The 71,042-nt window shown below is 43.9% G+C and overlaps 4 protein-coding genes and 2 long non-coding RNA genes across 21 annotated transcripts; 3 read left to right on the top strand and 3 right to left on the bottom strand.

Annotated features, from left to right (window-relative positions):
* Positions 1–25,436: 25,436 nt before the first annotated feature.
* LOC125550843 (uncharacterized) lies at positions 25,437–28,463 on the bottom strand. Of its 5 annotated transcripts, none has more exons than XM_048713952.2 (4): positions 27,865–28,442; positions 27,539–27,687; positions 26,794–26,942; positions 25,437–26,057 (listed from the first exon to the last, which is right to left on the bottom strand). In XM_048713952.2, the coding sequence occupies exons 1-4, from the start codon at positions 27,956–27,958 to the stop codon at positions 25,982–25,984; spliced, it is 468 nt and encodes a 155-aa protein (XP_048569909.1). In that variant the 5' UTR covers positions 27,959–28,442; the 3' UTR covers positions 25,437–25,981. The 5 variants fall into 5 exon arrangements, 4 of the variants coding, with proteins under 4 accessions (XP_048569909.1, XP_048569904.1, XP_048569906.1 ...); XM_048713947.2 differs by having other exon boundaries at positions 27,546–27,744; positions 27,865–28,440; XM_048713949.2 differs by having other exon boundaries at positions 27,546–27,687; positions 27,865–28,426.
* Positions 28,464–29,361: 898 nt separating this feature from the next.
* LOC147974914 (uncharacterized) lies at positions 29,362–30,606 on the top strand. The gene is made up of 3 exons (XM_087520196.1): positions 29,362–29,793; positions 29,845–29,962; positions 30,101–30,606. Exons 1-3 carry the CDS (start codon positions 29,362–29,364, stop codon positions 30,604–30,606), a joined length of 1,056 nt encoding a protein of 351 aa, XP_087376322.1.
* A 764-nt stretch (positions 30,607–31,370) lies between these two features.
* On the bottom strand, positions 31,371–42,755 carry LOC147974915 (uncharacterized). The gene is made up of 2 exons (XM_087517849.1): positions 42,112–42,755; positions 31,371–31,713 (listed from the first exon to the last, which is right to left on the bottom strand). Exons 1-2 carry the CDS (start codon positions 42,322–42,324, stop codon positions 31,591–31,593), a joined length of 336 nt encoding a protein of 111 aa, XP_087373975.1. The 5' UTR covers positions 42,325–42,755; the 3' UTR covers positions 31,371–31,590.
* Positions 36,512–41,657, top strand: LOC125550844 (uncharacterized). Of its 7 annotated transcripts, none has more exons than XR_015600419.1 (10): positions 36,513–36,931; positions 37,050–37,219; positions 37,357–37,399; positions 37,528–37,625; positions 37,739–37,867; positions 37,942–38,074; positions 38,173–38,324; positions 39,492–39,708; positions 40,897–41,046; positions 41,314–41,657. It is a non-coding gene; the product is annotated as an uncharacterized LOC125550844 (long non-coding RNA). The 7 variants fall into 7 exon arrangements; XR_007301942.2 differs by having other exon boundaries at positions 39,501–39,708; XR_007301943.2 differs by having other exon boundaries at positions 36,512–36,931; positions 38,173–39,708; positions 41,306–41,657.
* A 15,886-nt stretch (positions 42,756–58,641) lies between the features above and the next one.
* On the bottom strand, positions 58,642–62,299 carry LOC125550845 (uncharacterized). The gene is made up of 4 exons (XM_048713955.2): positions 61,869–62,299; positions 59,660–61,445; positions 59,450–59,568; positions 58,642–59,340 (listed from the first exon to the last, which is right to left on the bottom strand). Exons 2-4 carry the CDS (start codon positions 61,431–61,433, stop codon positions 58,918–58,920), a joined length of 2,316 nt encoding a protein of 771 aa, XP_048569912.2. The 5' UTR covers positions 61,434–61,445; positions 61,869–62,299; the 3' UTR covers positions 58,642–58,917.
* Positions 62,300–63,793: 1,494 nt separating this feature from the next.
* LOC125550846 (uncharacterized) lies at positions 63,794–68,467 on the top strand. Of its 6 annotated transcripts, XR_007301946.2 has the most exons (7): positions 63,794–64,167; positions 64,242–64,412; positions 64,547–65,035; positions 65,145–65,260; positions 66,300–66,411; positions 67,946–68,074; positions 68,172–68,467. It is a non-coding gene; the product is annotated as an uncharacterized LOC125550846 (long non-coding RNA). The 6 variants fall into 6 exon arrangements; XR_007301945.2 differs by having other exon boundaries at positions 64,547–65,260; positions 66,317–66,411; XR_007301948.2 differs by having other exon boundaries at positions 64,247–64,412; positions 64,547–65,260.
* Positions 68,468–71,042: the final 2,575 nt, after the last annotated feature.

Here is a 71,042-nt window from a genome sequence, read left to right on the forward strand (position 1 = left end):
CCACAACGTAATGGTGTGTCCGAACGTCGTAATCGTACTTTACTAGATATGGTGCGATCTATGATGTCTCTTACTGATTTACCGCTATCATTTTGGGGTTATGCTTTAGAGACGGCCGCATTCACGTTAAATAGGGCACCATCAAAATCCATTGAGACGATGCCTTATGAACTGTGGTTTGGCAAGAAACCAAAGTTGTCGTTTCTAAAAGTTTGGGGCTGCGATGCTTATGTGAAAAAGCTTCAACCTGATAAGCTCGAACCCAAACCGGAGAAATGTGTCTTCATAGGATATCCAAAGGAAACTATTGGATACACCTTCTATCACAGATCCGAAGGCAAGACTTTTGTTGCTAAATTCGGAAACTTTCTAGAGAAGGAGTTTCTCTCGAAAGAAGTGAGTGGGAGGAAAGTAGAACTTGATGAGGTAACTGTACCTGCTCCCTTATTGGAAAGTAGTACATCACAGAAACTGGTTTCTATGACACCTACACCAATTAGTGAGGAAGCTAATGATGATGATCATGAAACTTCAGAACAAGATACTACTGAACCTCGTAGATCAACCAGAGTAAGATCCGCACCAGAGTGGTACAGTAATCCTGTTCTGGAAGTCATGCTACTAGATCATGATGAACCTACGAACTATGGAGAAGCGATGGTGAGCCCAGATTCCGCAAAATGGCTTGAAGCCATGAAATCTGAGATGGGATCCATGTATGAGAACAAAGTGTGGACTTTGGTTGACTTGCCCAAAGATCGGCAAGCAATTGAGAATAAATGGATCTTCAAGAAGAAGACTGACGCTGACGGTAATGTTACTGTCTACAAAGCTCGACTTGTCGCAAAAGGTTTTCAACAAGTTCAAGGGATTGACTACGATGAGACCTTCTCACCCGTAGCGATGCTTAAGTCTGTCCGAATCATGTTAGCAATTGCCGCATTTTATGATTATGAAATTTGGCAGATGGATGTAAAAACTGCATTCTTGAATGGATTTCTGGAAGAAGAGTTGTATATGATGCAGCCAGAAGGTTTTGTCGATCCAAAGGGAGCTAACAAAGTGTGCAAGCTCCAGTGATCCATTTATGGACTGGTGCAAGCCTATCGGAGTTGGAATAAATGCTTTGATAGTGTGATCAATGCATTTGGTTTTGTACAGACTTTTGGAGAAGCCTGTATTTACAAGAAAGTGAGTGGGAGCTCTGTAGCATTTCTGATATTATATGTAGATGACATATTACTAATCGGAAATGATATAGAATTTCTGGATAGCATAAAGGGATACTTGAATAAGAGTTTTTCAATGAAAGACCTCGGTGAAGCTGCTTACATATTGGGCATTAAGATCTATAGAGATAGATCAAGACTCTTAATTGGACTTTTACAAAGCACATACCTTGACAAAATTTTGAAGAAGTTCAAAATGGATCAAGCAAAGAAAGGATTCTTGCCTGTGTTACAAGGTGTGAAATCGAGTAAGACTCAATGCCTGACCACTGCTGAAGATAGAGAGAAAATGAAAGATGTTCCCTATGCTTCAGCCATAGGCTCTATCATGTATGCAATGTTGTGTACCAGACCTGATGTATGTCTTGCTATAAGTCTAGCAGGGAGGTACCAAAGTAATCCAGGAGTGGATCACTGGACAGCGGTCAAGAACATCCTGAAATACCTGAAAAGGACTAAGGATATGTTTCTCGTATATGGAGGTGACAAAGAGCTCATCGTAAATGGTTACGTTGATGCAAGCTTTGACACTGATCCGGACGATTCTAAATCGCAAACCGGATACGTGTTTACATTAAACGGTGGAGCTGTCAGTTGGTGCAGTTCTAAACAAAGCGTTGTGGCAGTATCTACATGTGAAGCGGAGTACATAGCTGCTTCGGAAGCAGCAAACGAAGGAGTCTGGATGAAGGAGTTCATATCCGATCTAGGTGTCATACCTAGTGCATCGGGTCCAATGAAAATCTTTTGTGACAATACTGGTGCAATTGCTTTGGCAAAGGAATCCAGATTTCACAAGAGAACCAAGCACATCAAGAGACGCTTCAATTCCATCCGGGATCTAGTCCAGGTGGGAGACATAGAGATTTGCAAGATACATACGGATCTGAATGTAGCAGACCCGTTGACTAAGCCTCTTCCACGAGCAAAACATGATCAGCACCAAAGCTCCATGGGTGTTAGAATCATTACTGTGTAATCTAGATTATTGACTCTAGTGCAAGTGGGAGACTGAAGGAAATATGCCCTAGAGGCAATAATAAAGTTATTATTTATTTCCTTATATCATGATAAATGTTTATTATTCATGCTAGAATTGTATTATCCGGAAACATAATACTTGTGTGAATACATAGACTAACTAAACGTCACTAGTATGCCTCTACTTGACTAGCTCGTTAATCAAAGATGGTTATGTTTCCTAACCATAGACATGTGTTGTCATTTGATTAACGGGATCACATCATTAGGAGAATGATGTGATTGACATGACCCATTCCATTAGCTTAGCACCTGATCGTTTAGTATGTTGCTATTGCTTTCTTCATGACTTATACATGTTCCTATGACTATGAGATCATGCAACTCCCGTTTGCTGGAGGAACACTTTGTGTGCTACCAAACGTCACAATGTAACTGGGTGATTATAAAGGAGCTCTACAGGTGTCTCCAAAGGTACATGTTGGGTTGGCGTATTTCGAGATTAGGATTTGTCACTCCGATTATCGGAGAGGTATCTCTGGGCCCTCTTGGTAATGCACATCACATAAGCCCTGCAAGCATTGCAACTAATGAGTTAGTTGTGAGATGATGTATTACGAAACGAGTAAAGAGACTTGCCGGTAACGAGATTGAACTAGGTATTGAGATACCGACAATCAAATCTCGGGCAAGTAACATACCGATGACAAAGGGAACAAAGTATGTTGTTATGCGGTCTGACCGATAAAAGATCTTCGTAGAATATGTGGGAGCCAATATGAGCATCCAGGTTCCGCTATTGGTTATTGACCGGAGACATGTCTCGGTCATGTCTACATTGTTCTCGAACCCGTAGGGTCCGTATGCTTAACGTTACGATGACAGTTTCATTATGAGTTTATATATTTTGATGTACCGAAGTTTGTTCGGAGTCCCAGATGTGATCACGGAAATGACGAGGAGTCTCGAAATGGTCGAGACATAAAGATTGATATATTGGAAGCTATGTTTGGACATCGGAAGTGTTCCGGGTGAAATCGGCATTTTACTAGAGTACCGGGAGGTTACCGGAACCCCCCGGTAACCTAATGGGCCTTAATGGGCCTAGTGGAGGAAGAGGAGAGGAGGCCTAGGGGCTGCCGCGCGCCCCTACCCCCCCCCCCCCAAGTCCGAATTGGACAAGGAAGGAGGGCGGCGCCCCCCCCCTTTCCTTTCTTCCCTCTCCTCCTTCCCCCCAAGTCCTAATCCAACTAGGGAAATGGGGAGTCCTACTCCCAGTAGGAGTAGGACTCCTCCGGCGCGCCTCCTCCTAGGGCCGGCCGCACCCCCCCCCCCTTGCTCCTTTATATACGGGGGCAAGGGGGCACCTCTAGACACACAAGTTTATCCTCGTGATCGTTTTCTTAGCCGTGTGCGGTGCCCCCTGTTGGAAATATGCCCTAGAGGCAATAATAAAATGGTTATTATTATATTTCTTTGTTCATGATAATTGTCTATTGTTCATGCTATAATTGTGTTATCCGGAAATCGTAATACATGTGTGAATACATAGACCACAACACGTCCCTAGTGAGCCTCTAGTTGACTAGCTCGTTGATCAAAGGATAGTCATGGTTTCCTGACTATGGACATTAGATGTCATTGTTAATGGGATCACATCATTAGGAGAATGATGTGATGGACGAGACCCAATCCTAAGCTTAGCTCAAAGATCGTGTAGTTCGTTTGCTGTAGCTTTTCTGAATGTCAAGTATCATTTCCTTAGACCATGAGATTGTGCAACTCCCGGATACCGTAGGAGTGCCTTGGGTGTGCCAAACGTCACAACATAACTGGGTGACTATAAAGGTACATTACAGGTATCTCCGAAAGTGTCTGTTGGGTTGGCACGAATCGAGGCTGGGATTTGTCACTCCGTATGACGGAGAGGTATCTCTGGGCCCACTCGGTAATGCATCATCATAATGAGCTCAAAGTGATCAAGTGATTGATCATGGGATCATGCATTACGGTACGAGTAAAGTGACCTGCCGGTAACGAGACTGAACAAGGTATTGGGATACCGACGATCGAGTCTCGGGCAAGTAACGTACCGATTGACAAAGGGAATTGTATACGGATTGATTGAATCCTCGACATCGTGGTTCATCTGATGAGATCATCGTGGAGCTTGTGGGAGCCAACATGGGTATCCAGATCCCGCTGTTGGTTATTGACCAGAGAGGCTTCTCGGTCATGTCTGCATGTCTCCCGAACCCGTAGGGTCTACACACTTAAGGTTCGATGGCGCTAGGGTTTTAGAGATATTAGCACACGGTAACCCGAAAGTTGTTCCGAATCCCGGATGAGATCCCGGACGTCACGAGGAGTTCTGGAATGGTCCGGAGGTAAAGATTTATATATAGGAAGTCCAGTTTCGGCCTTCGGGAAGGTTTCGGGGTCACCGATATTGTACCGGGACCACCGGAAGGGTCCCGGGGAGTCCACCGGGTGGGGCCACCTATCCCGGAGGGCCCCATGGGCTGAAGTGGGAGGGAACCAGCCCCTAGTGGGCTGGTTCCCCCCCCCCTTGGGCCTCCCCCTGCGCCTAGGGTTAGAAACCCTAGGGGTGAGGGCGCCACCCTTGCCTTGGGGGGCAAGGCACCCCCTTGGCCGCCGCCCCCCTAGGAGATTGGATCTCCTAGGGCCGGCGCCCCCCCCCCCCTAGGCACCCTATATATAGTGGGGGGAGGGAGGGCTGCTCACCCAAGCCCCTGGCCTCTCCCTCTCCCTCCCGTGACACTCCTCCATCTCCCAGCGCTTGGCGAAGCCCTGCTGAGATCACCGTTGCTTCCACCACCACGCCATCATGCTGCTAGATCTTCATCAACCTCTCCTTCCCCCTTGCTGGATCAAGAAGGAGGAGACGTCTCCCAACCGTACGTGTGTTGAACGCAGAGGTGCCGTCCGTTCGACACTAGGTCATCGGTGATTTGAATCACGTCGAGTACGACTCCATCAACCCCGTTCTCTTGAACGCTTCCGCTCGTGATCTACAAGGGTATGTAGATGCACTCCTCTCTCCCTCGTTGCTAGATGACTCCATAGATTGATCTTGGTGATGCGTAGAAAATTTTAAAATTCTGCTACGTTCCCCAACAATGGCATCATGAGCTAGGTCTATGCGTAGTTACTATGCATGAGTAGAACACAAAGTATTTGTGGGCGTCGATATTGTCAATTTGCTTGCCGTTACTAGTCTTATCTTGATTCGGCGGCATTGTGGGATGAATCGGCCCGGACCAACCTTACACGTACGCTTACGTGAGACCGGTTCCACCGACTGACATGCACTAGTTGCATAAGGTGGCTGGCGGGTGTCTGTCTCTCCCACTTTAGTCGGATCGGATTTGATGAACAGGGTCCTTATGAAGGGTAAATAGAAATTGGCAATTCACGTTGTGGTTTTGGCGTAGGTAAGAAACGTTCTTGCTATAAACCTATAGCAGCCACGTAAAAACTTGAAACAACAATTAGAGGACGTCTAACTTGTTTTTGCAGCAAGTGTTTTGTGATGTGATATGGCCAAAGGTTGTGATGAATGATGAATGATATATGTGATGTATGAGATTGATCATGTTCTTGTAATAGGAATCACGACTTGCATGTCGATGAGTATGACAACCGGCAGGAGCCATAGGAGTTGTCTTTATTTATTTATGACCTGCGTGTCAACATAAACATCATGTAATTACTTTACTTTATTGCTAAAGCGTTAGCCATAGTAGTAGAAGTAATAGATGACGAGACAACTTCAAGAAGACACGATGATGAAGATCATGGTGTCATGCCGGTGACAACGATGATCATGGAGCCCCGAAGATGGAGATCAAAGGAGCAAATGATATTGGCCATATCATGTCACTATTTGATTGCATGTGATGTTTATCATGTTTTACATCTTATTTGCTTAGAACGACGATAGCTTAAATAAGATGATCCCTCGTAATAATTTCAAGAAAGTGTTCCCCCTAACTGTGCACCGTTGCGAAGGTTCGTTGTTTCGAAGCACCACATGATGATCGGGTGTGATAGATTCTAACGTTCGAATACAACGGGTGTAAGACAGATTTACACACGCAATACACTTAGGTTGACTTGACGAGCCTAGCATGTACAGACATGGCCTCGGAACACAGAAGACCGAAAGGTCGAGCATGAGTCGTATAGAAGATACGATCAACATGAAGATGTTCACCGATGTTGACTAGTCCGTCTCACGTGATGATCGGACACGGCCTAGTTAACTCGGATCATGTTATACTTAGATGACTGGAGGGATGTCTATCTGGGTGGGAGTTCATTTAATAATTTGATTAGATGAACTTAATTATCATGAACTTAGTCTAAAATCTTTACAATATGTCTTGTAGATCAAATGGCCCACGTTGTCCTCAACTTCAACGCGTTCCTAGAGAAAACCAAGCTGAAAGACGATGGCAGCAACTATACGGACTGGGTTCGAAACCTGAGGATCATCCTCATAGCTTCCAAGAAAGATTATGTCCTAGAAGCACCGCTAGGTGGCGCACCCGTCCCACAGAACCAAGACGTTATGAACGCTTGGCAGACACATGCTGATGATTACTCCCTCGTTCAGTGCGGCATGCTTTACAGCTTAGAACCGGGGCTCCAAAAGTGTTTTGAGAGACAAGGAGCATATGAGATGTTCGAAGAGCTGAAAATGGTTTTTCAAGCTCATGCCCGGGTCGAGAGATATGAAGTCTCCGACAAGTTCTTCAGCTGTAAGATGGAGGAAAATAGTTCTGTCAGCGAGCACATACTCAAAATGTCTGGGTTGCATAACCGCTTGACTCAGCTGGGAGTTAATCTCCCGGATGACGCGGTCATTGACAGAATCCTTCAGTCGCTTCCACCGAGCTACAAGAGCTTTGTGATGAACTTCAATATGTAGGGGATGGAAAAGACCATTCCTGAAGTATTTGCAATGCTGAAATCAGCAGAGGTAGAAGTCAAAAAGGAACATCAAGTGTTGATGGTGAATAAAACCACTAAGTTCAAGAAAGGCAAGGGTAAGAAGAACTTCAAGAAGGACGGCAAGGGAGTTGCCGCGTCTGGTAAGCAAGCTGCCAGGAAGAAGCCAAAGAATGGACCCAAGCCCGAGACTAAGTGTTTTTATTGCAAGGGAAGTGGTCACTGGAAGCGGAACTGCCCCAAATACTTAGCGGACAAGAAGGCCGGCATCACGAAAGGTATATGTGATATACATGTAATTGATGTGTACCTTACCAGTACTCATAGTAGCTCCTGGGTATTTGATACCGGTGCGGTTTCTCACATTTGTAACTCAAAGCAGGAGCTGCGGAATAAGCGGAGACTGGCGAAGGACGAGGTGACGATGCGCGTCGGGAATGGTTCCAAGGTCGATGTGATCGCCGTCGGCACGCTACCTCTATATTTACCTACGGGATTAGTTTTAAACCTCAATAATTGTTATTTAGTGCCAGCTTTGAGCATGAACATTGTATCAGGATCTCGTTTAATTTGAGATGGCTACTCATTTAAATCCGAGAATAATGGTTGTTCTATTTATATGAGAGATATGTTTTATGGTCATGCTCCGATGGTGAATGGTTTATTCTTAATGAATCTCGAGCGTAATGCTACACATATTCATAGTGTGAATACCAAAAGATGTAAGGTTGATAATGATAGTCCCTCATACTTGTGGCACTACCGTCTTGGTCACATAGGTGTCAAACGCATGAAGAAGCTCCATGCAGTTGGACTTTTAGAGTCTCTTGATTACGAATCATTTGACACGTGCGAACCATGTCTCATGGGTAAAATGACCAAGACTCCGTTCTCAGGAACAATGGAGCGAGCAACCAACTTATTGGAAATCATACATACTGATGTGTGCGGTCCAATGAGTGTTGAGGCTCGCAGTGGCTATCGTTATGTTCTCACCCTCACTGATGACTTGAGTAGATATGGGTATTTCTACTTAATGAAACACAAGTCTGAGACCTTTGAAAAGTTCAAGGAATTTCAGAGTGAGGTTGAGAATCAACATGACGGGAAAATCAAGTTCTTGCGATCAGATCGTGGGGGAGAATACTTGAGTCACGAATTTGGCACACACTTAAGAAAATGTGGAATAGTTTCACAACTAACGCCACCTGGAACACCTCAGCGTAATGGTGTGTCCGAACGTCGTAATCGCACTCTATTAGATATGGTGCAATCTATGATGTCTCTTACCGATTTACCGCTATCATTTTGGGGCTATGCTTTAGAGACTGCCGCATTCACTTTAAATAGGGCTCCGTCGAAATCCGTTGAGGCGACACCGTATGAATTATGGTTTGGGAAGAAACCTAAGCTGTCGTTTCTAAAAGTTTGGGGATGCGATGCTTATGTCAAGAAACTTCAACCTGAAAAGCTCGAACCCAAGTCGGAAAAATGCGTCTTCATAGGATACCCTAAAGAAACTGTTGGGTATACCTTCTACCTCAGATCCGAAGGCAAGATCTTTGTTGCCAAGAATGGGTCCTTTCTAGAGAAAGAGTTTCTCTCGAAAGAAATAAGTGGGAGGAAGGTAGAACTTGATGAAGTATTACCTCTTGAACCGGTAAGTGGCGCAGCTCAAGAAAATGTTCCTGAGGTGTCTGCACCGACTAAAGAGGAAGTTGATGATGATGATCATGAAACTTCAGATCAAGTTGCTACTGAACTTCGTAGGTCCATAAGGACATGTTCCGCACCAGAGTGGTACGGCAACCCTGTCTTGGAAATCATGTTGTTAGACAACGGTGAACCTTTGAACTATGAAGAAGCGATGGCGGGACCGGATTCCGACAAATGGCTGGAAGCCATGAAATCCGATATAGGATCCATGTATGAAAATGAAGTATGGACTTTGACTGACTTGCCCGTTGATCGGCGAGCCATAGAAAATAAATGGATCTTTAAGAAGAAGACAGACACGGATGGTAATGTGACCATCTATAAAGCTTGGCTTGTCGCTAAGGGTTATCGACAAGTTCAAGGGGTTGACTACGATGAGACTTTCTCACCCGTAGCGAAGTTGAAGTCCGTCCGAATCATGTTAGCAATTGCCGCATTCTATGATTATGAGATATGGCAAATGGACGTCAAAACGGCATTCCTTAATGGTTTCCTTAAGGAAGAATTGTATATGATGCAGCCGGAAGGTTTTGTCGATCCTAAGAATGCTGACAAGGTGTGCAAGCTCCAACGCTCGATTTATGGGCTGGTGCAAGCATCTCGGAGTTGGAACATTCGCTTTGATGAGATGATCAAAGCGTTTGGGTTTATGCAGACTTATGGAGAAGCCTGCATTTACAAGAAAGTGAGTGGGAGCTCTGTAGCATTTCTCATATTGTATGTGGATGACATACTGTTGATGGGAAATGATATAGAATTCTTGGAAAGCATAAAGGCCTACTTGAACAAGTGTTTTTCAATGAAGTACCTTGGAGAAGCTGCTTATATATTAGGCATCAAGATCTATAGAGATAGATCAAGACGCCTCATTGGTCTTTCACAGAGTACGTACCTTGACAAGATATTGAAGAAGTTCAAAATGGATCAGTCAAAGAAGGGGTTCTTGCCTATATTGCAAGGTACGAGATTGAGCACGGCTCAATGCTCGACCACGGAAGAAGATAGAGAAAAGATAAGTGTCATCCCCTATGCCTCGGCCATAGGGTCTATCATGTATGCTATGCTGTGTACCAGAACTGATGTAAACCTTGCCGTAAGTTTGGTAGGAAGGTACCAAAGTAATCCCGGCATGGAACACTGGACAGTGGTCAATAATATCCTGAAGTACCTGAAAATTACTAAGGAAATGTTTCTCGTTTATGGAGGTGACGAAGAGCTCGTCGTAAAGGGTTACGTCGATGCTAGCTTCGACACAGATCTGGATGACTCTAAGTCACAAACCGGATACGTGTATATTTTGAATGGTGGGGCAGTAAGCTAGTGCAGTTGCAAGCAAAGCGTTGTGGTGGGATCTACATGTGAAGCGGAGTACATGGCAGCCTCGGAGGCAGCACAAGAAGCAGTCTGGGTGAAGGAGTTCATTACCGACCTAGGAGTCATACCCAATGCGTCGGGCCCGATGACTCTCTTCTGTGACAACACTGGAGCTATTGCCCTTGCCAAGGAGCCCAGGTTTCACAGGAAGACCAGGCATATCAAGCATCGCTTCAACTCCATTCGTGAAAGTGTTCAAAATGGAGACATAGAGATTTGTAAAGTACATACGGACCTGAATGTAGCAGATCCATTGACTAAACCTCTCCCTAGAGCAAAACATGATCAACACCAGAACTGCATGGGTGTTCGATTCATCACAATGTAACTAGAATATTGACTCTAGTGCAAGTGGGAGACTGTTGGAAATATGCCCTAGAGGCAATAATAAAATGGTTATTATTATATTTCTTTGTTCATGATAATTGTCTATTGTTCATGCTATAATTGTGTTATCCAGAAATCATAATACATGTGAATACATAGACCACAACACGTCCCTAGTGAGCCTCTAGTTGACTAGCTCGTTGATCAAAGGATAGTCATGGTTTCCTGACTATGGACATTAGATGTCATTGATAACGGGATCACATCATTAGGAGAATGATGTGATGGACAAGACCCAATCCTAAGCTTAGCTCAAAGATCGTGTAGTTCGTTTGTTGTAGCTTTTCTGAATGTCAAGTATCATTTCCTTAGACCATGAGATTGTGCAACTCCCGGATACCGTAGGAGTGCCTTGGGTGTGCCAAACGTCACAACGTAACTGGGTGACTATAAAGGTACATTACAGGTATCTCCAAAAGTGTTTGTTGGGTTGGCACGAATCGAGACTGGGATTTGTCACTCCGTATGACGGAGAGGTATCTCTGGGCCCACTCGGTAATGCATCATCATAATGAGCTCAAAGTGATCAAGTGATTGATCACGGGATCATGCATTACAGTATGAGTAAAGTGACTTGCCGGTAACGAGACTGAACAAGGTATTGGGATACCGACGATCGAGTCTCGGGCAAGTAACGTACCGATTGACAAAGGGAATTGTATACGGATTGATTGAATCCTCGACATCATGGTTCATCCGATGAGATCATCATGGAGCTTGTGGGAGCCAACATGGGTATCCAGATCCCGCTGTTGGTTATTGACTGGAGAGGCTTCTCGGTCATGTCTGCATGTCTCCCGAACCCGTAGGGTCTACACACTTAAGGTTCGATGACGCTAGGGTTGTAGAGATATTAGCACACGGTAACCTGAAAGTTGTTCGGAGTCCCGGATGAGATCCCGGACGTCACGAGGAGTTCCGGAATGGTCCGGAGGTAAAGATTTATATATAGGAAGTCCAGTTTCGTCCTTCGGGAAGGTTTCGGGGTCACCGGTATTGTACCGGGACCACCGGAAGGGTCCCGGGGGGTCCACCGGGTGGGGCCACCTATCCCGGAGGGCCCCATGGGCTGAAGTGGGAGGGGAACCAGCCCCTAGTGGGCTGGTGCGCCCTCCCTTGGGCCTCCCCTGCGCCTAGGGTTAGAAACCCTAGGGGTGAGGGCGCCACCCTTGCCTTGGGGGGCAAGGCACCCCCTTGGCCGCCGCCCCCCCTAGGAGATTGGATCTCCTAGGGCCGGTGCCCCCCCCTAGGCACCCTATATATAGTGGGGGGAGGGAGGGCTGCTCACCCAAGCCCCTGGCCTCTCCCTCTCCCTCCCGTGACACTCCTCCATCTCCCAGCGCTTGGCGAAGCCCTGCCGAGATCACCGTTGCTTCCACCACCACGCCGTCGTGCTGCTGGATCTTCATCAACCTCTCCTTCCCCCTTGCTGGATCAAGAAGGAGCAGACGTCTCCCAACCGTACGTGTGTTGAACGCGGAGGTGCCGTCCGTTCGGCACTAGGTCATCGGTGATTTGAATCACGTCGAGTACGACTCCATCAACCCCGTTCTCTTGAACGCTTCCGCTCGTGATCTACAAGGGTATGTAGATGCACTCCTCTCTCCCTCGTTGCTAGATGACTCCATAGATTGATCTTGGTGATGCGTAGAAAATTTTAAAATTCTGCTACGTTCCCCAACACCCCCTTACACCATACTCCTCGATAATATTGTAGCAGTGCTTAGGCAAAGCCCTGCGACGGTTGAACATCAAGATCGTCAACACGCCGTCGTGCTGACGGAACTCTTCCCCGACACTTTGCTGGATCGAAGTCCGGGGATCGTCATCGAGCTAAATGTGTGCTAAAACTCGGAGGTGCCGTAGTTTCGGTGCTTGATTGGTCGGGCCGTGAAGACGTACCACTACATCAACCGTGTTGTCATAACGCTTCCGCTATCGGTCTACGAGGGTACATAGACTACACTCTCCCCTCTCGTTGCTATGCATCACCATGATCTTGCGTGTGCATAGGAAATTTTTTGAAATTACTACGTTCCCCAACACCCCCTGTCTCGTGGGCCCCCTGAGGCTCCACCGACCTCAACTCCAACTCTATATATTCACGTTCGGGGAGAAAAAAAATCAGAGAGAAGGATTCATCACGTTTTACGATACAGAGCCGCCGCCAAGCCCTAATCTCTCTTGGGAGGGCTGATCTGGAGTCTGTTTGGGGCTCCGGAGAGGGGAATCCGTCGTCATCGTCATCACCAACCTTCCTCCATCACCAATTTCATGATGCTCACCACCGTGCGTGAGTAATTCCATCGTAGCCTTGCTGGACAGTGATGGGTTGGATGAGATTTATCATGTAATCGGGTTAGTTTTGTTAGGGTTTAATCCCTAGTATCCACTATGTTCTAAGATTGATGTTGCTATGACTTTGCTATGCTTAATGCTTATCACTAGGGCCTGAGTGCCATGATTTCAGATCTGAACCTATTATGTTTTCATGAATATATGTGAGTTCTTGATCTTATCTTGCAAGTCAATAGTCACCTACTATGTGTTATGATCCGGTAACCCCGAAGCGACAATAATCGGGACCACTCCCGGTGATGACCGTAGTTTGAGGAGTTCATGTATTCACTAAGTGTTAATGCTTTGGTCTGGTACTCTATTAAAAGGAGGCCTTAATATCCCTTAGTTTCCAATAGGACCCCGCTGCCATGGGAGGGTAGGACAAAAGATGTCATGCAAGTTCTTTTCCATAAGCACATATGACTATATTCGGAATACATGCCTACATTACATTGATGAACTGGAGCTAGTTCTGTGTCACCCTATGTTGTAACTGTTGCATGAGGAATCGCATCCGACATAATTATCCATCACTGATCCATTGCCTACGAGCTTTTCATATATTGATCTTTGCTTAGTTACTTTACCGTTGCCATTGTTACAATCACTACAAAACCAATACTGTTACTTTTGCCACCATTATCGTTACTTCCATATTACTTTGCTACTAAATACTTTGATGCAGATATTAAGTCTTTCAGGTGTGGTTGAATTGACAACTAAACTGTTAATACTTGAGAATATTCTTTGGCTCCCCTTGTGTCAAATCAATAAATTTGGGTTGAATACTCTACCCTCGAAAACTGTTGCAATCCCCTATACTTGTGGGTTATCAGTACCCGTGCCTCAATTCATAGGCACGGAAGAACTGCTCCCAGCCATGTCACAGGTACATGTGGTGGTTCCTGATCACCACCTCCATGTCCCAAAGCCTGTGAAGCCCGCTGTCGGCCTGTCGCAGCTTCACATTCTTTGGCCGATGGCCGTCCAGCATCTCCATAAAAGTGTCAGGAAGCCTCTGCAACATGGGTCAAGGAATGATGTAGCAAACAACAGAGTTATGATAAAGAGATGGGTGAAGGGTAGATCTCTCCTTTTATATATCTGCCTCTTGGAGGAATTCTCAAGTATGATCGTGAAGAACTCAAAACCTTCCAACTCGTACTCTGGTGTGGCAGAGCGTAGCCTGCGGTGGCGGCCTCCCCCATCCCTGATAATCAACAACATCAACAACACTTAATTAATTCTGTAGGTTAGTTGGCAATGGCAATTAGCACCCTTCAAAACTAGGGATTTTTTAGACATGAAAGAAAACTGAAAATGTTGAAAAACAAAGCATAGTAATCTAAAAAAACACAACCAAAATTAATTAGTGTTCTAAAATCAACAAAAGCACAACCAAAATAACAATGGCATATGGCAACGAATCCATTAAAGCAGTTGTGTAAAAAAATTAATAAAAGCACAACCGAAATAACAACCCAAAACTCCTAATACGTTTAGGGTTTAGCACAAGTTGTTCTCAAATTTTTCACTCATTAGCAACCACTTCAGATAACACGAAGCAGCACCATTTATGTCCAATCAAAGAAAGGCCTCAACAATGTTTCCAAATCAGTGGGTTTTGGGACCACAAGAACACAACTTAACATAAAACAACAACTTATAAGAAATAACCCTACCATCTAAAACCCTAAAAATGATAGGATCCTAAAAGCGCCTTTGGCTTCCACTCCGGGAGTCCGATTGGTCAAAACTAAAAAATGTCGAGTTAGGTTAGCATCAACTTTGGCGCCATGGATACAAATGGAAATGCCAAAGCCTATCAATGTTCCTACTTGAAGACCAGACAGGGTGTGAGTTCCTCGTGACTGGGACCTCCCGACAGTGAGTGAGTGTGTGCTCAGCGCTCATGCAGGGGCATGGCTAGGAGTATATGACGCAGCAGGCCATTAGCATCAAATGCCTACACCACGATTCTTGTAGTTTTAGTATCCCAGGGTGTCAATGCATCAGGCTAATGGGCAGGGCCTAGTTCAGGTTTGCCAAACTGCAACAATCGGAGTGCTTGACTTCTTCCGAAGGAATTCCCAGTTATAAAGAATAGTGCCCCGAGTGAACTGGTTACAATTTCTCAAGGACAACAGAGCTAGTTGTCGCACTTGTACACACCACATGACTATAGAAATCTGAAGCAATTACTGGAAATAAAATCGAGGATAGTACATTCAGTGCGGACTGTTAAAATTGCTGCCCAAATGGAGCTAGAAAAACCATCTATGGTGAACATTTAGTTGGACTCCAAACATTTGAAGGTGCTCCGAATCATTTTCAAAAACTTCCCACAAAATCTGCATCAGTTCTTGAAAATACAACATCATTGCACAACAATTTACTTGCACAATTTCTTCACTCACGGGTTTCAGTATCATTGCACAACATCATTGAACCTAAACCTAAACCTAAACACACAGAGAGAAAGAGAGCGCACCTCGGTGTTGGGGATGGCCGGGGTCGGGGGAGGGGCCGGGCCGGGGGGTCGACGATAACGGCGTCAGAGGGGCCTGAGCTCGGGGCATCGATGGTCGACGACGGGACTCGGGCGGCGAGGCAGAGGCGACTGCGTCGGAGAGACGAGGCAGAGGGGGCGAAGGAGGGGCGAGGCATGGGGGAGAAGGAGGGGCGAGGAGGCGACACGCGAGGTGGGGAGGAGGAGGTGGCGGGGCGGAGCGGAGCTTGGGGCGGCGGGGGTGGGGGTCGGTGGGTCGGGGCTGCGGTGGGGGCGGGAGGTTGGGGGTGGGGGCGGCACAGGGACGGGAGGTCGGGGGTCGGGGCGGCGGCGGGTTTGGGGGGTCGGGGTGGGGCGGCGACGCGGGTGAGGTGTGGGCTGGGAGAGAGAGAGAGGGAGGGTGAGGTGAGGTGGGGCCCGGGGGAACGGCCGTTAAAACGACCAGTTTCTTCGCCGTCCGCTAGCTGACGGAAAATCTGCTAGCAGACGACAAAGAGAAGGCTGACGGCGAACGCCTTCTTTGCCATCCGCTCATTCTTTGCCGTCAGCTAGCCGACGGCAAAGAGCTGGCTGATGGCAAAGATTCGGATTCTAGTAGTGTGATGGACAAGACCCATCCGTTAGCTTAGCATAATGATCGTTAAGTTTTATTACTATTACTTTCTTCATGACTTATACATATTCCTTTGTGTTGAGGCATATCTCTCTCGAGGTAGTTTTGGTGATTGATGACAACATGTTTGCGGACTAATCTTGTGCTTTGTGTAGTTCACAGATTCATCCTTGGTACGAGACGTTTTCTTCCCTTCGGAGTGTTATTCAAGACAGTGTAGCTCTTTCGTTTCTCTTTTGGTGGACTAATTGTGTAGAGGGCACCGTACTATCAAGAGGGGGTCCGCTGGGGTTTTGCATGGGTGGAATCAACACGTACACGTCAGCTTCTCACCCTCCGAGCTCTTCCACTTCATTGGAGAGATCTCTTCTCTCTTCTATGTCCTGTCTGGGTTCCAGCGGTAGTACCATTGAGGAGTCACAAGCGGCAGTACCGCTCCGCAGCGGTAGTACCACCCGTGACTCCACAGCAGTACTACCGCTGGCCTGCCTGGCACCACCGCCTCGTCCTCGGCCTCGATGGAGAGATCTTCTCTCTCTCTTTTGTGTCCCAGCGGTAGTACTGCCGAAGGGTCACAAGCGGCAGTACCGCTCCGCAGTGGTAGTACCGCCTGTGACCCCGTAGTTGTACTACCGCTAGGCTGTCTAGCTCCTACCGCCTCGACTCGAGGGGCCTTTTTCTCGTGTCGGGTTTTGCGGCACTAGTTGCGGTAGTAGAGGCGGTAGTACCATTTCGGAGCGGTAGTACCGCCCTTACCACCGCGGTAGTACCGTGCTGGGTCCAGATCCCTGCTGGTCTTCTCTGCGCGGCAGTACCGCTCGCTGGAGCGGCAGTACCGCTGGCTCAGCGGTAGTACCGCCCCCCTTTAGCGGTACTACCGCCCTGTGCGGGGCTGGTTGGTGGGGCAACGGTTGGATTGTTGCCCCCACTATAAAAGGGGATCCCCTTCTTCTCCTTTGACCCACCTCTTCCCCCCTCAAGCTCCATTAATGCTCAAGCTCCATTAAATGCTCCAAGCTCCATTTTCGCCCGATCTATCTCTCTAGCCAATCAAACTTGTTGATTTGCTCGGGAGTGGTTGAGAAGGCCCCGATCTACACTTCCACCAAGGGATTTTTGATTCCCCCACTCATCCCTAGCGGATCTTGTTACTCTTGGGTGTTTGAGCACCCTAGACGATTGAGGTCACCACGGATCCATAGTCCATTGTGGTGAAGCTTCGTGGTTGTGTTGGGAGCCTCCGATTAAGTTGTGGAGATTACCCCAACCTTGTTTGTAAAGGTTCGGTTGCCGCCTTCAAGGGCACCAATAGTGGAATCACTGCATCACGCATTGTGTGAGGGCGTGAGGAGAATACGGTGGCCCTAGTGGCTTCTTGGGGAGCATTGTGCCTCCACACCGCTCTAACGGAGACGTACTTCCCCTCAAAAGGAAGGAACTTCGGTAACACATCCTCGTCTTCACCGGATCCACTCTTGGTTATCTCTTACCTTTACTTGTGCAAGCTCTTTAGTGTTACTTCTCTTGCTTGCTTGTATGCTTGTTGTTATTGCATCATATAGATTTCTCACCTAGTTGCACATCTAGACAACCTACTTTGATGCAAAGTTTAATTTGGTAAAGAAAAGTTAAAAATTGGTAGTTGCCTATTCACCCCCCCCCCTCTAGTCAACCATATCAATCCTTTCACTTTGACTATGAGATTATGCAACTCCTGAATACCGGAGGAATACCTTGTGTGCTATCAAACGTCACAACGTAACTGGGTGATTATAAAGATGCTCTACAGGTATCTCCGAAGGTGTTTGTTGGGTTGGCATAGATCGAGATTAGGATTTGTCACTCCGAGTATCGGAGAGGTATCTCTGGGACCTCTCGGTAATGCTCATCATAATAAGCCTTGCAAGCAATGTGACTAATGAGTTAGTTGCGGGATGATGCATTACGGAACGAGTAAAGAGACTTGCCAGTAACGAGATTGAACTAGGTATGGAGATACCGACGACCGAATCTCGGGCAAGTAACATACCGATGAAAAAGGGAATAACGTATGTTGTCATAACAGTTTGACCGATAAAGATCTTCGTAGAATATGTGGGAGACAATATGAGCATCCAGGTTCCGCTGTTGGTTATTGACCGGAGAGGTGTATCAGTCATGTCTACATAGTTCTCGAACCCGTAGGGTCCGCACGCTTAACGTTTGACAACGATTTGTATTATATGAGTTATGTGATTTGGTGACCGAATGTTGTTCGGAGTCTCGGATGAGATCACGGACATGACGAGGAGTCTCGAAATGGTCGAGAGGTAAATATTCATATATAGGACGATAGTATTTGGACACTGGATGTGTTCCGGTGGTACCGGGTACGTATCGGGTCACCGGAAGGGGTTCCGGGCAACCCCGACAAACTATATGGGCCTAATGGGCCAAGAGAGGGACAGACTAGCCCCTAAGGGGCCGGTGTGCCCCCCATATGGGCTGGCCAAATTGGAGTAGAAAAGGGGAAGGAGGAAAGGAAAAAGGGAATAGGATCCCCCCTCTTCCCTTCCTACTCTAAATAGGAATAGGAAAGGGGGAGGCCGAATTGGGAGGACCCCAAGTAGGATTCCTCCTACTTGGGGTGCCCCCTTGGCAGCCTCTTCTCCCCTCCAACCTATATATATGAGGGGGCACCGCTAGAACACACAACAAACATTGTTAGCTATGTGCGGCTCTCCCCTCCACAGTTTACGCCTCCGGTCATATTCTAGTGCTTAGGCGAAGCCGTGCGCGGATCACTTCACCATCACCGTCACCATGCCATCGTGCTGACGGAACTCTCCCTCAACACTTTGTTGGATTAAGAGTTCGAGGGGCGTCATCGAGCTGAAGGTGTACAGAACTCGGAGGTGCCGTAGTTCGGTGCTTGATCGATCGAAACGAGAAGAAGTTTGACTACATCAACCGCATTGTCAAATGCTTCCGCTTTCGGTCTACAAGGGTATGTGGACACACTCTCCCCTTCGCGTTGCTATGCATCTCCTAGAGAGATCTTGCGTGAGGGTAGGAATTTTTTTGAAATTTCATGCTACATTACCCATCACATTTCGGCCTCCCGCCATCTCCGTGTCTGGTCCCCCCTACATCACCGTGCACGTCATTCACCTTTTTGCGCACAATTCAACGGTTGATTCGATTGTTCCTGCGAGCCAGGCTGTGGGCTGCTTGGTCAGTGCGTGTGCCAGTCAGGGCCCCTAGTATGGTACCAAATGTGATTTTTTGCACCCAGCGGCCCTGTTTGGGGTTATGCAGGTAACCAAATGCACCCTAGTACTACAAAATAGGCTAGCAGACAAAAGGTCCTTCAATGACAGGCGAGGAAATGGAGTGCATCATTCACTGATCTTTCGGCACTAGCGACGGCAAGTATGTTCATCATTGGTAGTCTCTTAGCAATGACGCGCTACTTCAAGCACAGGAGGGCCGAGATTTAGATATGAGTAGGAAGGGGGCACGAAGAGACAAAAAAATAATGTAACGCGCACAATCATCTAGTTCCAGGGTGCTCATTTGTTTGATTAGAATGAGTGTTATTCTTTCCACTAGCTCCTCGTTGATTGCTTTAGAAACTTAGCCATACCACCAAGATCGGATAGTGGAATTATAGTATTAGTGTGTGATGCCTGATACTTATTGGTGAGGATAAAGAAAATATCACTCATATGAACTAGTTCCATCCAAGTTAAGAAAAATATTATAATGTGCATACCAACATTGTACTGTACACATTAGTGAAAGGAGAAACTAGCCAATAACCACACAATCTCCATTCGACGTTGCACGCACGGTTGCAAAGTGAGGCGTGGTAGCGCCAGCATAGATAAGTTGCATCCTTGTCGGTGAATGAATTTTTTCCCTTCTCGAACCGCTGGCGGCGCCGAGAGGATCTACTAGTACCTCAGCTCCTTTCTAGTAAGTTTCTTCTTTTTTCGTTAATGCTTTCTAGTAGAGTTATTGGGCTTCAAGCCTGTATGACAATGGCATGGGCCAATTGTTCTTAATTGCAAGTAATTTGATGTAAACGTTTCAGAGGGGGGTGATGGCTACGCTTGTCTCCCCCTGGGTACCGCCCCTGACCTCAAGCACCCACCATAGTTTACTGGCTTACTGGTGGCGTGGCCTTTTTAAAGTTTGTCACTCGTAACATTCCAGCTTTGAGAAAAAACACTGCCACGACAATGGTTTTGCTATCATGGCAGCATTTTGCAGTTGATCATCATATTGTATCACATATATAAATTGATGTATCAACATTCAAACATGCATCCATATTTCAAAATTGCATTACATTAATCACATTACATTAAGGACGAGTGTCAGGACCGATAGAACAGGGACCAGCATGCCACCTACTCCGGAATTGGAGATCCAACCTCTAGAAGAACCCATTTAACTACCTTACCCAGCATGGGTCTGGTGGTTGGACTCAGACCCGGTCACATCCACAACTTCTCATCCAGACTCAGACCTGGCCGAACAATCTAGGAACTCTTCCTAGTTCAGATATCGACTATCACTCATCGACAATCTTGAACTAGAGGGGCTAAAAGGAACAAGGTGGTACGAAATCCATAATATAAATAATAATAATAATAATATTAATTAGGGTTTGAATTATCAAAACTTGTGTAGTGATTAACATGTTAAAGTTAAGTTAATGCAATGCAATGGTGGCATGATGTCATGATGATTCATACAATATAATAACATGCAAAGGTTTAGGGGATTACTCTAGGGCTATTACAACCATGGTATGTCGTTGTCGGTGGTCTTCAATGGCAATGGTTGGGCTCCTTCCCCGAGGCTCGGTGAGGTCGGGGACGAAGGGCTCTGGGTGAAAGCCTTGCTTCCGATGGGGATCAGTAACCAACGATGATGAAATGGTGGCACCTTTTCCTTTGGAGTCATCGCCGAAGTGTTCCTCCTCTCTAGTAGGTTGTATTTGGTCGTTCCTTAGGTTGCCGTGGTGGTTGTTAGTGTGGTCGAACCCTTGTATAGGTTTGGAAGGGAGTCTTGGGTGTTTTATAGGCGAAAGATTTATTGATTGACAGGGGTCGATGTCGATGAAGACAACGCCTGCCGGCGACGTGTTTCCTTCTGGAAGGCATCTCCAAAGAGCTCGCTAACTTCTCTCCGGATAGTGGTCGAGTAGGCGATGGAGCTTGAGTTAGGCAGTTGTGGCTTTCCTTTTCTTTTGGTGTGCCCATTGTAAGGGTTTTCGCATGATTGTCCTTCAATCAATCAAGCATTTGTGTGCTTTTCGGCCTAATTTCCCTTATAAACATGGCAAAACTCTACTCTTCTTTACGAAATTGCAGGACGATCTTGCCCTCTTGACGAGCTTCCATCCAAAAACTAGTAAGTTAGAACTATAATTTAAGAATTGAAACTAAAACATAAAAACAGGGGTGGTTTGCTGGCACAAGAATTGCAGTTATAATTTCCAAACCCAATTCCATCGAATTAGACTAGACGAAGCCAATTTTTTTCTAACAACAATGAACCAAATGAAATTCGTGGGAACAACACACTCATGAGACCTACATGCACACATGGACAAGCTAAAATGTGCAAAGTTTCTCCTCAATGCACCAAATCATCTCCAAAAGTTCCAAATAGTTTAGTGAAACTGTTATGGCATGAAAGGGAGGTTGAAATTTTGAATAGCAAAGCTTTACAAAATACACTTGCAAAAGCACATGGGACCATTTGCATGAATTAATTCGCTAATAAGCCCACAATGTAGAATTTGCAACAATTTCGACAAATTTTTGTAGTGTGAACATGCAGTTCATAATTTGAATATAGACGTTTTATGAAAGACATTTTTACAAGTATATCAGACCACTTGCACGAACTGATTTTTGAATAAGTTCAAAGTTGCTCATTGACATGTGGATGGTGCCTATATTTTCTATCTTCTATATCCAAATAACCAGTCCCCACTAACTTATTTGTCACAACATGCAAACATGCCACCTCACCTAGCAATATGCATGGAAAAAAGGCTCACCCAATATGAAATCATGCATAAGAAAAGGTAGCCCTCAAGATGCAAACATGCATAAGAATATTCATTCTATTATGTTGTTTACATTTTGTAACTATATTATAATTATACAATAGTATAACACAATCAAACATAGGTATTTTCAATTTTAGTTATCACATTATTACTTCAAATATCCATGTATCATTCAATCAAATATATCGTAAAATATATTTGGAACAACTTGTATGGTATTATTTAGTTCTAAATATTTTCCAATCATGCATAAGACAAGGCACACCTCAATATGCAAACATGCATAAGAATTTTCATTCTATTATGCTATTTAATTTAACTAAATATTTACAATTATACAATAATCAAACACAATCAAGCATATGTATTTTTAGTTTTGGATATCATATTATTACTATTCCATATCTAAATAGCTAGCCTCCGCTAACCTATTTATTTCAACATGCAAGCATGCCACCTCATCAAGTAACATGTATGGAAAATGGCTCGCCTCAATATGCAATCAAGCATAAGAAAAGGCACACCTCAACATGCAAACCTGCACACGAATTTTCATTCTACTATGCTATTTACATTTAGTAATTACTTTGCAATACGATAATCAAACACAATTAAACATATGCATTTTTTAGTTTTAGTTATTTATATTATTAATCCAAATAATCATGTTCCATAGAATTAAATATACTACAAAATATTTTCGCAACAACGTGGGGTATCAATCATGTTCCATACAATCAAATATATTACAAAATATTTCCACAACAACGTGCAAGGTATCGTTTAGTTTTAAACAATTTTCCATCACGCATATGAAAAGGCACATCTCAACATGCAAACACGCATAATAATTTTCATTATATTATGCTATTTACATTTAATAAATATTTTACAACTATATAATAATCAAAGACAATCAAACATATACTCACTCTAGTGTCAAAAAACATATATTTTGATACATAGTGTCAAAAAACGTCTTGTATTTTGATACGGAGGGAGTTTAGTTATCATATACTCCAAATATTCATGTTCCATACAATCAAATATATTGCAAAATATTTCCGCAACAATGTAAAGGGTATCTAGTTTTAAATAATTTTCGGAAATTTTATAGCATGAAACGTCATATCTTGTTTCTACCAACATGCGGGGCTCACTTGCACAAATTATGGACCGTAGTTGTCCCTTACCCTTGGGCACACGGACAACGCCAAATTGAGAAACAGTAAAACGGAGCCACCTACGGCCTCTCTCAGCGATTTGAGCCTGTCCACCATCAGATCCTTCTACTGAGCGCTCCAGATCTCTTGATCGTTTAACCACTCGCGTGCAACGTATTTTTTCACCAGTCACCGTGCAACCAGCGTGGCCCACTGTAACTGGGCTGCTGCTCCGCAGACCAACTGGGGCGATTGCTCCTTAATCGGGCCAACTGGGGAAAACGTAAATAGGCCCAGAAAAGTGGATAAACGAGGTCGCCCATGTTTTCCGTCTTCCTCACGAGATGTTGCTGGATGCGTTCATCCTTACGGCGGCGGGGGCGACGACGGCGGCGGTGGAGGCAGCTCGTACGCCCTTTGAGTGGAGATGCGTGATATATGTCCTAGGGTTCTGTTTCCTTGTTCCTTAGGTTGGTTGTCCTTTGTTGCAGATATCCTGTTCTTTTTTCTTTATTTCCTCAGCCTGGATAGGGAGCTTCATCCCTGCTGTAGTTGTAATTCGGCTATTGATATACACTGTTTGTAAATTGCTTCAGGCAAAACTGGCTCAGCGGGCTCCGGGTGGTGATGGCGGGGGTGTTCTTTCTTGCTCTACATGTTGATAGGTTTTTGCTCCGTTTTTAGTGATGAAAAAGTGAGTTCATTTTTAAATCTTGTGTGAGAGAAGGCCAAGAACATGTACTTTTTTTACGGGAACAAGAACATGTACTTAAATTATGAATATGCATAGTTATGTGATATTGGAATTCATGCTGAATTCATAGAAATAGTATGTGATTTTTGATATTTTCTATCTCCTGTTTGCATGAAATTCTCCAAGTGACCATGGATTCGGTCAGGCCTAATTTGGACCAGCTTGGATTTGAATTTTGCGCTGATCAAGTGTTGCTGATGTTTTATATCCTTTATTATTGGAATCTCATAGATGTGAACCAATGTTTGTTTCCTTCACAATTTTTTCCAAAGTTTCTATGTATTTTTTATACACACAATTTATTCTTGCAAGTGCTGTGTCCCTTTCTTGAGAGTATATAAGTGCACAATTAATTCCTGAAAGTAGGTGTTCATGTTACCGAGCCATGTATTCTTGAAACTATTATATTACGTGGAGTACATGTTGAGTTCCCATGTCTTACCAATATTCTCCTTTTGGGATATAATTTTGCTAAGATAGCTTGACTAAAGTGGAGATTGCTTGATCTATCGTTTTTAAGCTTTTGAAGGTAACTCGTTTTCAACAAGTAGTGTAGGACACTGGTGAAGTCGAAGCCGTTTGTTATCTCAGAAACATGTCTCCATATATTTTGACAAGTCCAAGTTGTCCAATTTTTCTCATATGATTGTACCCCACTGGGTTTATTTCCATGTAGTTATATTATTTGTTGTCAATATGGGCGGGCGCGGCATAGCACGCTTTCATGTTCTAGTATCAAATAATTTCGTGGAAACTATAGTGTGAAAGCTCTACTTGTAAGTTTCGGTTTGCCAATAAGGTCAAAGTAGATCCTCCGTATGTGGACAATGTTAGCCAACATTGAGTTTACTTTTAGCAAAACTAGCAAAAAGGGCCCGTGCGTTGCAACGGGAGAAAAAACTATCTCACGATGTTTGATATTGAGCATTTGTTCATACTAAGACCTAATACTCCCTCATGTCTAAAACGTCTTACAAAATTGAACACAGGGAGTATTAGATTGTCTTTCGGTCTAAGTCTCTTTAATTCTGCAGTTGTGCACACACCCTGAGTTTGATTAGGAGAAAACAAAATGAACCCACAGTACATACTCCATCTCCCCAAAATCCACAGGCTCCAGGAGTCACTGATTAGTATGTTTCCCAACACCACAACACAAGAAGGAATTAACTGGAAGTAGACCAAGAAAAACTGAACTAAGCACAGCCATGCTGCCACAAAAATTTAAATCTTGGTATGGTGTCATGATGCTTTTATATCAGTGTATATGCATTACATTTAATATACAAAGAAAATGAAAATCCGACAAACCCACTTCTGGAGGCCTAGCACCAATGAACATCACCATTATTATTATTTTTCTTCGGTAGTGGGATAGAATTATCACTGAGATGTGATGTACCTTCTAAAGGAACTGGAACCAACTAATCAATCTGCAAACTACCATTTGTCAGAATGCTAGAGAAATGCTACATTTCAAGATACAATGCAGAAGTGTAGAATGTTAGGACTTCTCCTACAGTTTTTGTTATAAAAAAAGTATGTTGGGACATAGCAAGTTGAAATCATCCGACATACAAACAGTCAGTTAGGATCAAAGGCGTACTACTTTTTTATGAGGTTCATAAGCATCTATCTAGAATCCCACTCCGAAGAATTATGTAGAGCCAAAGGGGGTCCGAACAAAGAATCTCATGTGCTAATAAATTTTGACAAACCTATATCCATACTAATAATCTTTCCAGCGAGTACTAACAAAGAATTAGGAAATTGTCCCGTTGAATAATGAAAAGCAAAAATGGAAGATGATAGGTTGTTCATATGCACTTGATCTTTCCACCAAAACCAAACATCATCCATCTTCGGCAGCTTCAAGTTCTGTTGTAATACTGATTCCTCTGCACCAATAATCTCATCTCTACCACACAATTGACATGTTTTATCTCCCTGAAAACATCGTTTGAATAAATTGACTTTAGTTAGTATGTTGATTTTTTCAAAACCAGACATGAAAAACTTTAATTTTCAGGGGAAGCTTCACTTTCCAAAGAAATTTATCTAGAAATTAATATTTCTCAAGTTCATTCTCTTGTACAGATAGCTAACAGAAAAAATCCCACCAGAAGTATAATTAAATCTTTATCAATGCAGAAATTGACACCTTCACAAGTAGCTTGGAGGCTGTTTCACAATTTTAAAATATCACACCGTCCATGTACTTTGCGCTGACTCCCAGCAATTTGTAAGAATCTCAGCAATAGATGCCCTTTGCTAAAAGCAAATGTTGTGCACCCTAGGGATAAGACTGCGTAAAAGGTTCACAATCCACAAATCTTTCGATCACCTGCTTGTTTCTAGTTCTGGGATTAGTTAACTCAGTTACCAGCGAAGTAATTTCAGGCTTTCTACTTTACACAATACCAATCGAATTCATCAGAGAGTATCTTTGTACCTACTCTACCACGAAGAAGCTAGGTAATTTAGCAAAAAAGGCAACTGTGTAAAAACACATTAGTGCTAGTTTCATTGGAATCTGATTCCTTCCCACCACTGTTGGAGTCTACAATGCATCGGTTGACAAGTTTAGTGGCAGTGCCCATCAGGTAGCTAGCAGGTTGTACTTTATTTAGAGAAGGGGGTGACACAAGAATAGTTCTGTTAGGAAAGAAAGAGGGAGGAATACCATCTCAGAGTAGTTAGAGCCGCGCCACTCCATGGGTACGGCAGCAGCGATGCAATCGGTGGACGTCCAAGAGTCCTCCTTGACACCATCGCCATCCCGGACTCTGCTTCCATACCCATGAGCCAATGGCGGCTGCTCAGCCTCAAGGGCTGCGAGTCATAATCACCAAATAACAATTAAAAATTAATTATTTCTATGCAAGTCTACATATATATTTTAGTGGCTTTTGCAGAGTTCATAGCTCCAATATATCTATAGGGAAGCTTACAAAAACAATAATCATATCATACTAACTTCACAAAATTGGTTCAAAAGATTGTATGGTGAGAACAGCTTATAGGATTTATTTTACATGGTTGATGACTTCGAGCACGCAACAAGAACTCCATACATTTTGTTCAAGTATTGATTCAACAAATGTTTTGTGTGTGCTCCTTTTATCATGAAACCATAACTGGACATGTAGTAAAAGTCCCCTAGAAATCAAATTTCTAAACTGCACATCATGTAACATTGATGAGTATGTAACAGTAAAAAATTCTTATTTTGTGGAAGGGACATGATTTATTTTACTACCTAAGGTCAGCCCGCTATATCAGCACAATAGGGCAAGAAACCAAAATCATAACAGAGAGATAGAAGGGATTGTGAAATTCCAAAACACAATCAGTCTATCGTGAAACATAAAATTAGTAAACAAATAAGTAATGAACTTGTACAAGAAATAAGGAACGAGAAAGAGAACCATATACTTTGGCGATATGTTGTACCCAATATCAACCATCTTCCTGGTGTGCAGCTTGATGCAGGGGCGGTGGAGAAATAGCAATTTGTCAAACACCATGAGGGCATTGACTCTAACCAAGAAATTAGAGTGGAAGAGTACGAATCCACCTGCAGAACGTGTACTCGTAGAGTGTTATGCTGCCTGGCCTGACACCACACCATCCTCTATCGAAGAGTCAACGCCATTGAGCTAATTTAGGAGGAGCAGTGGGGTTGAGGGGCAGAAGTTCAGCAGCATGGTGCGAGACAGGAGCTGCGCTATAGAACCACGTAGAGGAGACTGACCTTGTGTAGGAGCAGCATCCGCGGCCTCAGGGCACTCCACTGGGGCGCCATAGCGACAGGAGGGCTCCGCGTCGTCGCGCACCCAGCCGTTCATGGCGCTGTCGTCCGCTCGCACCTGCAAAGGATTTCGCAACGCCGTGTCGTATCCCTTCGTCAGCCGCGCCCGTCGGTCGTCGCCCTGCTCCGGCGAGCTCCTGCCTAGGTCGTCGCACCTTCCTTCCTTTGTCGCTTGTCGCTTCTTCTCTCCTCACCTCCTTGTCTCGTTTCTGCCCGAGAAGCCGCGCTCCGGCCTTCCTCGCCGTCACCGGCGACACCCCCGCGCCGCCCACCTTCGAATCCGCCTCCCCAGCCCCTGACGCGCACGGATCCGGCCCCTCCAAGCTCCAGCCGCCGCCGCCCTGGGCACTTCCTCGTCCCTTACCTCTGGCCGCCGCCTCCCCTCCTGTTTTTATATGTAGGCGTGGTAGATTGATCTCGATGGACGTCGACTCGGTTCCGTCTCGTGTCCTTGATCAACGCCTTTTTCCTGTTCGTGGAGATTCTTTTACGTACCAAAACGCTTCTTCCTGATTAATAACAGGAACAACGGAAAAGTCATGCGTGGAATAATGGAACAATGGAACAGTCGTGCGTGGCGGGTCATATGATCATATGAATACATGAATAGTACCATTTCAGATGTAGAAAATAATATAGATGAAAAAAACTGAAAGCGTAAATTCATAAAAAAAAAGCGTATTATGACGATGAACCCACGGAGTTAATCCGTACTTTATTATTATTATTAGGGATAGATTTTGTGCGTCAACAAGAGGTAGCATAAATTCTAAATTGCAAAATTTTGTAGAGTGAACACGCCCATGCAAGTCTTCCACGAGCTGATCATTCAATCTCAGGAATAAGGCCAACTCCATCGACCCCATCTTATCCGGATGCATCCGTTTGAGATAGAACGGACGAATAGCGCGGCCCAACACATGGCCTCAAACGGACAAATGTTCGGATTCCGTCCGTTTTCGACTCATCTCAGCCCAAACTTGCATCGAATTTGGGATAAAACGGACATCGCGCGGACGGGCTCGCCGCACGCCCTTGTCCCCCCCCCATGGCCCGCCTGTCGGGGACACTAGTAGTCCCTTCGCTTCCAACCCTTTCACCCCTCTCCCCGCCCCGACCCGCCGCTATTCTCTGGTCGCCTCCTCACCGTGCAGCCCCTGACCGTCCATACCAAACGACGTCTCGACATGACTGCCACCACGCCCGCGCTTTCATCGTGGTTTTGGACGTCGATCGGATGAGGTTTGGCTGTCGTCGTGGCAGCCGGCGGCAGAGGGGATACGACCATTGGCGACGTACCACGGCGGCCGCGGCAGCTTTCGACGAGTGCTCCAGAGCGGCTAGTACCCGGCCGCCAACCACCCCTGCTGCATCAAGGTGATCATCGCGACCTCGTTGCCACCACGACCGCAAGGTATTCGATACTTTGCTCACAAAGGTATGGACAGTGAAGATGAGTTTTTCTTCCACCACTTTATTTGTTCATCGGACGATTCGTCGTCGGATTATGAAGATCTTGTGGTGGTTGCACTGGTCGTTCACGACCACATTCAACGACAGCTTTCTTGGTACAGGGGGTCACTCCCTGGCCATGCTCCCAACCTGAACCGCAACAGGAAGAGAGGCCACACCCTGCTCTATGCCGATTACTTTGCGAACACCCTGCTCTTCAAGCCGGATAAATTCCGTCGCCGTTTTCGAATGGCAAGGCATGTGTTCAATCGTATCCGAGAGGGAGCGGTTGCTCATGCCCCATACTTCGAGTGCAAGACGGATGCCCTTGGCAAGCTTGGATTCTCCTCTTACCAGAAATGCACCGCAGCCATCCGCATGCTTACATATGGAATTCCAGGCGATCTGGTGGATGAATATGTGCGTATGAGTGAGACAACATGTCTGATGTCAATGTACAAGTTCTGCTAGGCTGTGATCGAGGTGTTTGGCCCGGAGTACTTGAGGCAGCCAACTGCCGCTGATATAGAGAGATTGTTGGCGACCAACGCAGCTAGAGGCTTTACAGGCATGCTTGGCAGCATAGATTGTATGCACCAGGAGTGAAAGAACTGTCCATTTGCTTGGCAGGGCCAGTACAAGGGGCATGTCAAAGCGTGCACTATCATATTAGAAGCGGTGGCTTCGCAGGATCTTTGGATATGGCATTCTTTCTTCGGCATGGCAGGTTCTCACAATGATATCAACATGCTGCAGCGTTCTCCAGTCTTCGCAAGGCTTGCAGAAGGCCACTCCCCACTTGTCAACTTTGAGATCAACGGCCACCAGTACAACAAGGGATACTATCTAGCTGATGGTATATATCCTCAGTGGTCAACTTTTGTGAAGACAATCTCGAAACCCCAAGGTGAGAAGAGAAAGAGATTTGCCCAAATGCAAGAGAGTGCTAGAAAGGATGTGGAACGTGCTTTTGGTGTGCTTCAATCTCGGTGGGGTATCATTCGGAACCCTGCACTATCATGGGATGAAACGAAGCTTTGGAAGGTGATAAGTGCTTGTGTGATCATGCACAACATGATCGTCGAGGACAAGCGTGATGAGAGTATCTTCGACCAAGGATTTGATCATCAATGTGAAAATGTTGAGCTCCTGCACCAAGAACCGGCCACATTTGAACAATTTGTTCAATTCCATTGTGAGCTGCGTGATTGGCACACTCATTTGGATCTTTAAAATGACTTGGTTGAGCACGTGTGGGATCATATTGGCAACCAATAGATGTATTGGTTCATTTTATGTTCATTCAAGACAATTTCGATTTGGTTGTAAAATTATTTTATTAGAGACAATTTCGATTGTGTTGTAAAACTATTTTTATTTTCAGACAATTAATATTCGGACGTGAAAACTAGTTTTGATATGAAAACATGGGCACTTTTAGCCTGGCGGATAGAATGGGGCAAACGGATGTGGTCGCGTGCTGGGCGCATGACTACCGCATCCGAGGACAGGCTTGAACACTTCTCTATCGCCCTATCCAAAGGGACAAAATCCGGTCAAATTGGGCGTCCGTTTAAGATCACGCGGTGGAGTTGGTCTAATGTACTGTATGCCAAAGTCGATTGCACGATTGTGGTGTGGCTGCGCAGTGAAACGGTGAGGCGGCGAGGCCGTGGTGGCGGCGTTGCGTTATCAGATTGAGTTTGGCACAATTTGTCACGTGTCGGCGTGGATGGGGTCTGCGACATTGCTTCGTGCGTGTGGCTACGCTGCTGCAGACCTGCAGTGTCCGGTGGCTGGGCATTACTTGACAAAGGACACTGTATTCTACAGTATAATTCTAACAACAAAAATGGTGTGATCAGCACACGGCATGCTGTTGACACTCCTTGGAGCAGAGCAACCCCCTGACCAAATCATATCCAATTGCTTTACTCAGCATTTTTGGAATACATCAACATAAGCCCCTAGGTTAAACAGAATAAATCTTTCGATAAACGCACTGACATGCGCTTAATGTCTTACATATATTATTAACACGACATATGTTCAGACACAAGATCGATGAAGAAACAAAAGACTGAAAATTGATTTGTCTGACGGAGGCGGGACATATCGGATGTCCAATAATGAGCAGAAAATAAAGCAAGTTAAGCCAAAGTATAGACCATGTATTCAATTGGCCCAATGTTGGTGGTTTTGGAAGGCTTTGACACATCACGCCAATGTGCTCCACATCGCGCCAATGAAAAAGGCCATCAATATGGCCACAGAATATATCAAACGACCATGTCCTTTAAATAAATCGACAACAAGCAACCACAGTAGGACCGACAGTGCCTGCAAAGCCGGGGAAAGTGTCAGTACAGCACATTGCAAGAATGCATATATGCACGCAGTAATTAGATGTCACACTCCAGTTAATGATCGAGGAGGATTAGAGTACAACACAATAATAGTCTAGAACTTTTTGCAAGAAAAGAACTTAGAATTCGCGGATTATAATAGGAGGTAATTGACTATGTGTAGTTTGATTTTGATATAGTAGAAACCAATATTAGATCAAAGAGCTTGTTGATTTTAGAGTGGATTCTGTTGTCAGGTAAACAACGGTAGACATGCACTACTATTACAATGGAATTGAAGGGGGTAGTTTTTTTTCGAATAGAAAGGGGTGGGAATTGTTTAAAATAAAACCGAGATGATTTTCCTGATTTGTATCCTGCATCGTCTGCCTCGACTTCTGTAGTTTTAGGGTTATGGAGGCACGATAGATTCCGGCCCTTATTGGTGGGAGGGCTTCTACTTCGATTTTAGGTGTTTTTTAGTCTGTTTAGGGTTTGTGTCTTGCTGAGAAAGGCAATGTGGCGGTGGCTCCCTGAAGATGGAATAAACTTCTCCCCACCTAGCCCTTGTCCCAACAGTGCGTCTTCCGTCATCGAAGAGCGTGTGAAGGTGTGTCTTCGGTGAATCTTGTGGGATTCCGTCAGTGTTTGTTTTCGGTGGATCTGCGCGGATTCGGTCTTCGTTCATGTGTCTATAGGATGGATCCTTTGATATACGCTTCTCTTCATTATCTACAATTGCTGCTCTAGTGCACCGGTCCTTCTCTCGAAACAGACTTCTGCCCCGCTTTATTATAGATAAAGCAAAAACCGAACAAAGAATATGTCCAAACAATATAAGGTCGTGAGGTCATCCTCATACAATGCTGATCCCAAAATAATTGGATTACACAGGAAGCAAACGACTACACTACCTAAAGGGACATAGGAAAATCTGAGTGCAACGTCATGCCATGCCCAGTAACACCTAAGCTTGACGGCAACCCCCTCAGGAGAGAATACAATGCTAAGTGTCACCGCTGCCGAGTCCACACCGGACAAGGGTCTTCACCCGAAACCGTGCCACAGATAGGAACACCACGAATAAGTCTTCAAGAAGAGAGTGGTGTCCGCAAGCGTCGCCGTCATCGGGGACAAAGCACAGAGCTTTCACTCAACAGCTCCCTGGTGCCACCACAAAGTCTCCAGGACAAGTGCGACGAAAACATATCGCCCCAAATCTGTATCGGGGTGACGCCACTACCAATGATAGAGAGTGTGCCCAAGCTATCTGCCGCTACACCTCTTTGCCGCTCACACGACCAAGAGGGAAAGCCACCACTACAAGCATGGCACTCGCCAGAGAGCCAACCATGTAGACTACCATCCCGGGCCGCCGCCCCGACATTCTTGTCCGAGACATCACCAACCGCCCACATCATGATGCACCAACTACAGTAGGAAGAGTAGAAGGCGCCTTTTTTCACACATAGACTGGCATTACGTACAAAATATGGGTCAACGCCTCCACGGTGCCGCCCATGCCTGCGTCTCTAGCCATTCCCGGGGGACCACGAAAGACACAACCCCATGACTACCGACGGTCGTCGCTGAGCAAGATCGCATGATGAAGCCCGTGGCCTTCGACGCCAATTAGCCTGACGGAGTAGCCATGTCCTGACCACCACCATCGACCACAGCACCCACAGGGAGAGAGACCTCACCGCCCGCGGGCACCACTGGGACCGAGCCCCCTATCGCCTACTGCGGAATAGGAGCTCCGACCCGCCTCGTGCACCAATCTGATCGACCTGAGAATGATTCCCAAGTCCTGACCATCTCCGCCGCGCGACCATCCCATGCCACTGGCCCGAACCTAGGCGAAGGGAGGAATCACCACCACCCGCACCCCGCAGCCTCCCGAGCCACTGTAGTGGCATGTTCTACAAGTGCAACCATGGTGCTCCCACCATGACGTTGTCATACACAGAGCAAAGCCAAGCCCCCAGGAAAGGGGAGCAACCACCGCCTGCAAGCATCCCGGGGCACCCGCAGCATAGGCCGCCAGATTTGGCCAACCCAGACCGGCCACCATGGCAGCCATGACCGTGAGCAGCCCCCAACACTAGAGCCACGGGCCAACCCAGGCGTGCACCACATGCACTACCCCGCCGCCGACACCCTCTCCCCCATGCGCTATGCCGCACCATGATAGCCGCGGCCAGGAATCACACCGCACCAGCCACTCGTAGCCCCCGCCGCCCCGCGACCAGTCGAGCCCACACAGCCACTACAGCATGAGCGGCCGCCCTCACCACTGGCACAACCGTCCACGACATCGCCGCCTCGCCTTGCACGAGCACCGCGGTTCTAGGTGGTTGCCGCATCCCATGATGCAGGGGACCCACTAAGGAGGAAGAGAGCTCCGACGCTTCCTACACCGACTGGGTTTTGCCCGATGGTGGCGAGAGTGGTGGGGCGGCAAGAAAGAGGTTGGAGGGGGCGTGTGTGCCAGGGTTCGCCACCTTTTCGCATGAGCTTGTCGGGCGAAGCGTTTTTTTTTCGTGCACTAGTTGTGTAGGTCCTTAGCATGATGACTTTTCGACTGAGTGCTACAACAAGGTCTATTAGGTTCCGATAAGAGAGGGATGACGACGGTGGCATGACTTTGGCTCGCTATGGTGATTATAGTCGTTGCTAGATGATCTATAAACATTGGATTTATAGTTCTAGCGTTCTTTTTATTGCCATCGTGTATGGTGTTTGATGAATCAATGGAAAATCTTTCCGAAAAATAAGATCATATGATTATCAAAAACAATACCACGTTGGATCGCTAGGAGACAAAGAGAGATCGAGCGATCCCTCGGCATGTCCACGTCATCACCCCCGTACTGTGCATGACAACCAATGGCGAGAGAGCTTTGTGCTAGCCAATTGGATGTGCAAGAGAGGGAGAGAAAACGCATCGGGTGGGGACAAGAGAGACAAAAGCAGTCCAATCCCACGCAGCTTCCTCTCTCTCGCATCTCCTTAGGGCATCTCCAGCCATTGGCCCTTCAGGAGGGGCAAAAAATTGCCCCCTGGGGGCGCACCGGCGCTAAACCGCGCACTGGGGGCGTGATGCCCCCCAGTCGCGCCTCCCACGGGTTTTTAAAAAAGTTAAATACGGCGCAAACACGACTCAAATTTAACGCAAACATCGGCGAGTTCGTTCAAATTTAAACATACTTTACAAAAAAAGGAAAAACTACCGCGGGCTACCCCCGCCGTCTCCCTCACCGCCCGCCTCGCCGCCCGCTCACGCGGTTCAACATGCCGAGGAGGCGGTAGAACCGCGTGTAGTCACCGCCGTCGTCGTCGTCGTCGCCCCCGCCAACGCCTCCGCCGTCCCTGCTACATCCCTCCCTTGGTTGGCGCGGCGGGTTGGACGGTCCGGGGGCGTCGTCGTCGTCGTCCCTGTCGAGGACCACGACGTCGTGCTCGTCCTCGCGCCCACGCTTGCGGGCGGCGATCTCCTCTAGGGCCCGGCGCTGCCGGACCATCTCGTCGCGGAGGTAGTCGTCCCGCGCCCACCGCAGGGCGTCCTCGTCGGAGAAGCCACGCCGGGCTATCTCCTCGTACTCCACGGGGAGGCCGTGCTCCGGCTTGGGCTCCGACTTGGGCTCGACGAGGACGAAACGGCCGGTGGGGGAGGCGTTGTCGCCAATGCGGACGCCGGAGCTGCGGGTGCGCGTGCTGATAGGCGCGCCCTGGGGCTCCGGCTTGATGGGGCGGAGGTGGAGGCAGGGGGAGCCGCCGGACGAGGAGGAGGACCCCCCGGTCTCCATGCGCCTCGGGGTCCAGGAGCTTCCCCGGCAGCGTGTGAAGGATGGGGGAGCGGGGTACTCGAGGCGCGGCATGTTGCCGCCCTCGATGTACTCGAGGACGGCCTCCAACGTGTGCCCGGGCATACCCCACCACCGACGCCGGCCGACGGCGTTGAGCCTGCTGGAGGGCTCGACGCCGTTGGTGGCCTCGAGCTGCTCGGCGTGACGGCGGCGGAAGTAGGGCTCCCAGAGCGGGCTGTCGGGGACGTACCATGGCCCCTCCCTTGCCGCACGCGGCAGGGACGAGCGGATGCGTGCGATCTCCGCACGCCGCGCCGCGCCGGTGGGTATCGGGGGCACCGGCACGCCGCCAGCGCTGATCCTCCACGCCTCGGGTACCCGCATGTCCGGCGGGACCGGATACTCGGCCTCGAAAAGAAGGCGAGTCTCGCTCTCGTGAAGATGGCGGCGGCCGAAGCCGTTCGCTGCCGCGCCGTCGCCTGGGAAGCGCTCGGCCATGGGTGCTGGAGACGGCGAGAGAGAGGAGAGGGAGGAACGACGACGGCGAGAGAGGGGAGAGGGAGGAACGACGACAGCGAGAGAGTACGAGTCGCCGAGTGCGCTGGGGCGCGTCTTATATAGGCCGAGGCGCCGCCCGTGCGCGAGCCGCCGTGAGTACGCGTGACGGGCGAGGGAGGGCGAGGGACGCGCGTCATCCGGTCTTCACTGCGCCGCCCGTGAGGCATCAATGGCGCAGGCTGACCGGCACGGCAGTGCGGCAGCTTTGGCATTGATTCGCCGCGGGAAACGAGGCGATGAGGACGACGAAGGGGCGAGAAGAGGGTAGAGTCGCTGACGCGGCGGGCCCGCGGCTGTTTCGCGCGCGCCTCCCAGCGCGCCGAGTTCGGCCTGGGTCCGTCGACGCTGTTTTCGGCCCAAGCTGGCGAAAATCGGGCTCCTGGGAGCGTGACTGGGCCGATTTTTCGGCGCCGGCGCAAAAAAAAACGCCTGAGGAGACCTTCCTGGACGCGGCTGGAGATGCCCTTATCTCCACCCGACCGGCGGCTAGGGTTCCGCCGGCGCCGCCAAACCCACCTCCACCATACCTTCTCCTCCAGCCTATCCCCACGGCCGCCCCAGGCTAGAAGGCGGGTACCGCCGTCACGAGCATGACCCCCTCCTCGCTGGCGGGCTCAGCAACGACTTCGTCTCCATCTGGAACCCATCGCCGGCGCGGCTGCCGCGGCCACCATCACATCCGACAGGAGCAGCTCGCAGCGGGTCTTTCTCGTCTCCATCTCCAAGCCACGCGAGCGCCGGCAGTGGCACAGAGCTGGCGGAGAAGGCGTCGGTGGTTGGATCTGCCGCACGGGAGGCGGCGGCGCGATGCGGCCTTGTCATACTCTTAGGCATCAGTGAAATCCGGTAGGAGCACTTTCTTACTCTACTTCTGTGGCAACTTCTTACTTCCCCTTGTCGCTGGTTTCTGTACGTCTCTCTACATCTGATAAGAGATGATTGACACTTTGTTTTATCATAACAGTTCTGCAATCTAGGAACAAGGCCAACTTCAGGAGCTGATTGAAGCTGCACTAAATTTAGCTGCAAAGTAACATCAAAACAATTGGTGGGCAGCCTCCTCCAGGAAGAAAATTACAGTTTGGATCAGGATCTGTAGTCCATAGGATGGTCAGGTCCTGATAGATTCAGAAGGTAAACAAATCTTTATATCTATTTTGCATCTAGGATTGATGAAGTAAATGATTTTTACATATGCTCATTTATTTGTGTAAGCTAATTAATGGTGCCTGCTGATGATAACTAATATCAAGTCTTTGATTCTTTTGTAGACCAGGTCATACCATCATGACTATGTTCGATTTGGATCCTTAGGTACATCAAATGTGTCTATCCAAGAGGAGCACAATTTTAGAGTGTTTCTTTATGGTTCTGATTCCCCACCCCCATGTTAATATCCCTGTATGATTACCACATTACAAGTCTTTTTTTATATCCAAAAGGGGGACTAGCAATCTACAGCATCAGAAGGATGATTCAGAAGCACACGAATGAAGCCAAGAATCGCAAACTGCAAGGCATCCTTTTTAAATTAGTGCAGGTTTGCAACATCTTACACTTGGTTTGATAAGAATTATTGCGCTTAACATTGTAGCTAGTAAGCACACACTTGAGACCGTTTCCCACCTTATCTGATTATGTCCTGTTTCTCAGGGCGAGGAAGAGTCGAGAGCAAAATAAGAGGGCTTTTACTATCCTATGTGATCTTCACCGTCGAAGGGTCTAGTTTGATTACTGCACATCAAATGCTATATGCGATGTTTGTTTCCATCCTTCTTCGAGGTGGATTTTTGTAAGGAAATGTAGGTGTCTACTGTTGGTTGCTTCCCATCTAAACAAGTGTATTCTACATGCAGGCTTATGACAGGTGCTATTTCATTGCTCATTGGGTATGAAAATGTTGAGCAAGAGGATGATAGTGATGCCAGCAGCGACGATGAAGCAATTCAAAACCCAAATATTATACTTAGTAAAGAGGATGTTTACAAGGTGATTTGGATGTTTCTGCATATTGGCGCTCTATTGATAGTATTTTAGATCTTATGGTTTCATTTGTCTCTTCTGATGCATTGTGTCAGTATGTGCAGAGCTAGATGCGGCGAAAGCTGCAGACGCCACGAGCGGCGGCGCCGTTCCTCGTGGTCTATTACCAATCGCCGCCGCCCGCAGTGGTTGCGCCGCTGCTATTTCGGTGACCAGCGGCTCACCCTCTTCTCGTCCGTCATGGCGCTCACAGGAGGTTATGTTCGAGATCTTAATAACTTTTTTTTCATGTGCTCACTATCGCTTGATTCCCTTCTATCAGATGTGGGATGGGCTGATTTGGATGGCCAAATACGGCCTGGCTGTGATCCAAACATTCTTATTTTGCATTGGATATGAGTCAAGTCCTCTATTCTTTATTTCCACCAGTGTGATTGTACTGATTTACTGATACCCTGTAGTTAGCATAAAGGGGAGCTTGCTTATCTGACAAAAGAATTTTATTATAAAGAGTTGTTGTATTGGGATTTTAGAATAAAGTGCTTCACTAGAAGTCCATAAGAAAAACTTTGGTACTTCATAGGATTGACTCTGGTACTGCTTCATAGGATTTCGGTGATATCATGATATAGTGCAAACTTTCATACTACTTATTTGATGAATGCTTCTACATATTTCTAGGCTGTGCATTTCTGTGTTTGATTACTGTATTTTCTCTCAAGCCCTGTTGGACTTGTATCATTTGTGTTATATGTCATGGAACTGAAACTAGCATTTTGGACATCCCTTGGACAATATTGTATACTCTGACTTCAATTCCATGAGAGTACTGAACTTGGCATTGAGAGTCATCCCATGGAACTGAAGTTGGCATTGATCTCTAAAAATAATATTAGTGTAAGCAACATAAAGAACATAATTTGTATATTCCGTCTTGTTTTACCTTTTACTGGAGTACTGTATTGATCCACACAATGGACAGACACATATAATTAAGCAATTAGCAAAAAAAGGCATTTAAGGCTTTGCTTGCATGGTCGAAATTACTGGTCGTGGAGGTCTTCAATAGCTTCCATAACTATATGAGAAAACTCTGCGAATTTCTGTCTCATTGTCTGGTTATATTCAGTTCACGTTTTGAAGTTCTATACTGCCTGGATGCTAAGAGGAGTTTTGTAGACATATTTGTTTTTTAGACATCACCCAGCGCCAGAGTTTAATTTTTTTATTCAACACTTTATTTGTGGAAATATATTTAACAGAGTTAATAACTGCAGAAAATTGGTAACACTGCACTCAGTTAAGATTATGAGATATCTGTTGTATGTATTATTTATCAATACTACCTCAATTTCTTCCTATCGTATTTGCATGTATCTCATGCTCTTACTAATGTTTTAGCCTTCTATATTTTGTTTCGAAGAGAGCTCAGGACAATGGCTATGAGGAGGATGAAGGCGCAGCTTCTACTTATTTATTGTCGCAAAAGGGTCACAAGAAGAAACACATTATGCAGCAGAGGATTAATGGTTTAGGACCATATGAAACTGACGTATCTTATGGTCCGCGATGTCCACCTCCTCTATTGCGGTGGAAGCCGGAAATGCTAGAAAAGCAGTGATGGAGAAGAGCTCACAGTGGTATGTTCTTGCTCACTTGCTCTCACAAGCCCCTCACGTTGATTAATTTTTCTCCTGTATGACTAAATTCATGTACTGAATCTTTGATTATCTAAGGGTCTCAATACTTATCCAACTCTGCTCTGCACTGATGGTTGCTCAATGATCGATCATCGCATGGTGCTCTGTCTTTTATTCTTATTGTCCTGATTAGTAAAATGGAGCAGGAGTTCCCTGGTTCCAACAGAGAGAAAAATCTAGATCAATTTCAGAATTAAATCCACTTGAACCTTCTGTGAATAAACATTCACCTTATGAAAAAAAGAATGCAAATCAAATTTTAATTTTATGTTCTGAGTCTAAGCAAACAAACAAATATATTGTTCTAGCAATAGCCCAAACGGATTCGATTATTCTTTCCTAGCAAAGTAAGATTGGCAAAAGGTACAAGAATGTTTCTGTTTCACGAGGAAATTAATTCGAAATCTGACAGAATCAGATATTGATCTATTGGATCTAAACAAAGTATATTAAGATATTGTTTCACGAGATATTTCTGTTTCACGATGTAGATTCAATTTTTTGGGAATTGCCCTTTTAAGATTCAGGATGCATGTGCACTGGGGAAACCAGGACCGTTGTTAGTGCAATAATTTATGCCTGCATATCCATCTAGGCATGATCACTTGATTGCATGAACTATGTCCCTGTGAACTCCTTACTATATTACTATGTGACTGTGCTAAGTTGATTATTGAAATGAGAGTACATCTTAATGTGTTATCTCATTTCTGTAATGTTGGGTTTTCATAATCCAACTATGTAAGAATAAATGCTACTGGTTTTTATGATTAATATGGATTTCAGTTGTCTAATGTTGCCCGTTTTCTAGCATCAAAATTTAAATTTCAATATTTTGGTATATTTGATGTAATCAGTGACAACCTTTGTTATGCTCTGACATTCCTTCACTTTTTAGGGGTTGCTTTCTTCTCCTTGATGGAGAAAGTTCTAATCTTAGTGAATTTAAAGCATACCTCCCATTTGTAGTATCATCCAGAGTTTGTAATAATGCCAAGAAGATGCCAAACAATATACAGTTGAAGATATCAACTCCAATGAATTACTAGCTAAAGACCTTTGAGAAATTTGGTCCAGTTTATAACAACATTTCCTTGTTAATTTTTCTATGCTGAATTTGACTGGTAGGTCTCAGTACAAAAATAGCTTATGTGCTACTGCAAGGTGATGCCAAAGCTGGCGAATTTTCAGCCTTTTTGGTGGCTTTGCTCCTCTTCTAAAGAAGTTACCTTCAGAGGAGACTGGAGAAGACATGGAAGCTACAGCCAATTTGCATTGGTAACTGATCATTAAATACCCATAGCACAACATCATCAGTAGTCAATAAGAGTAATTTGCTATCAACATTATTTCATCCATGACTATGAGATATATTAACTCATGAAAATAGCTGAATTGGATCGATTCTGAGAACATGAACCTCTTGCTTGTAAGCATACATAATCTGGAGTAGCATGGATGGCATGCCCTGTTATTTCATATTTGTCGCATGGTCTGACCTTTGATAGAAGAAGCTGATTTCTTTATCCCGTTTGAGGTATGTAGACCTGCCAAATTTTCTATGGAGTGCAGCGTCAGTCATTGCCAAGGTCCACGTCTACGTGGATGACCACTACTTCTGTGACACCCACGAGAGGGACATGGTCTACATTGAATACTACTCCAATAGCGAGTCAATGATGGCGCCGACGAGCAGCTGCTCGAGTAGGCGATGAGGAAGGCGAGCATCGGAACAGTGTAGCGCGGTGACAGTAATAAGAGTTATCTGTAATGCATTTTCCATGCCATCCGGCTGTATCTCTGTATGTCTTCTTTCTTGTGCTATAATATAAATACAAACATATGCAAGAAAAAACTATAATGGGTGGTCCGCATTATCTCTACAACCAGTTTAAGTTGTTCTGAACTTATAATTTCTCTGTTGCAATACATATACATGTGCACTAAGCCTCTTAGAGACCAAACAAGTCAGCTAAATGGGCAGCAACATGCCAGGCAGTGCACCATCATGCCTAGGATTGTTAGTAAACAGTTGACATAAGATCTGTGTAGAAAATTATATTTGTCGTTTATGGAATTATGTTGAATGGTTGCCAACAGAATGTTTGAAGAATTGCTTGTTTATTTGCTGAATTTGGTTCACTTTTTGATGAAAAGGAGCATTGTATGTAATGCATCAGTTGTGCATGCATGCATGTTATCAATCAGAGCTAAAATTCCATGGATAGGGCGTCACCTTACCTAGCACCGCACAAACTTTCTCTTAGGCGGTGCCACCGGGTGGCGCCCCAAACACTAGTATTAAGAATACAAATACAGCGGTCACATTCAGGATGAACTTACCCGGAAAAGGCACCGGGTGAGTTTGGCCTTCTCCTCCTCGAGGCTCGAGGTAACGAACGGACTCCTCACCGTCTCCCAGGGGATGGAGAAGCCCGTCGATGGCGCCGCTGCGCTGTCTCCGTCGGGTGCCGTTTCCGCGTCCAGCAGTGACGCCGCGAACTCTGATTCCTCACGCGCCTGGCCGCAAGCGCAGCCGCACGCGTCGCAGGGCATCGATGATGGCGGCGACGAGCGAGCGAGTTGCCCGGTTTGGAATCGTGGGAACTCTTGCTCCTTTTGCTAATCGTGGGCTAGATTTATTTTTATATTTTCTAGATTAGTTGTGGGCTAGATTTGTACTACTATTTCTTTATCTACTATCACTATAAAAGAAAAAGAGGACGGAGAACCAGATCATCCTATCCATCGAAACCTACAATCTGATGGTCTACATCCCTCCAGCATACTAAACGCGTTTTACACTTTAATTACCCACCATGCCATTACCGCCGCCGCTCTCCCATCGCGTGCGCATGCTCCCCACCTCGAGCGAACAGTTAAAAAAAGAGGAACGCGGCTACCATCCACGCACGCGCACCTCGAGCGAACAGTTCACCAAAAAAGGAACACGGCCACCATCCACCCACGCGCCGCCGCCAGCGCTCCTTTGCTGCCCCTCTGTCGTCGCCGCCGTCCGGAATAGCCCATCCTCGTCGGCGCCCGCAGCAGCAGCGGGCCCTGGCATTCCTTCGTCCTCGTCGCCGTCTGCAAATCCCGCACGGCCCCTGCCCCCCCCGACCATCCTCGCATGCTGACTGGGCGACTTGGCGGGCCGGCGGACCGGTGGACCTCCGCCTCCACGCGCCGGACGACCTCCGCCTGACCACCTCTTTCCCGACGTGCCGGCTGACTGGCGACCGCCTTCTCTACGCGCCGGCGGACCCCCGCCTCGACTTGTGCCGCCTCTACCTGTTTCCCGACGTGACGGCGGAATGACGGACCTTTGGCTCGACGTGTCGGCGGACCTCTGCCTCCCCAACCAGCTGAGCGAGCCTCCCTTTGGTTTTTTCTGGTATGGATTCCTTCCCCTCTCCGTGTGTGTCTACCACTATGTGCGTCCGTGCTCTGCGTGGGTGTTCTGCTTGTGCGTGTTCTCTGTCTGGATCGCTGGCATATGTGTGCTCCATTACTGAATGACAAATTTCTGAATTTTTGCAATGAACAATATTCACGTTCTTTCAGGCAGCTCGCCGGCATCCATAATGGTCTGCCATTTTAGAATTAATCAAGATTACCTTTCAGGCTTCTTCCGTTTCCTAGCTAATTCCCTCCTTGTAGGCCCTGTTGTGGTTTGAAATTGGACGTATACACCTGATCCTGTTTTTTCTACACCACCAACTTTACTGTTGATTAGAACTTAACTTCAGGATAAAAGCATGTATAACATGGAATGAGAGGAAGAAGGCTCTCAACTACGCATGTTGATTATACTGTTTAGCGTTAGCTCCATCAATACTGATACAGATAGGATTTCCTGTTGTAGACAGGTAAATATTTTGCAACTAATGTAATCTGGTAAATAAGCTAAAGTATTATGATAATGCCACCTTACTGCTATCTCAAAATATGATGCGATTATTCAGTATCCATTGTCGGATATAGTCAGACATAGGCATCAAATCAAGTCCCCCTTAAATCATTTAACTGCACATCACAAGTATCAGCCTCCAACTGCCACCAATATGGCAAGAAACAAGGCATGCTGATCTAATAATCATCTTTATAAATATTTTTAACCTAACAAGTGAGTTGATGATCAGAAAATCATGCTTAACTATCAATAGGTGATCTCATTTCTTGGTTCAGTGAAGTGATTATGTGGAGCTTGTGAGGAAAAAAGATAGGACAAGAAGCCTAGGAGGTTGTCTACAGCCACTGCCCTGGTATGTGACATGCTTGCATCTTTTCCTGATTACCTCACAACTGCAATTGTCTAAGTTTTATATTATCCATCATTTTATCAGTTTATTTCATGAGTTTGTTTTCTCGAATTTCATGTATGCGTTGATGACCTGAAATCTTAATATATATTTGTTTGACAGTGAGTGCTGCTGAACATGTAAGTATAGTCGGGAGAGTCATGTACTCGCTCGATGCCATAGCTCACCCACCCCGAGTTGTGCCACCCTCTTCTAGCCGGAGGTGCCGCCGTCGCCGCTGTCGAGGACATCTTAATATTAAACAATAAGTATTATATTCATCAAGAGAGTTTCCTCGCTATGTGGTGTTCACATTTGTTCTCTCCAAGATCATGTAGCGGTGTGATTATTTTTTGCAGTTTCCCTAATTACCCTTTTCTCTTATTCTAGCTTCTATATTGTTGTGTTCACAACACTGGAGGGATCTTACTGAAGGAAGATTTAATAATAGGTAGAGTTTCCGTACTTACTGATTATATATATTGACATATGACCATAACTGAACAATGTTGAGTTATCTTCTAAATTGGCATGGATTTTTTTCTGCTAAAAACATTTTCCTATGATATTTTGCAATTTCCATGTTTCGATTGAGCTTGTTATGATTTATCGGTAAGTCCTCTCTCAGCTTTTAGATTTGTGCTTAGATTGTTGTATATAAGCCAAAATGAATCTATGATAAGGGAAATAATCTGACTAAGCTTACTGTATGAATGAAACCGAAGAGTGAAGTGATATTTCTTTCTACCATTGCGTAGCTTTACCATCACCGATCCAGGTTAAGTGTATAATTTGCTTTTCTATGCATTATTCGGATACAAAGGATTCAAGCTGTAAAAAATATGCAGTGGATTCAAGGTTATGCAGAACATTATCGCAAGCTAGCATTTCCTGTGAAAAGAAGACAATTATCTAGAACACGATTAATTTGTAGAAAAAATGCTGATAGGTAAATCTAGATGACCAGCCGACAGAAACTTTACCAGGTTGTTTATTTGTATGAGTTACAATCTATGTTTCTCATTTGATGTTATAGAAAATGTTCTGATGGACTCACTGTTTTTGCTATCTTGGCCTATGTGTTCATCGCAAGTTGTTAGATTTGTCTATAGGGTTTACCATGTGCATTCATTTTGATCACTTTCATCAAATTGCCTTTCTACCATTCAAATTCTTAACAATGTGAATTTTCTTCATGCTGATGGATTGGCCAACTTGTTTTCTGCATCTATGCGATTGCCGATGGAGCAAACAAATTTTTGCTACACTATGAAGTTTCTTTATCTGGGACGTTGAGAAGATGTGAGATTGCATTGTCTTCTTGTTATCAGGGAGACATGGACTTCCCGACAGTTCGAACTTAGGGTTTCAATTTTGTAGTCCAAATATGATCTCCTGACCAGACTGGAATAAGCCTCTTTGTTTTGTTTTCATTTTCGCAGCCCCAAGAGAAGTGTAGAAATGGGTGTTGTGTTCCATGAACACTTGAAATAATTCAGTTCTGGTTTCTATCAATATATTGTTTGTACTGCATATATATTATTTTTAGCTACGCAATTTCCTTCGACAGGCAAAGACTTGTCTATTAGTATCTTTTGTATTTGATGGAATGTTGTAACGAGACAAAACCTTCGAGGCAAGAAACAGGGAACAACAAGCTTGATAGTATTGTACATTTTTTTTATCACTGGAAATTTATGTGTACTCATTATATAGCTGGAAAACTGAATGAAAATTAATATGTGCAACATTATTTTTGCATTAATCAATACATGCATTTGCACGTACACGATTACTAGTCAAAAAAGGAGGCCCATGGAGGTACGGAACATCGTGCCAAATCGAGAGCTCAGCCCTGGATTTCTATACGGCGCGTATCGCGCCTGGGAGCGACGTAACGCGTACCCCTTGCTCGCTGCTGTTAACATGGGCCGGCCCATTTCAGGGTTTCACCCCAAACCGGTTTGGGAAGGTTCTAGAACCTTCCCTGAACCAGGTTTTTCGTTTTTCCTTTTCTTTTTCTGCTTTCTTTTTCTTTCTCTACTTATATGTTTTCATTTTTACTCATTTTTCCCAATTTCCGAAAATCTATTAATTTGTGATTTATTTTTTAAGTCTTTAACTTTTTTTTGGAATGATGAACATTTTTTCAAAACCGTGGTTTTATTTTTACTAATCGGTGTACATTCTCCAAAATCATGAACATTTTTTTGTAACCTTGAACACTTTTTTAACTCACGATTTTTTTTGAAATTGTGAACACTTTCTTAAATTTTTGAACATTTTTTAGAAATTTGTGAACATCCTCTTAAGTCATGAACATGTTTTTACATTCATGGACATTTTTTCTAAATAATGAACATTTTAAAACTATAGACTAAAATTTCAAAATCTTGTACATTTTTTCCAAATTTGTGAACATTTTTTGAATTAGTGATTTTTATCGAATCATGAAATTTTTTCGAATTAGCAAATATTTTTTGAATCATGAAATTTTCTTTTCAAATTCGTGGACGTTTTTTGAATTAGCGAACATTTTCTTGAATCGCAAACATTTTTTTCAAATTGACGAACATTTTTTTTGAATCGTGAACATTTTTCTCAAATTCGTGAATATTTTCTAATTAGCAAACTTTTTTTTGAATCATGAACATTTTTTCAAATGCACGAACATTTTTTGAATTAGTGAACGTTTTTCCAAAATTTGTGAACATTTTTCAAATTAGCGAGCATTTTTTTTGAACTATGAACATTTTTTTCAAATTCACAAACCTTTTTTGAATTAGCGAACATTTTTTTGAATCATGATTTTTTTCAAAATCATGAACATTTCTTGAGTTTGTGGACATCTTTTACAAATTCGTGAACAGTTTTCGAATTCCTGAGCATTTTTCTCTAATCATGAATACGTTTCGAAATCGTTATTGTTTTATTAAAATTAGCAACTTTTTCTGAAATTGTAGAACTTTTTGATATCGAATTACTGAAAAAAGGGAAAAAAACAAAAGGAAATGCGCTAGTGCTAGGATTCGAACCTCCACCTTGCTTGTAATGAGCGTGATGTGATAGCGACTGCGCTTGACCAGGTTTTCTGTTAAATTCACAGCGCAACTCGAAAAGAAACTGTCGACAGCGGCAAAAGTGTAAAAGATTCACAAAAGCTAAAGTCCCAATGAGGGGTCGAACCGAAGATCCCTTGATAGTGCTTTTTTCGAAGGCAATTTGTTTTGAAAACCCAAACATTTTCTAAATAACGCAAACAAAATGTAGGATATTTTGAAAAGTGCAAACATTTTATAAATTGTGAACAAAATTTGAAAACTGGAACATTTCTAGATTTCTGGATAATTTTTAAAAACTTCAACCCTGAACAAATTTTTAAATGCGAACATTTTTTAATTTCTGCACAATTTTTGAAAAACATGATCATTTTGGGAAAGTGCGAACAATCTTTGAATCTATGATATTTCAAACAAACAGGAACATTTCCTAAAATTTGGATATCTTTTTGAATATACAAACATTTTTTTGAAACTCAAACATTTCTAAAATTGGTGCTCAAATTAAAAAAATGGAAACATTTTTTTATTTCTAAACAATTTCAAATTAGCATACGTTTTGAAAGTACGCAAGCATGTCCTGAATTTCTGAACACATTTTCAACAATAGGAGTATTTTTTTGAATACATGAAAAATTATGAAATTCTGAACAAATTTTGAAACAGTAAACATTTTTCGAATTTTTGAAAAAATGAAAATCGTCATGAAATTCCGAACAAAAAAAATTGAACTACGAATATTTTTGGAAGCTATGAACAAAAATTGAAAAGTGGAACTTTTTATCATATCCCAAACCAAAAATTGGAACCGTGAACATATTTACAATTTGTGAACAAATTTTGAAAATAGGAACATTTTTTGAATTTAGAAAAAACATGAACATTATTTTGGAATTCCTGCACATTTTTTGAATGTCCGAACAAATTTTGATAAGAGGAACATATTTTGAAAATCTGAACAAAATTAATAATAAAATTAAATTTCAAAGCTAGAAAAATAAAAAATAAACATAAAATGAACATTTTCTAAAAAATTTGAAAATTTTGAACAAAATCATTCCAAACACTTTTTTTGAAAAACAAGAACATCTTTTCAAATGCCCAATTTGTTTTGAAAAATCCGAATATTTTTAAATTTATGAACAATTTTTATGAGCACAAAAATTTATAAATTTTTACATTTTGAGAAACACAAACATATTTTGAAATTTCAGAACAATTTTCAAAAGAAACGAAAATAGAAAATGAAAACAGAAAAAAGGAAAAGAAAGAAGAAAAAGAAACAAAAAACGTAAAAAAAACAAATCAAACAGAGAAACTAAAAACAAAAGAAAACCATAAAACTGGTATAAAAATAAAAAAACTGAGTCAGGGAACCTTCTGGAAGGTTCCCAAAACCGGCGGCCTCACCGTGGGGGAGTGGGCCGGCCCAACTCTCGAGCTCGTGGGGGGTCGCATGTGCGAATGCTCGACATTTTGACACGGTTAGCATCAAGTAGGATTTTCCTAAAGGGAGTATAAGTGTATTCTTGCAGCTGGCTCAAAGCCTGCTCAAACCCCGTGATATCCATGGGCCGGCCTGCACGATCTCGTCGCGAAGAACTGGCGGCAAGCGGCGCCGCCTGTTTCGAAGTTTCAAAATGCGCACACGCGCTTGGCCCTACCCGCGAATCGCATGTGCGAATGCTCGACATTTTGACACGGTTAGCATCAAGTAGGATTTTCCTAGAGGGAGTATAAGTGTATTCTTGCAGCTGGCTCAAAGCCTGCTCAAACCCCGTGATATCCATGGGCCGGCCTGCACGATCTCGTCGCGAAGAACTGGCGGCAAGCGGCGCCGCCTGTTTCGAAGTTTCGAAATGCGCACGCGCGCTTGGCCCTACCCGCGAATCCCCCAAAAGCCACCGGCGGTTGGGCAGCAGGTTATTTGGGATCTCACTACTCTTTCCCGTTTTTGTTTTACCCCTTGGCGTACGCGCCACGAGTCCCTGCGCCCCCGCCCCTCCCCCACCCGGGAGCTCCTATTTGACGCTCTCTGCGTCAAGCAGTCGAGCGATCGCATAGGAGATCAATGGACTGGGCCGGCCCATCTCTCTCCCGAACAGTAGATCACGCTGGAATAGAAAAAGATGTGATGCCAGGAATCGAACGCTAGACCCGCTGCTTCCGAGCATACGATTCGAACCAATTGAGCTAGCTAGCTTTCTTGATCATAGAACATTGCAAAACCTTAAGAAATCTCAAACGCCGTTCCGAACGTTTCTCAAAAATTCGAACACAAAACCTTTTTTTTGAAAACAAAACATGAATGTTTTATCAAACGCGAACATTATTAGCTTTTCTTTACAAATTTTGAAAAAACTCAAACATTTTAAAAACACACAAACGAATTTTGGAGACACAAACATATTTTTAGAACGGAAACATTTTTTAAACTACCCTAAAAACTGAACATGAACAATTTTACAAATTTTAAAACAAAATTAGGCAACACGGACAACTTTTGCACGTGAACTTTTTTGAAACTCCAGAACAAAATTGGAAAAAACGAACATTTTTTAAATTTGCAAACAATTTGGAAACGGAACATTTTTCAAAACTCCGAATAAAACATGTAAATATGAACATTTTTGAAATTTGCGAACAAATTTTGGAACCGGAACATTTTTCGAACTCCCAAACATTTACGAACATTTTTTTAATTTGTGAACAAAATTTGAAAACTTGAAAATTTTATAAATTTGTGAACAAATTTGGAAAGCTGGAACACTTTTTGAAATTCCTAAACATTTTTCGAATGCAAACGAAATTTAAAAACATGGACAATATTTAAATAGGAACATTTATTGAAACTCATGATTTTTTTTGAAAATATGAACATTTTTCTTAAATCTGCGAACAAATTTCGCAAAGTTGTGAAATTTTGAAAAAAGAACATAAAAAAAGAAACAGAAACTAAAAATACAAAAGAAATAGGAAAGGAAAAAAAGAGATAAAAAACAATAGAAAGCCGAAAAGAACCAGAAAAAACCATACAGGAAAAACCCTGGTTCAAGGAACCTTTTAGAAGGTTCCCAAAACCGGTTGGACGCACTATGGATAAGTGGGCCGACCCATGTCTGTCGCTCACTGTGTGATCGCTCGAGCTGACTGTGTGATCGCTCGATAGTTAGCCGCAGCGAGCTGAAAATAGGATTTTCCAGCTCAGCCTACGGACGCCGGAGATGCGCTCATGTATCTCAACTCTTATGAAAAACAGAGTTGATGATGATGGTGTGCCTGCTATCTTGCAATATAGACCGTCCGATTTATATCTGACAGATAGGAAGGAAACTATGACAATTTTGTAAAAAGATACCCACACCCCTCTTCATATTTGTAAATAAGACCTTCCCTTATTCATCCTTTTTTCTCACAAGATAATCTACTTATACAAATGCATCTTAATATTGCGTGCAACGCATGGGCATCTTATTAATAAAAAAAAGAAACAGAAAAGAAAAAATGATATAAAAAACAATAGAAAGCCGAAAAGAACCAGAAGGAAACGATAAAGGAAAAAACCCGGTTCAGGGAACTTTCTATAAGGTTCCCAAAATTGGTTGGACGCACTATATATAAGTGGGCTGGCCCATGTCTATCGCTTGTTACGCTGCTCTGTGCGACCGCTCGACAGTTCGCCGCAGCGAGCGGCGAATATAATTTTCCAGCTCAGCATACCGACGCCAGAGATGTGCTCATGTATTTCCATATTTTATTTAGTAGTACAAGGGCCGTGCGTTGCAATGATTTTTTATTTATAATCTTCCATGGTCATGATGACATTTTTCTATATCACCGAGATACACTATCACTCTCAATTCATGAAATTATGAAAAAAAATTAAAACTCGTGAACATATTTGAAATTGTGAACATTTTTAAAATTCAAGAAAAAAAATAAATATTTAAACATCTTCTAAACTTAGGACATATTTTGAAATTATGAACATACATTTTTATACTATTTTCATATATTTTTTAAAATATGAACATTTTCTTTAACAATTTTCTTGAGCGGCAAACATTTCTAGAATGGACAAACATTATTTTGGAAACAGGTGGAACAATTTTTGAAATTCACAAACATTTCTTTAATTTAACAAGCTTTTTTTCTGATTTAACGAATATTTTTGGAATGCATAATCATTTTTTGAATCAGCGAACATTTTATGAATGGGTAAACAATTTTGTAAGTCACAAAGAGTTTTTGAATTTTTAGTTCTATTCGTAAACTTTTCTTGAATAAGCAAAATTTGTTCAATTTTAGTAAGTGTTTAAGTACATGAACTTTTGAAATACACGAACTTTTTAAAAAATCAAGAACATTTATAATTTCATGAACATTTGTTTTCAAAATTTCAAATATTTTTTTAATAAGAAAACATATTTTGTAAAATATCGAACATTTTTTGAACCCACAAACATTTTATGATTTATTAGACATTATAATTCATAATTTCATTTTTTATTTTTAGAACTTTTTTGAAGTCCCAAATTATTTCAAGTAGAAACAAGGAGCGAAAAAAAATGAAAAATGAAATTTTGAAAAGAGGTCGTCCAGACATGGGCCGGCCCAAACGGGCACGCTACGTCTTCTCCCAGTGCACAGATTGCAATATAGGTGGCCCCTACTGCATGTGCCAGCCCAGGCAGGGGATTTCCCTTGTGTGAAATATTTTTTTATCACTTATAAGTGGCAATGGTGGGTGATATTTTGCAACTTTGGGGACAATTTTCTTGACATACCGCAAGAAGCAATAACTCCTTTATTATTAGGTATAGATATAGATATGTGATGAAAGAACCCCTTAAAAATATTGAAAAGAATGTACTAGAAAATGTATTCCAAAAAGGATTTCATGTGTTTCGTGAAATTGTTACGTCTGAATGTGTTCAAACACATTGGGAAAAATGTTCAACTATTTGTTCGAAAAAGGTAGAAATGCAAAAAAGGATAAAAAATAAATAAGAAAAAAGGAAGAGAAAATGAAAGGAAAACTAATAAAAAATGGAAAAATAAAAAAATTAAAAGGAAAATTGGTCGGGCACAAGATGAGGAATACGTGTTTACCCAACAATACAATGAATAAGGGCTAGTTATTTTGATAGCTTCTAAAATAAATTGGAATAAGCTGCCTCCAACCGAGCTTATTCTAGAAGCCCAACTAATGTTTTTAGAGGTTTACTAATTAAGACTAGACTAGTATACTTCTAATAAGAAAATTTTGGTTGGACTTCTAGAATAAGCTAGCTAGGTAGGGGAAACTTATTCTAGAAGTCCAAGAAAGCCATCAAAAGAATTGGTCAAGCATAGAGTTAGTTGGGAGTTCCTTACCTCCCATCATTTTAGAGGGCAAGATCCTGGTCTTAGAGTCTTTCAGATTCTTCATAGGGAATATAAAGTGCAGCATATATTTTAACTCCCAAGTGAACTTAATAAATAGAGCTATATTCCCCAGCAATGTTGCCGGAAAATAGTCTTGATGACCCACTTGTATAGGGGATTGCAACAGTCTTCAAGGGTAGTATTTTCCCCAAATTTATTGATTCAACACAAGGGGAGCCAAAGAATATTTATAAGCCTTAACAATTGAGTTGTCAATTCAACCATACATGAGAATCACTTCCTTGCAACAATTTATTAGTAGCACAGTAATTTGATAGCAATGATAGAAATAGTAACAAAGTAATAGCAGCAATAACAACAGTAGCAAGAGAGCTGCAATATTAACTTGAGCAAAGGCAATAATATTAAAGTGTAGACATGGAGTAGCGATGGATACTTGGATAAATGCAGTGTATGTAACAGTCTCAACCTAGAGCGACACACAATAGCTCTCATTCATCAATCATATGTAGGCATGTATTCCGTATATGGTTATACATGCTTGTGGTAAGAATTTGCATGCCATCTTTTGTTCTACCTTCCCGTGGAAGCAGGGTCCTAATGGAAACTAAGGGTAATGAAGCCGCTTCTTTTAATAGAGAACCAAAACAAAACATTAATTAGTGAATACATGAACTCCTCAAATTACAGTCATCCTCGGAGAGTATCCCAATTATTGTCACCTTGGGGTCTATGGTTCAGAACAATAACATGTGCATATAACTTGCAGGTAAGATCAACATCTCAAATATATTCATGGAAAGCATAAGTGTTCATATCTGAAATCATAGCACTCGGTCCCTAGTGACAAGTATTAAGCATAGCAAAGTCATAGCAACATCAATCTCAAAACATAGTGGATACTAGGCATCAAGCCCTCACAAATTGACTCGACTACATAAGAAATCGTGTCCATCTCCATCTACCCTTTAGTATGCTTACAATGAAATTACTCATTCCCGGTGGTAAGCATGGAGAAGGGTTGGTGATGACGATGGCGACGAATCCCTATCTCTGGAGCCCCAAACGGACTCCAGATTAGGGCTCCCGATGAAGAACAGGAGGTGGCAGCGTCTCCATATCGTAAAACACGATGAAAATTTCCTTCGGAAGATGGAATACATAGGCTTGGAATTAGGTCATATGGAGATTGGTGGGACCCACAAGTCATCACGACGCTCTAGGGGCGTGCCCCCTAACTTGCAGCCCGTTGGTGGCCCTTCTCCGGTAGTTCTTTGCTCTAGTATTTTCTATTTATTCCACAAAAATTCACCGGGAAGTTTTGTCCAATTTCAATAACTTTTATTTCTATGCAAAAATAACACCAAGGTAGTTCTGCTAAAAACAACGCCAGTCTGGTTTAGTACCATTCAAATCATGCAAATTAGAGTAAAAAATAAGGGCAAAAGTGTTTGGAAAAGTAGATATGTTGCAGACATATCATTGTTACTCTATTTCTTGCAAACTTAATGCTTTGAGCTGCAAGCTGAATAGCGGTCTTGGGGTGGAGTAATAGTAGTTGATGCAGGTGCATTAATGGCCTACTTATCACATATGTAATGCCTATGTGAGATTATGTCAGGAATGATCATAGTTATAATTTGTGCTATTCTGTCAATTGCAGATGTCGATGTAGGAGATTATGTGTTGACCAAGGTGCTATTCAAGGAATTATATAAAGACTGGTCATGATACATGGTTGATCAAGACTAATTCAAGAGTGAATCAGGTTGATCAACACACAAAGCGTACAAGATGTACCGAGAGGGATCAAGTGATCCCATGGTATGGTAAGCATTGTCCATTGATTTCTATTACACAACCTTCTTCTTGTAGACGTTGTCGGGCCTCGAAGTGCAGAGGTTGTAGGACAACAGCAAATTTCCCTCAAGTGGATGACCTAAGGTTTATCAATCCGTGAGAGGCGTAGGATGAAGATGGTCTCTCTCAAACAACGCTGCAACCAAATAGCAAAGAGTCTCTTGTGTCCCCAACACACCCAATACAATGGTAAATTGTATAGGTGCACTAGTTCGGCGAAGAGATGGTGATACAAGTGCAATATGGATGGTAGATATAGGTTTTTGTAATCTGAAAATATAAAAACAGCAAGGTAACTAATGATAAAAGTGAGCACAAACGGTTGCAATGCTAGGAAACAAGGCCTAGGGTTCATACTTTCACTAGTGCAAGTTCTCTCAACAATAATAACATAATTAGATCATATAACAATCCCTCAACATGCAACAAAGAGTCACTCCAAAGTCACTAATAGCGGAGAACAAACGAAGAGATTATTGTAGGGTACGAAACCACCTCAAAGTTATCCTTTCTGATCGATCTATTCAAGAGTCCGTAGTAAAATAACTCGAAGCTATTCTTTCTGTTTGATCTATCCTAGAGTTCGTACTAGAATAACACCTTAAGACACAAATCAACCAAAACCCTAATGTCACCTAGATACTCCAATGTCACCTCAAGTATCCGTGGGTCTGATTATACGATATGCATCACACAATCTCAGATTCATCTATTCAACCAACACAAAGAACTTCAAAGAGTGCCCCAAAGTTTCTACCGGAGAGTCAAGACGAAAACGTGTGACAACCCCTATGCATAAGTTCGCAAGATCATGGAACCCGCAAGTTGATCACCAAAACATACATCAAGTAGATCACGTGAATATCCCATTGTCACCATGGATAAGCACTTGCAAGACATACATCAAGTGTTCTCAAATCATTAAAGACTCAATCCGATAAGATAACTTTAAAGGGAAAACTCAATCCATTACAAGAGAGTAGAGGGGGAGAAACATCATAAGATCCAACTATAATAGCAATGCTCGTGATACATCAAGATCGTGCCGAATCAAGAACACGAGAGAGAGAGAGATCAAACACATAGCTACCGGTACATACCCTCAGCCCCGAGGGTGAACTACTCCCTCCTCCTCATGGAGAATGCCGGGATGATGAAGATGGCCACCGAAGAGGGATTCCCCCCTTCGGCAGGGTGTCGGAACGGGTCTAGATTGGTTTTCGGTGGCTACGGAGGCTTGCGGCGACAGAACTCCTGATCTAGGTTATTTTCTGAAGGTTTGGGTATTTATAGGAATTTTTGGCATCGGTCTCACGTCAGGGGGGTCTCCGAGTCGTCCACGAGATAGGGGGACGCACCCATGGGGGTAGGGCGCGCCCCACCCTTGTGGACGGCTCAGGACTCCAACTCTTTTACTTCGGGGGCTTCTTTTGGTCCATAAAAATCATCAAAATTTGGCACGTCAATTGGACTCCCTTTGGTATTCCTTTTCTGTAAAACTCAAAAATAAGGAAAAAAACAGAAAATTGGCATTGGGCTCTAGTTTAATAGGTTAGTCCCAAAAATCATATAAAATAGCATATAAATGCATATAAAACATCCTAGATGGATAATATAATAGCGTGAAACAATAAAAAATTATAGATAAGTTGGAGATGTATCAAGCATCCCCAAGCTTAATTCCTGCTCGTCCTCGAGTAGGTAAATGATAAAAACAGAATTTTTGATGTGGAATGCTACCTAACATAATTATCAATGTAATTTTCTTTATTGTGGCATGAATGTTCAGATCCGAAAGATTCAACACAAAAGTTAATATTGACATAAAAATAATAATACTTCAAGCATACTAACCAAGCAATTATGTCTTCTCAAAATAACATAGCCAAATAAAGCTCATTCCTATAAAATCATATAATTTGGCTATGCTTCATTTTCGTCACACAAAATGCTCCAATCATGCACAACCCCGATGACAAGCCAAGCAATTGTTTCATACTTTAGTATTCTCAAACCTTTTCAACTTTCACGCAATATATGAGCACGAGCCATGGACATAGCACTATAGGTGGAATAGAATGGTGGTTGTGGAGAAGACAAAAAAGAGGAAGATAGTCTCACATCAACTAGGCGTATCAATGGGCTATGGAGATTCCCATCAATAGATATCAATGTGAGTGAGTAGGGATTGCCATGCAACGGATGCACTAGAGCTATAAGTGTATGAAAGCTCAACAAAAGAAACTAAGTGGGTGTGCATCCAACTTGCTTGCCCACGAAGACCTAGGGCAATTTGAGGAAGCCCATCATTGGAATATACAAGCCAAGTTCTATAATGAAAAATCCCCACTAGTATATGAAAGTGACAAAATAACAGACTCTCTATCATGAAGATCATGGTGCTACTTTGAAGCACAAGTGTGGAAAAAGGATAGTAGCATTGCCCCTTCTCTCTTTTTCTCTCATTTTTTATTTGGGCCTTCTCTTTTTTTATGTCCTCTTTTTTTTGCGTCCGGAGTCTCATCCCGACTTGTGGGGGAATCATAGTCTCCATCATCCTTTCCTCACATGGGACAATGCTCTAATAATAAAAATCATCACACTTTTATTTACTTACAACTCAAGAATTACAACTCGATACTTAGAACAAAATATGACTCTATATGAATGCCTCCGGTGGTGTACCGGGATGTGCAATGAATCAAGAGTGACATGTATGAAAAATTATGAATGGTGGCCATGCCACAAATACGATGTCAACTACATGATCATGCAAAGCAATATGACTATGATGAAGCGTGTCATAATAAACGGAATGGTGGAAAATTGCATGGCAATATATTTCGGAATGGCTATGGAAATTCCATAATAGGTAGGTATGGTGGCTGTTTTGAGGAAGGTAAATGATGGGTTTAAGGTACCGGCAAAAATTGCGCGGCACAAGAGAGGCTAGCAAAGGTGAAAGGGTGAGAGTGCATATAATCCATGGACTCAACATTAGTCATAAAGAACTCACATACTTATTGGAAAAATCTAAAAGTCATCAAAACCAAGCACTACGCGCATGCTCCTAGGGGGATAGATTGGTAGGAAAAGACCATCGCTCGTCCCCAACTGCCACTCATACGGAAGGCAATCAAAGAAACACCTTATGCTTCAAATTTGTCACACAACGATTACCATACGTGCATGCTACGGGACTTGCAAACCTCAACACAAGTATTTCTCAATTTCACAATTACTCAACTAGCACGACTCTAATATCATCATCTTCATATCTCAAAACAATTATCAAGTATCAAACTTCTCATAGTATTCAATGCACTCTATATGAAAGTTTTTATTATACCCATGTTGGATGCCCATCATATTAGGACTAATTTTATAACCAAAGCAAATTACCATGATGTTCTAAAAGACTCTCAAAATAGTATAAGTGAAGCATGAGAGATCAATAATTTCTATAAAATAAAACCACCACCGTGCTCTAAAAAGATATAAGTGTAGCACTAGAGCAAAATTATCTAGCTCAAAAGATATAAGTGAAGCACATAGAGTATTCGAATAATTATGCAACTATGTGAAGACTCTCTAACATTTAAGAATTTCAGATCTTGGTATATTATTCAAACAGCAAGCAAAACAAAATAAAATAAAATGATGCTCCAAGCAAAACACATATCATGTGGTGAATAAAAATATAGTTCCAAGTAAAGTTACCGATGAACGAAGATGAAAGAGGGGATGCCTTCCAGGGCATCCCCAAGCTTAGGCTCTTGGTTTTCCTTGAATATTACCTTGGGGTGCTGTTGGGGATATAACTATCAGGTATGACCCGCCCAGGAAGGGACGGGTCAACCACAATGGCGGTTCATCCATGAAGCCCAAGAGTATACCAGATGGCGGTTCGTAGATAGGCCGGTAAGAGGCCCAAGCCCAGAGACGGCTTAAGGCCCGTAAGTGTAAACCGCCATGTACGAGTAGACTTGTAATATAAGCAAGATTTTAAATAGCGGATAGCGGGGTGATAGCGGATTGAGGTCGGCGTAGCGGAATACGGATAGCGGGTGATATTGCGGACGCTATGCGCCCGCATAGCGCTTTTGTAAAAGCACTTGCAAATTACATATTATTATGTATATTTCTAATCAGTTGAAAACAATATGACACTTGAATTGAATAATTGGTCCATCAGAAAATATTCAACCATGTAAGTAGTAACCATGCAACCATGTAAGCACTTGAATTGAACATAATTATGCAAATAGGCAACCATATCATGATATCAAACAACAACCACCAGCATATTTGGTTCATAGGCACTCATCGTCAAATAAATAAGTTCAGACTTTGTAGTCTACATCCATCAAGCCATGACCTAATTACCATCCATCCATCACAGAATGAAAAACAGAAATGAGTGCATGACACATTAACAAAGTTGACAAGTGACAACAAGAGTGCACGACACCGTCAGGCCACGACCATCACGCAAAATAAAAACAGATTCAAGTCAGATCATGTAAGAAGCAAGATTCAAGTCATTCACCATCCTCTTCATCTTCAACAGTCAGATCGATGTCCACTTCTTGGTCTTCATCATTGTCCTCCTCAGCTTCTTGGTTCTCATCCTCTTCTTCCATTTCCTCTTCTTCTGCCACTTCCTCCTCATCTTCAACATCTTGATTTGTACGAGCTCTTTTGCCTCTAGTTCTTGAAGCTACAGATTTTTGTTTCCCCTTTGAATTGATGTCAATTTCAGCTTCATCTTCAGATGACTCATCATCTTGTAGTAGCTCTTCATCCAACATCCACTCATTTGGTGGCTCATCTTCAATGTATTTTGCAAGTAGTGGGTCCCTTTCCCTCTCAGAGTACTTGGAGTCCAGCCTCTTGTTGAACATCACATAAACAAGATCATTTAACTTCTTCTGGCCTAGTCTGGTCCTCTTCTTTGAATGTACCTAAAACACAAATACAATAGTACATTCCATTTAGTAATTCACATGATGCAAACAAAAAATGGTAAGAAACTAAGCAATTGAGGAATAGCTTAATTGGGGATGTTATTACCCTCTGAAATGCAGACCAATTTCTTTCACATGCCGAAGAACTGCAAGTTAAGCTCAAGATTCTAATAGCCATCTTCTTCAAGTCCTTTGCAAAAGTTCCATGCACGGTCCACCATCTTGCTGCAAACAAGTAAGTCAAACAAATAAATAAGTACATCACTACCAGGTTGCAACATTCAGGAAAGACTCTCACAAGTTCTAGAATTCTTACCAGGAGTGATAGTTGCTACTTTGCGTTGTCTAATGGCCATGTCAGTTCCAAATGAATCTATGGCTTCAGTATAATAACTAAGCTGGGAGACAATATTGTCTTGCACCTCTATGTTATTTTTGTACATAACAGATGCACACTCTATGACTGCTTCCATGAAATCTTCTTCAGCCATTTCACTCTGTCTATCATAGTAGAAGAAAGGGTTCAAAAAATAACCAGCTTTGTGCAGTGCTGTTTTCATCTTGTTATCCCACCTTCTATCTATGATCTCCCAAATAGGACCATATTTTCTCTCAACATGGTTGAGCCGGACTGCTATTTCCTGCTTTACTTGGAGAAGATCACCATATAAGAACCCCATGGCTGGAGTGTCTCCATCAACCCGCCTAAGCACATTGGCAAGTGGCTCAAAATAATTCACTAGCAGGTTTATCTTGGCCCAAAACTTATTGTCCATTACGAGCTTGTACACACGTTTGCCCAATGGCTTCTTAGCATAACTACTGCCAGCCCAATCATTTGATGCAAACATTAGCTTCAGCTGCTTCCTCTTCCCATACAAACTCTTCAAGTTCAAGTAGTGACTTGCAAATCGAGTAGCACCAGCTCTGACTAAATCACCTTTGGCATACTTGCGAAGAATAGCCAACAATCTAGTGTGTGCATAAAAGAAATTTGTGATGGTCTTACCATTGGTAATTGTTGAGCTGACTATGGGTATATTTCCAATGTCTTGGAGCATTAGGTTGATTGTGTGGGCCGCACATGAGGTCCAGAATATTTGAGGATGCTTCTGCTTAAGTAATTTGGCTGCTGCAATATTGTTACTTGCATTGTCCGTGACTACTTGAACAATCTTTTCAGCACCAATTTCAGAAATGCAAGACATGACCAAGCTGAAGATGAACTTGGCATCGTGAACCTCCATTGAAGCTTCAATGGCACGGAGGAAACACACGCCTCTAGAAGAATGGGCAACCAAATTCATTAAGCTCCTTCCTCTTCGATCTGTCCAAGCATTAGTCATTATAGAGCATCCAGTAGCAACCCATGCCTCCTTTTGGACCTTCAACATTTCATCTACCTTGCTAACTTGTATCTTCAACAAAGGATTGGCAAGCTGATAAGGTGTCGGTGGCTTCAATCCTGGACCAAACTGTCCAATTGCTTCCACCATTCGAGCAAATGATTTAAGACTAGCAAGATTATGTGCAAGGGCACCCTCAATGAAGAACTCGCAGATATAATCATAAGTTGTCTTTGCTTCTTTGATCTTGTAATGAACATTCATCGTTGTTTGTTTCCCTGCTCCTGGCCGTGCACGATACCTGTCCATTGGACCCTTGATCATAGGCTTCTTAGGAAGTTGAGAGCTTCCACTTGCTGCAGGAGAAAACTCAACAATTTCACAATCTTCATCCTCATTCCCACCCTGATCATACATCCCTCTGACCTCCTCTCGCGGCGCCAACATTTTGTTTAGTGATTTATCCTTCTTTTTATCATTCTCAGCTATCAATGCACTCATTTGCTCTCTAACATGATCAGGAACCTGCGTGCAAGGTACACAGTCCTTTCTCAGTCCAGCCAAGTGCTTCTTAAATCTTGTAATGCCACCATTATAAAAGTTCAAGCAATATTTGCACCCAACTCTGTTCTTGGTCCTAAACTCATCAGTAATTGGTAAAGCATGCTCCCAGGCTGCATCTTTTCTTGTTCTACCAGTTGTGGTTGCTGCTGTAGACGAAGCCCCTGATCCGGCTGAAGACATTGTGCTAGTAGCCTACAACTGCAGGAAAAGAAACAAACATAAGCTATTAATTTGACTGAATTACCAGTGCAGATCATGCATGATGGATAGTTGATTTGTTGAATTACAAACCTGTGCAAGTCTATCGCTATAAACTGAATTTATAAACATAAATTTAACAGTATAAATAAAATGCAGAGACTGTACTGAGTATAGTACTATTGTGCTAATTTATCATTATCAGACTAAACTTTGTGCATCTGGTGCTTCAGTACTTGTTCTAGCTGAGAGAACTAGTAACTAGTAAGTGGTTAGTGCCGCAGTGAGCAGTGGCCTATGTACTGACGTACTATTCTATACTTGTATGCTCTAAGCCCCTTGCTCCCCGCCCAATTTCATCTACGTACTAAACTATGCATCGATTTGTGTATATGAAAAGCAGAGAAAAACCAATACCTTGACTCTGAACCGTGGTTAGAGCTGCCCGATTGGAGTAGAGCAGAGCAGCCAGACGTAAGGAGCAGAGCACGAGCAGTACGGCGTGGAGGCGTGGAGCAGGAAGGGGACTGCCTCGTCGCTGGTCACCGTCCTACTGCGGATCTGCGTCGAGCAGGAAGGGGACTCCCTCTGTCGCTGTCGTCGGAGATGGCCCGTCGTCGACCCAGGGAAGTGCATCGAGTAGGAAGTGGCCGCCCAGCCGGCTGCCGCCTCAACAAACGGGAAGGGAGCAGGGGCTATGGGGGTTGAGCCATCGGCCGTCCGGCCTCCGCCCGTCTGACGTTAGCTGTGCTGCCGCTGGGGAGCTGCCGCCCGCCAGCCGCCAACCAAAAAGAAGGGGAACGAGAGGAGTGCTTTGATTTAGGGTTAGGGCTTGCCCGGTTCAGTGCGCGTCTCAGATTTATACCAGGTACAAGTCCGCTATGACCGCAACCAACGCCACCTAAATGTACGCTATTGCGCTCTGACAGCCGCTATAGCGGCCGCATCATGCCAAACACGCTATTTCCTAGCGCAGCGTTTGACTTGTAGCGGCTAGGACACGCTACCGCAATAGCGGCCGCAATAGCGTTCATAGCGCCCGCTATTTAAAACCTTGAATATAAGGCATGTAAGATATGTCACCGAGCCGGACACGTTGTATGAGCCGGTCGGGACTCTGTAGGCCGCAGGGCGTCAACCCGTGTACATAAGGGGACGACCCGGCAGCGGCTTAAGGGCAAGAAACATCAGATCGAGAGCCAGGCAAAGCATGTTTGCTCCCTGGTAATCGAAACCCTAGCAATACCACCTCAAATTGGAGTGGGCCTTTACCTTCACCGCAAGGGGCCTAACCAGTATAAACTCTCCGTGTCCTTTATCCCGTTTAACCCCTTTAAGCTAACCTCGTCGCGATGGCTCCACAACTAAGTGAGTTCTTAAAGGGCAGCTTCGAAGGGCTCAAGGGATACGCTGTGGGCCGGATGACCAAGAGTCGTCGCGGCAAGCTCTACATCAACGATGCAGGCTGGGGCCCCGAGGCCGGCTCAATTGAGTACGAGCACTGGGTCCCCTTCGGCGGAATCCATGTCTTCATCGACAAGATTGGCGAGACAGGCCCTGAGCCGGACATCTACACCGACATCATCGAGACAGGTCAGCGTGCACGATGTCGTGGTTCTAAGTCTGACAGTAGAATGGGGGGTAGGAATGTAGAGGCAAGATCCTAACTATGAAGGAATTGTACACGCGAGTTTTACAAGTTCAGGCCCTTCTTGAAGGAAGTAACATCCCTACGTCTCGGAGCCCAGAGACGGTCGACTGGATATATGCGTGTGAATTACAGGGGGTGCGAACCCTTATCCCAAAGGAGAAGGTGGCTTATATAGAATGCGCTAGGACCCCAGCTCCCCTCCGTTACACAGGGTTCAATTGAACATATAAACACCGCTATGCAACCCGCATAGCGGAGGCACGTGCCAGCGCAAGCAACTTTGGGTCGCTCGATCTACCTGCGTGTAAAGTTTTTCGTACTTTTCATCTGCTTGACAAACATCTGACCATCACTTTTGCCTCACATGACCTGGTTTCAGTTTTGGCGGATGACGGTTGGGCCATCCTTTGTCGCGGGACCGACTATCCAGTGTGCATTACATGGCTCGTTCAGGTGCATGTTCGGTTTGTGCTGCGGTAAAAGGTGGATGGGCAGCGATCGTGGTGGGCTCGAGCGCTTGTCTCTTGCACATCGTCAACTATGGGCTGCTGGTTCGTGTTACAGTTGATGACAGGTGGGTCAATATGTAGCGCGGGCCCGCCGTTTCAGTCACCGCATGCGTGTGCGTGTGTGTTAGGCTGGAAAAGAGGGGGATAGAGCGATCGTGGGCTGCTGGCGGTCCAGCCTGGGATGGAGAGTCAGGACCAATCCTCTCCCCGAAACCTAGCGCACTCGGCCAATCCTCTCCGTCCTTCGAGCCCTCTTCTTCTCTTTCCGCGCCGTCTCGTCTTCCCTGCTCTCGCACCACCGCCTTCTCTCCCGGCGCTCAAGGTGCAACAACAAGGGCACGTTCTCCATCCAGCCGGAGCCGGGTAGGGTGCAGGTCGTCGGCATCACGCGCCGTGTCCCATGATTCTGGATCTGGCGCATATCTTCGTCAGGAGACTAGGAGCAGTAGTGAGGGCAGCAGAGGAACCCATCCTGAACGAGCCCCGCTCCGGCGTTTGCCCGCAAAGGAGAGGGCGAGGATGGTTCCCAGTTCGTGGAGGAGACGAACGGGCACAGGTGAGCTCTTTCTTCATCGTTTACTTATCTTCGCGTAGTAACCTGAGCTCATCCCTTGATTCGTGGGAGATCAGGGCAGGCATGTCTTCATGGTGCTTGCGGAGGAGCAGGGCCGCTAAGGAAAAGTGGTGGTGGGGGAGGAGGACGCCCTTGTCCTCGGTGTTCGGGCAGCCATGGCTGACGCTAGAGCCGTTGGCTGGCCTTGAAATTGTCCGTTGTCGGCGTCCTCGTCATCCAACCACCAGGTCCTCGATCCATCTGCGACCGTACATCTGCGGCCATACGGTCGCCGCCTACTTCCACCCCCCTCCTGTTGCTTTATTCCTGATTTTCTCATGCGGTGCTCGCTTTTGTTTCCCTCTTGTGTTCATCATCTCAGAAATTTGGTGGCACTGGATCCTGCGGGAGGAGGTCCCTGAGGCATTTGATTCTTGTGGGATTCCCGCACATCTTGTTGGATCAGCAACAAGTGGCTGGGCCTCTACATTATTCATAAAATCTATTTTTATCTTTCATTTATTTGTCTAATTTCTGTGCCCGTGTCCTCGCCTCTGTTCGGCTCTTGTTGAAGTTCCAACGAATTTCTGTGCTACCTAAGAAGTACTAATGCTCATATATTACAATTTGCCATCCACAGCTTTCAGTCACGGGATCTTGAGAAAAGCAGTTTAGGCATTTTGCTTGTGTCAACTATACGAAATCTGCAAAGTCTTTTTTGTGTGCAGAAAATTTCACACTCTGCATTACTTGCAAAAGATGCTGATTTTGATCTTAACAATTATAGTTGTTGTTCAAGCAGTAGAAGATCTGGCAACCTCACGGCCATCTCATTCGAAATTGAAGTCCTATCCTCAAAGTTTAGCTAAGTGTATTATTTATTTTCTGGTTTAAATTATTTTCCTCATGTGACACAAAAGGCTTGGAGCCTTCTTTTAACTCGCACTTCTATGCTAACCGAATTTATTTCTGGCTGTCAGAAGAGTTCGGAGCGAAGCTGGCCAGCATCTTCGCATGTGACACAAAAATTGTTGTTCAAGCACACAACTGCTGTATTTTGTAAATCGTGACGTGTTCATATGATTTTTTACTGAAGGTATTAGTTTTTTTCCAAACCTTTTTGTCTAATCAGCTTTGCTACTTTAAATTTTTGTTAGCAAGACATGTTCATGGTTCTATTTGCTGTCTACTCTTACTAAAAGTTCAAACACTTGTGTTAGTATGAATGATCTCTCACTACTTTAAGTTTTTGTTATGGTGTTGTGTGCTGTTTCATGATTTAAACATGCAAAATGTCTGGTTTGCATATTTGTGCCTAGCCCTGTTACCAGCAGTGTATTTTTTGCCGAAAGAAAGATAACAGCGCTTTGTTTCTTTAACTTCTCGACTGTGTCTAATTTCTGGTAAAAGAGAGAGAATTTGAGAGAGACAGACAACCTGAAGAGCTTTGAACAGCTTTGAACGTTCGAGTGTGCAACCTCCTCTCTGTTGCTGTTGCGTAGCTGGCAGCAGTGTGTGGCTGCTGCCGACATAAGTGCAGTTTACTCTAGGTTTGGTGATGGTTTTGAAAAACACCTGTCAAGGAATTTAGTAGCATTGTGGGACGATAAACCAATTTTTTCTGTTTTCTGTGCTCACAGAGTAAGAATATGCCTGCAAGTTCTTTTCCCTAGGATGTAATTTCTTTTGCTGAGATAGATTAAGCCTGGGTCGAGGTGGCTGCTGTGTGCTGGTTGCCCAATACTTGTTTGTTGTAATGCCTTACTCAGTGAGATTTCTTTTCTTGTTGCCTATATTCAGAGGTTCTGCTTGAAGATTCTCTAATCACTTCCTTTGAATTTTTTGCTAAGATCTGCTTCCAGTTCACTTCAACGTTACTAGACTTAAAATGTACTATCTAGCATACTAGCACATGTGTAGATGATGCCTCCTTTTATCTTTAAATTTATGGCAAATGGTGTTTTTCCCCATCGTTATGTTGAACGAAAGTGATGTTCTGTTGTAATATTCAAAACTATATCTCTTTGTTTGCAGTATCTTGGAAGGGGGCAATATTTTGATACTTGCTTTCTAGGAATTCACTTTCTTTGCCTAGAACTTGTGATTTATGGCTGATGTCAATTCCACCTCTGTAGGTGCTTGTCAATTATAGGTGAAAAACTTGGCATGGAGGCGCATAGGATTGCTGCTTCTGTTTTTGGATTGGCCCTTGCGAGGGAGACCGAAGCAAACTCCAGCAGGTTTCAGGTGTGCATCCTCTATTCCTGGTGTTTGTTTCCCTACCTGACCTTGAGAATTGTACATTTTGGTAAATATAGTTAGTTAGTTTACTGTCAGTTGCGATAGTCAGAGCACGTACAAGTTTGGTTTTATGTAGGTTAGCAGATGTCATTCAGTAATCAGTGAAAATTAGGCCTGAAGAAAGTCTGCCTCCCTATTTTGTGCACATAAATGCTTAACGTAGTGTGACCAAATTAAGTAAACTTATACAATAATAAGCTTCTTCATTGTTACGCTTGTTGAAACTAAACTACTGCTGTATCGGTTGTTCTTTTGCATTTTTCCTCTGTGAAGATATGTATTAATGGACAAACAGTGCGTACATGTTAGCCTTATGTCCGTGATGGCCGTATTAGCATGCCTAGCTGCCAAGTATAAATAGTATGTGCGTCACTCAGAACTAGAGCATCCCGGTGGAATATGGATGAGGTAAGAATTGGGAAATTTCTGTCATATTTGATTGATCTTAGAAAAACTGATCTCCTACAGTGTAGAGTGAATCTCACTAAATAAAACCCTTCTGTAAAATATGTCCACATGTAACAAATATTGCAGTTTAACCTCACCATAATAATTAACAACAACTGTGAACTTCAAGGGACAATTATTACTACAGTTTTTGTACACCTGAGATTTTTTGTTGTGATCTTTGTTTGGAAAGGGGAAAAGGCCTATCTAAAGATTCGGGTCAAAGGCTGATCCACTGTGTTTCTATGATTATGGATTTCTAAAATTCATTTACGTAACAATGGAACTATGTAGTGCAATCTTCTGTAGTTTACTACACCTTACCTGCCTCCTTCCCTGTACAAATGTTGCAAGTCTTTTAGAGATCTCCACTTAGTGCAAACGCCTGGTGACTAATTTCCTTTTGCATTGCATACTTTTGAGTAACACAGCGGTTGTTGTAGCTTTTGTATCTCTTTTTCTGTAAATATGGACCCCCCTGCTCTAGAGGAGTACGATTTGTACACATTACTCTATTTTTCTAATGAGTGTATGTGGATGCATAAAAATAGTTGAGGAGCAATTTCTATTCTCTATTTCTTTAGTGAGTTTATGTGGATGCGTAAAAACAGTTCTCTATTTTCTTTCATGGATATATGTTGATGCATGGAAAACGTATATGGTGCGTCTCATTTCTGCTCATCCTGATCTAACCAAATTGACCCCATGGATTTGAGGTTGCCTTGCCTGTCAGGTTTGGACATGTCCTTATTTGTACTAAATCACTAAAGTAAACTGTATAAAAAAAGACCCCCCCTTTCCAACAACTTAATTATTTATTATTAGAGCGAGCAACGACATGTTATCATACTCGGTATCCCGTGAACAGTACTTTAGTTAGATTGACATATAATCTTTGGTATATATCATTTTTGCCTACATCTTGCTTATTTTGAATAATAAGGCCTATGAGTCCTAAGTAAGTGTGATAAGCAAGCCCTGCACTTCTATTTACTATTATCCGCCAACTGAATTTCTGATAATGGCGTTTCAGGGATAATACAACCAATCCAACTACCACCTTTGGTGTGCTTTTTGGATGGACTAATCTGAAGATGCTGACTAGCTTGCACCACCATCATATAGTCACGAAGCAAGGGCAAGGATTATAGGGAAAATAAAGGTACAATGCTCCCAATATATTTTACTTTCTTGGTGAAGTTTTGCTTCTTGCACAAGAAAGTAACACCATCATTATACCTAATGCTCTTTTTTTTCAGGCAATTCACCATCCGGAGGAAATGCCAACTAATACATTTTTGTACTTCCTCTATTACTATTGTCTGTTTGAACTCTTGTAGTAGGGCTCGGACTTTCAAAGTTATTAGGCCTGTGGACATGTTTTTATTTTAGTTTGTACAGTTTTGTGTTCTTTTGGCTTCAGGTTGGTGCTGCACAGAAAGTGCAGTACACTCAGGTGATGCATGAAACAAACTGCAGACCTAGCATAGTTTTTGTATTTGGATTTTGTAACTAAGGTGATGCTTTTATGTTAAAATGCTTGTTTGTTCTCTAAGTAAGCTGACAACGGGTGCTAGCAATAATACAAACATATCAACAATTCTAAGGAAGTGCATATGTCAGGATGCATAGCATATATATATGAACTCTAAATCATCTGTGATTTAATTGGAAAATACTCTAAAGCATCTGAAACATCTAAAGGCAATCACTAAACTAAGTATTTTATACTACAATCTAACCAACTCGATGGAGTACTCCAATGTTGAATCACTCAGCTAAGTATCAACACTGCCCTCAAGACTTGGTTATTAGCATAGTAGCAACGAGCTAACAAAATTTCTATAGATTCAGTAACCACCGAAGGAAGTTAGTTTTACCTGAGCAGAAACGGCGGCTGCAGTGGTGATGTACTCAGTGGTGGAGCTACTTTGGGGCCAACCTGTGCTTTGGCCCGCCCATCTCAGGCAGAACACTGCCCAGCTAGCCTGCTAACTGACTTGCCCATCTCTTTTCTATGCTTTTTTCTTTAGAATGTCCCGCCCAACTAATCTAATGAAGCTTTGCCACTGGATGTACTCCATCTTGATGTGCGCCTGCATGACGTCCTGCGACATCACGGTGAAGCGGCGCTTCATCACCGGCCACACGCCTTGCAGTTCCCCATCTTCTCCTGGGATCACGGCGAAGCGGCGCTTCACCGCCGGCCACACGCCTTGCAGTTCCCCATCTTCTCCCGGGGATCTGCTCGGTCCATGAGGGGAACGGCGGCACGTGAGAGCAGGGGAACGACGACACGCGAGAGCAGCTGCTACAGCCTTGGCCAGGGCCTAGGCGCGTTGTAGTCTGGCAGCACTGGCCGCAGCTGCTCCCTCATGTTGCTGGCCACGACCACGACCCCTTACGGGGGACCTCACCTTGTGGAATCCTCTCTCATGGAGCTCAGCTGAGTGAAATAATGGCAGCTAGAAGTGTCCGCCGGATAAGGCAAGGGAAAGCAATTCTTTATAGTAAAGTAAAGGAAAACGCTTGGCTCAAAAATGTGTTATTCGGTGGTGGGGTCCAAGACATGTGTTTCTCCGCGACTGGACCTGCATGATAGAATTAAAAATTTGCCACAGGGGCAGTAGAGTCATTTCGCATGGTCAAAATAGGCATAACAAATACAAAATGACTAGTAATTAAAAGATGCATATATTGTCTATAGAAAAAGGAAAAGCAGGGCAAATCATCTAACCGAATGTAAAGAGGAGCAAATCATAAGTGCCCAATGTAGGGCAGAGTAGCAGGACGTAGCGTAAATCGCATGGACGGCGAAGCAGCGCCCCAAGCAACAGCCATGGAACCAACACCGACAGCCGAAACGACACAACGGCGGGGATCCTCCAACCACAGCAAGGAACCGAGGCGTGCCTAGCCCCCCCCCCCCCCCCCCCCCCAAATCAGCAATGTCCTCTATCCAGAGCTACGCCGAGTCGCTAACCCATTGAGAGGACACACACACACACACCAAAACCCACACACACCGACACACAGGTTTGGACCAGTGGGCGCCACCAGGCAAACGCATGTCGGAGCGCTCCCAACCAAAAACAAATCTATTCCCAAGGAGTTTTTCTTTTTTCGAGGATCTATATTCTCAGGTAGTTTTATTCTGTAGAAACAAGTATGACGATCCTGTCAAAATCCTTACATAGAACCCTTACATAGATCTGAAATACCTGGCACCAAATCTCACCACATGACGATAAACCCTAACCTAGGGAGGTCCACTGGTCATCTACTTGTGAAGTCAGCATAAGCGCACAAAACGAATGACCGGTTGACCGAGTGCCAGCGCCAAAAAACGCACTACAGTAAAAAGATCGAAGGACCCTCAAGTAGTACGTCACCAAAGTGCGTTGGTTAGGCGGGTAGCCTAACGAGGTTTATAGGAGAGATGTGGTAGCCGCGTGTTGGTTTTCCCACCACAAGTTTGTTGTACTAATGCCTTATTCATGGTGAGGATTTTGTATTTCGTTTAGTTCAACGCTAAAATAGTAGCCTATTTTTGGATCTTTGACAAGTTACATTAGCATTGTGTAAAGGTTTGTGTATGCTCTCATTTCTTATTTTCTATAAATTGGACAGCCAAGATATATTTGTTCAGTAATGGGCCTACGATGAAGTATGGCCCTTAGCAATATTTATCACCTCTGTATCTATGATTAATCATAAAACAATTAATGTTGTGTCTATATGAAGTGTCTACTTCATGTATCATTATATTTGTTTTCCATCGCAGATCAACTTTATAGATTACCCCAGTCTAATTACAATAGTGTATAAAAACATGTTCAGAACTATATGAAACAATAACAAACCAAGGTTGCTTATGCTTTAGGGCCAACTTATCTCTCATGCGCCATTTTCCTATTACCTTCTCAATACAGTATGCAGATCCTTGCCTGACACCAAACAATCTTAATCAGATCCATTCATCAACGTGGCCAAGAAAGTTCAGCCACAACCAAGCACAAGAATGCCCTACATGATGTAGCTAGATATGTATTTTGCTTTATGGAGCCAATGTAAACAAGAAATCGTGAACTACCTGCAATCTACCGGCTACCGCTATAATTCATTTAATA

The sequence above is a fragment of the Triticum urartu genome, chromosome 4A, assembly GCF_056163025.1.
Source record: "Triticum urartu cultivar PI428250 chromosome 4A, HENAU_Tu73, whole genome shotgun sequence".
NCBI lineage: Eukaryota > Viridiplantae > Streptophyta > Magnoliopsida > Poales > Poaceae > Triticum > Triticum urartu.

Excerpts from the sequence above, each read along its gene's own strand:
- LOC125550843 (XM_048713947.2), bottom strand. The coding sequence starts at position 27,915 with ATGGCGCCCCAGTGGAGTGCCCTGAGGCCGCGGATGCTGCTCCTACAC. Across the intron at positions 27,745-27,864 it reads GGATGCTGCTCCTACACAAG|AGGATGGTGTGGTGTCAGGC; the intron begins GTCAGTCTCCTC and ends ACTCTTCGATAG. Across the intron at positions 26,058-26,793 it reads GCTCTAACTACTCTGAGATG|GGAGATAAAACATGTCAATT; the intron begins GTATTCCTCCCT and ends CGATGTTTTCAG.
- LOC147974914 (XM_087520196.1), top strand. The coding sequence starts at position 29,362 with ATGGACAGTGAAGATGAGTTTTTCTTCCACCACTTTATTTGTTCATCG. Across the intron at positions 29,794-29,844 it reads GCGATCTGGTGGATGAATAT|GCTGTGATCGAGGTGTTTGG; the intron begins GTGCGTATGAGT and ends AAGTTCTGCTAG. Across the intron at positions 29,963-30,100 it reads CATGCTTGGCAGCATAGATT|GTTCTCACAATGATATCAAC; the intron begins GTATGCACCAGG and ends TCGGCATGGCAG.
- LOC147974915 (XM_087517849.1), bottom strand. The coding sequence starts at position 42,324 with ATGCCCTGCGACGCGTGCGGCTGCGCTTGCGGCCAGGCGCGTGAGGAA. Across the intron at positions 31,714-42,111 it reads TCACCCGGTGCCTTTTCCGG|GCACTGTCGGTCCTACTGTG; the intron begins GTAAGTTCATCC and ends CCGGCTTTGCAG.
- LOC125550845 (XM_048713955.2), bottom strand. The coding sequence starts at position 61,433 with ATGTCTTCAGCCGGATCAGGGGCTTCGTCTACAGCAGCAACCACAACT. Across the intron at positions 59,569-59,659 it reads AGTAGCAACTATCACTCCTG|CAAGATGGTGGACCGTGCAT; the intron begins GTAAGAATTCTA and ends ACTTGTTTGCAG. Across the intron at positions 59,341-59,449 it reads ATTGGTCTGCATTTCAGAGG|GTACATTCAAAGAAGAGGAC; the intron begins GTAATAACATCC and ends TTTGTGTTTTAG.